We start from the raw sequence: 68,754 nt of genomic DNA, 5'->3' as shown, positions 1-68,754 counted from the left end.
AGCTAGGACTATAGGCACATGCTACCATAGCTGGCTAATTTTTTTTTTTTTTTGAGACAGGGTTTCACTCTGTTGCCCAAGCTGGAGTGCAGTGAGCTATCTTGGCTGACTGCAACCTCGACTTCCTGGGCTCAAGTGATTCTGCTACCTCAGCCTCCCAAGTAGCTAGGATCACAGGTGCATGCCACCACGCCTGACTAGTTTTTGTATTTTTTTTTTGCAGAGACAATGTTTTGCCAGGTTGCCCAGGCTGGTCTTGAACTCCTGCGCTCAAGCGATCCACCTGCCTTGGCCTCCCAAAGGGCTGGGATTACAGATGCGAGCCACCATGCCTGGCCCCATGCTCTTTATACAGCCTCTCCCAGACACGACACTTGCAGGCTGAAGGGGGACACTAAACCCAGTCTTCTGAGAGCCTCTAGTTCAGTGGGGGAGACACAGGTCTTGCCACCAGGGGGTCTCAGCCATGTGGAGAAGTTACAGTTCCCAGCAGGAGAGGGGTAGGAGGGAGCAAACACCTGGTGCTTACTATGTGCCAGGCAATTTGGATAGGTCTCTCTTTCTTGCTGCAAAGTCCCATTTTCCAGGTAAGGCCTGAAGCTCAGAGAGCTCAAGTAACTTGTTTTAGGTTTCCTAGTGAGCCCAGTGACACGGCTGGGGTCAGAATCCAGGTCATTGTGACACTCACACTGTGCTGATTCTTGTAGCATGGAAGGCCATTGGCTCAAGGATCATCTCTCCCTTTTTATTTTTTATGGTGAAAAGATATACATATATTTAGAATTGGACAGCTGGACTCAGTTTAGACGATCCCAATTTTGTTGGCAACATCCAAAGCATCGTAATCAGGAGCCAGTCCAACATGCGCCTTCTTCTCTCCATCAGGCTGAATCAGGGTGTTGACCTTGGCCACATCAATGTCATAGAGCTTCTTCACAGCCTGTTTGATCTGGTGCTTGTTGGCTTTAACATTCACAGTGAACACAAGTGTGTTGTTGTCTTCTATCTTCTTCATGGCAGACTCAGTGGTCAGTGGAAACTTAGTGATAGCATAGTGGTCAAGCTTGTTTCTCCTGGGGGCGCTCTTGTGAGGATATTTGGGCTGCCTCCGGAGTCGCAGTGTTTTGGGCCGCCGGAAGGTGGGTGACCTGTGGATCTTCTTTCTTTTTGTGGCTGTGGACACCTTTCAACACTGCCTTCTTGAGTTCGGCTTTAAGAGGGGCAGGAGATTCTTTCTTTGCCTTCAGCACCGTCTTGTGAAAAAGGATCATCTCTAATGAAGACTTTCAGCCTGTATGCCCTGAATGTAAAACTGACCACCTGTGGCTCTGGATCCCCATTGTGCCCCATATGAACATCTCCCAGGGCACCTGCACACTTCTCAGATTTATTTTATTTACATACTATCGTCCCTCATTAGGCAGTGAGCTCCTTGAGGGCAGGGGGTGATCTTGGTCATCTCTGCATCCCTGGTATGTAGCATAAAGCCTGTGCATATTAGGCGTTCAGTAAATCTGTGTTACATGAATGGTAGGAGGTGCTTGGGAAGGCCTCTTTCCTGTGCATCTTCCTGCCTCCTTGGAATTAACCCAATGATGAGGGGTGGAGGGACACCAGAGGATGGACTGAGGGGCTGGCGTTGAGGTGTGGGAATCTGTCTCGTCTGGCAACCTTTGCAGATTCCCACACTCACCTGCACTCATGCTTCATCCCAGGCATGTTGCATGGGTTTGTCCGGCCTCTCCTGCACTCCTGCCTCTGAGTCCTGGCACCTTTTCTCCTCTTGGGCTTGCTGAACAGGGCACATGTCTGGCATTGGGAGCAGAACTACTCTTCTCCATTCATTTTACTCTCACAAGAGCTTCAAGAGGTAGGATGGGTGGAGATGATCTACCTCCATGTTACAGCTAAGGTCAGTCAAACTCCAAGTTCACACAAGTTGGTGGCAGAACAGGGTCCAGTGATGATCAAGGAGGGAGACGGGGTGGGGAACGTTTTCTTTTCTTTTTTTCTTTTTCTTTTTTTTGAGACTGAATCTTGCTCTGTTGCCTAGGCTGGAGTGCAGTGGTGCGATCTCGGCTCACTACAACCTCCGTCTCCTGGGTTCAAGCGATTCTCCTGCCTCAGCCTCCCGAGTAGCTGGGACTACAGGCGCGTGCCACCATGCCCGACTAATTTTTTTTATTTTTAGTAGAGACGAGGTTTCCCCGTGTTAGCCACGATGGTCTCGATCTCCTGACCTCATGATCCACCCGCCTTGGCCTCCCTAAGTGCTGGAATTACAGCCGTGAGCCACCATGCCCGGCCTGGGGGCAGTTTTCTGAATCAGGCACAGGCTGGGCTTCCCCAGGGACTTGAGGAAGCTGGTTCTGTTTGCCCTTCTCCAAGGCATATGGGGCAGAAGGGTCCCCACTTCATCTATGAGATGGAATGGAGAGAACCCCAGAATCTTGGCCCCAGCCATCACTTTCCAGCCCTTCTGCAGTCTTGATGGTTGCCAGTAGGTGCCGTCAGTTTGCAACTTTTTGGTCTGTCCTGCAGGTCCGGCTGCCAGTCCCAATCTCCCTGCAATCATCTCTCAGTAAGTAGGAGGTAGCCCAATCCCCGTGAGGCTGAAAGACCCCTGTCCTGGGGGAAGAAGCAGGAAGAGGGTCTCTGAACTGCATTTCAGCTTGGCTGACCTGCAGCTTTCTAGGCCGAGACAAAAAAAAAAAAAAAAAAATCCACAGTGGGTTACTGATTATTCCTGGACAGGTACGCTTAACCTGAAACCAGCTCCAGTACAGCAGAAGCCTTTGTAGGGGAGGATGGGTGGGAATTAGGGGGGGCCTGAGAGGGAACCTAGGAGATGGATCTTTGCTCCAAATGCCACTCCAGGGCTCTTCTCAATTTGGGCAGGATTGGGCAAGGCTGGGGGAATAGGGATCAATAGGATTTTACAGAGGGTCAAGCCAGGCCCAACACTAGCCCAAGTAGCAACACTGGGTGAATTAAAAAAGCATCCCTTCCTTAAAATTCTTTTTTTTTTTTTTTTTTTGAGACGGAGTCTTGCTCTGTCACCTGGACTGGAGTGCAGTGGTATGATCTTGGATCACTGTAACCTCCTCCTCCTGGGGTTCAAGCGATTCTTCTGCCTCAGCCTCCCAAGTAGCTGGGATTACAGGCATGCACCACCACGCCCGGCTAATTTTTGTATTTTTAGTAGAGATGGGGTTTCACCATGTTGGCCAGACTGGTCTCAAATTCCTGACCTCAGGTGATCTGCCCACCTTGGCCTCCCAAAGTGCTAGGATTACAGGCATGAGCCACTAAGCCTGGCCTTCTTTTTTTTCTTTCTTTCTTTCTTTTTTTTTTTTTTGAGATGGAGTCTCGCTCTGTCGCCCAGGTTGGAGTGCAGTGGCGCAATCTCAGCTCACTGCAAGCTCCACCTCCCGGGATCATGCCATTCTCCTGCCTCAGCCTCCCTAGTAGCTGGGACTACAGGCACCCGCCACCACGCCCGGCTAATTTTTTGTATTTTTAGTAGAGAGGGGGTTTCACCGTGCTAGCCAGGATGGTCTCGATTTCCTGACCTCGTGATCTGCCCGCCTCGGCCTCCCAAAGTGCTGGGATTACAGGCGTGAGCCACTGCACCCGGCCTTCTTTCTTTCTTTCTTTTTTAGAGACAGAGTTTCCTTCTTTCACCTAGGCTGGTGTGCAGTGGTACAATTCTAGCTCACTGCAGCCTCCAACTCCTGGGCTCAAATGATCCTCTTGCCTCAGGCTCCCGAGTACCTGGGACCACAGGCAAACGCCACCACACCTGGCTAATTTTAAATTTTTTTTGTAGAGACAAGGTCTCACTACGTTGCCCAGACTGGTCTTGAACTCCTGGGCTCAAGTGATCCTCCCGCCTCAGCCTCCAAAAGTGCTGACGTTACAGGTGTGAGTCACTGCTGCAGGCCCCTCAAATCCTTCACTGCCGTCTGGGAAATGATCACAACAGCTCTACAAATACACAATGACTACAAGGAATGGTACCCCACTGGAGTTGTTCAACGCAAAACTTGCACATTGCAAGTGGCAATCTCCCAGGCCTGCCTCCCTCCACGAGTGGGTCTGAATGGGCCTGAGAGGCAAACATCCAAGAAGGAGGAAGAGGCTCGGCGGCACCTCCCTCCCCGGGAGTTCTGCTGATTCCATCTTGGGGAAGCAGGGTGGACCAGGGCCCAAATGCGCCCTGGGGAGATTGCGGGGGAGGGAGAGGTTGCAAGGGGCAAGTGGCAAGAGCCTGTTAACGTCTTAGGGCCTCCAGGCCTTTCTGTACCCCTAGCTGTGCCTGTACGCTTTACCCCACCTCAGGAGGCTTGGTCTCCAGCGGTTGAGGCTGGAAGCACCGGGGTGCGGTGGAAAGGGTTCTGTCCAGGAAGACCGGATCCGCAGAGCCGGGAGTCCGGGCTAGGAAGTCCCTTTCTCGGTGGGAGACTGAGGCCGCCTTGGCGGGGCGGGACAAGACTCCTCCGAGGTCGGGAAAGGGGGCCCCGCAGCAGCCCCTTGGCTTCCCTTCTCCCTTGCCTCCCCTCCGGGGCTCCGGTTCAGAGGCGCTCTGGGCGCCTGCCACAGCTTCCAAACTGCGCCGCTTCCTTCTTCGGCAGAAAAGGACTTTCAGATGCGGCGGCAGCGGCGGCGGCGGCGACTCAGGACAGCGCCCCCTCCCCCTAACGGCCGCCTCTCCCTCTCCCCCTCGCCCGCCCCGGCTCCCCCACCTCTGGGAAGGCGCTGGGGGTGTGGCCAGGGACCGGTATAAAGTCCGGGGGAGCCGGTCCCGGGCAGCCGCTCAGCCCCCTGCCCCTCGCTGCCCGCCGCCTGCCTGGGCCGGGCCGAGGATGCGGCGCAGCGCCTCGGCGGCCAGGCTTGCTCCCCTCCGGCCCGCCTGCTAACTTCCCCCGCTACGTCCCCGTTCGCCCGCCGGGCCGCCCCGTCTCCCCGCGCCCTCCGGGTCGGGTCCTCCAGGAGCGCCAGGCGCTGCCGCCGTGGGCCCTCCGCCGCTCGCCCGCGCGCCCGCGCTCCCCGCCTGCGCCCAGCGCCCCGCGCCCGCGCCCAGTCCTCGCGCGGTCATGCTGCCCCTCTGCCTCGTGGCCGCCCTGCTGCTGGCCGCCGGGCCCGGGCCGAGCCTGGGCGACGAAGCCATCCACTGCCCGCCCTGCTCCGAGGAGAAGCTGGCGCGCTGCCGCCCCCCCGTGGGCTGCGAGGAGCTGGTGCGAGAGCCGGGCTGCGGCTGTTGCGCCACTTGCGCCCTGGGCTTGGGGATGCCCTGCGGGGTGTACACCCCCCGTTGCGGCTCGGGCCTGCGCTGCTACCCGCCCCGAGGGGTGGAGAAGCCCCTGCACACACTGATGCACGGGCAAGGCGTGTGCATGGAGCTGGCGGAGATCGAGGCCATCCAGGAAAGCCTGCAGCCCTCTGGTAAGGTACCCCTGGCCTCCCAATTCCCTCCTGAGTGCTCTCCCTTCCCAGCGGCTTCTTCCCCATTCCAGACGCCCTGGAAGGCCCTTAAAAATCCCCTGTGAGTTGAAGAGAAGGCAGGTACGTGGCAGGGCCCGACTGGCATGGGACAGGCTCACCAAGGAAACTGCTACCGAGTCCCTAGCAGCCTGTTGCCACCACCAAGGGAGACTGTCCCGTCGCTCCATCTCAAACCTCCAAGGGTTGTCTGTTTGACAAGGGGGTCCCAGTGGGAGGCCTGGCTGCTGGTGCAAGAGTAGCAGATTAAGGTCCAGTTAAGTCAGCTGTCTAGGGCCAGAGAACTGGAGGATGGTGGTGGGGTGTGTGTTGGGGAGGATGAGGGAGTGGGGAAAGCTTTCTGTTCCTGATCCAGGCCGAGGGTGAAATCCCAGTGGTCTGGGGAGCCAGGGCCTGAACTTTTTTTTACATGGTCCAGTGGTGGAGTGGCACATACAAATTAGAGGGACTTTGGCGTTGAGGGGCATTAGACTTGCCCTTCCCCAAAGCCCAGAGCCAGGTCACCTTGTTGTTTGAGAGGCAGTGGGAAGACAGGGGTCCCTCTGCCAGGCCTGGACACCTCTGCCTGCCCTGGTATACAGGCCCCCTGTTCTTTTCTCCAGGCAGGTATGATTTGAGGTGGCAGAAAAGTCTTGGCTCCTAGGCCAGAGCTGCAGGAGCCTCATGTGTGTGGGATAGGGAATAGAGAAGGGGCCAGGGGGTCAGGGGAGAGAAACAGAGAGAGAGAGAGAGAGACTCTGAGAAGGCCCTTGCCCTAACCTCATTCTTACACTTTCTTTTTTTGTTTCTCAGTTTCTCCTTAGACTCTCAGTCTCTTTTCCTTCTTTCTTTTGCTCTTTTGTTCTTCCTGATTTGTCTCTCAACCTCTAGTTTCACTAGTCATGCTCTCGAGTTCTGTTTTCGTCAGTGTCTTCTGCCCATCGTGCGTTTCTTTCTCCACCTTATTCTGTGTTTCTGTTTCAGTTGCTCTGCTTCTCTCCCTCTCTTTCTGTTGCTGTTTCTCTGTGTCTCTGTCACTGTTTGTCTTTCTCTGTTACTTTGGGAATCTCTCTGTCTGTCTTTCTGTATCTATGCCTCTGTTTCTCATTCCATCTCCGACCCTGTTTTGCTCTCCTGTGCCTCTGTCTGTCTCTGTCTCTTTTCCTGGTGCTTGAAGCTTCCATTGTTGCAGTCCGGATGCTGGGACTCCAGCCCCAAGCTTCCTGTCCTGGGTCCCAAACCCTCCACTTCCTCAATCCTCTGCAGCTTGTCAGCCGAGGAGAGCAGGATGCAGGGAAAACAGGAAGGAGGTGGACCCCAGGGGCCTGGGCCTCGGGCCTCTCTGCCCTTCCTGCCCCTGGGTAGGGAGAGATGGGTCAGCAGAAAACATTCTAGGAGAAATGCCAGCCTGGCACCCAGAATATCTGGGAATGGGGGTCCTGGGGGAGAAAGTCGCTAATCTTGGGGCAGAGATGCCAGTGGCAATGGTAGAGGAGGGGTACTGAGACTGGGAGGGAGCAAGGGCCGAGCCCTTGGGTTCTCGGGGTACAACAGAGTCACGTTCCCTTTGAATCTCCATCCTCCACCAGCCAGAGGGTATCTGGCACCAGATAAGGATGGCTGGTAGCCTCCTCCTCTCTCAGCACTTTGAATGCAAGACAGAAGAGCCCTCAAAGGGCTGGGTAGGAATACCTCATCCTCTGGTTGGGTAGGAATACTCCATCCTGTAGTGGAGGAAAATAAGATGCCCTAGGGGTTTGGGGAGGGCATGACATGAGAATTTTGTGGTTGTCCTCTGGATATAATGCAAACTGGCCTCCAGGAATGTCTAGGGGCTGGGTGTGGAGGTTCATGCTTGTAATCCCAGCACTTTGGGAGGATTGCTTGAGGCCAGGAGTTCGAGACCAGCCTGAGCAATATAGCCAGACCCCCGTCTCTACAAAAAAAAAAAATAGCCAACTGCAGTGGCTCATGCCTGTAGTCCCAGGTATTTGGGAGTCTGAGATGAGAAGTTCAAGGTTACAATGAGCTATGATCACATGATTGCACTCCAGCCTGGGCGACTCTATTTCGTAAAAAAAAAAAAAAAAGTAGGCTGGGCGCAGTGGCTCACACCTGTAATCTCAGTATTTTGGGAGGCTGAGGAGGGTGAATCACCTGAGGTCAGGAGTTTGAGACCAGCCTGGTCAACATGGTGAAACCTCGTCTCTACTAAAAATACAAAAATTAGCTGGGCATAGTGGTGCGTGCCTGTAGTCCCAGCTACTTGGGAGGCTGAGGCAGGAGAATCACTTGAACCCGGGAGGTGGAGGTTGCAGTGAACCAAGATTGTGCCACTGCGCTTTAGCCTGGGTGACAGAGCGAGACTCTGTCTAAAGAAAACAAAACAAATAAACAAAAAAAACAAAAAACAGTGTCTTGGAATGGGGTGGCTTTAGGTCCCCTTTGGATGACACAGCCGAGGTCTGTAATGCCCCTCCCCCTTTCCTCCTTGCCTTGTCCGCCAGCCTTCAGCCATGCAATGGATGCAGGTATCTGGAGAGAGACGAGGGAAGCCTGGAGGTACCTACTGAGCAAGCTATGCCCGTGCCCTCCCACACCTCCTAGTCATCATAGAAGTAATCCCTTGCTGTGACCTGGGCCACATGGCACCATGTAAAAGGCACTCTCTAGAGTTCTGCTGCAGCCCTGCAGGGTCTGTGGGTGAGATAAGACGACCAAGCCCCTACCCACCCATCTTTTTAGCCTTACACAGTCAGTAGGCCACTGTCTGCTTTAGGTCCCAAGGCTTGGGCCCACTGGCCCGCGAATAGCTTGGTCGAGGGTACCTGTCTATTTTTTCTGCCTTTTCCTTTTGGGGCTGAGTGTCAGCAGGTGGCTGGGGGAGGGTGGCCACTTGGCATGCCCCCTTCTTTGGCTGCTATGGTCCAGCTGCCTCCTGTTTGCCCCAGGGGCAGATCTCCCCTTTCCGTCTCCAGCCACCCCTGCCTGCCCTCCTGTCACAGCTTTCCATGTGCTGGCCAGGTTGTGGCTTAACACCACTGAGGCCACCAGGGATGAGGCGGGGCGTGTGTATCAAAAGTCCACACCTCTGCATCCTGGTACTGATCCTAGACTCATGGAATCTGGGGGAGTGGACAGCGGAAAGATCAGCGTTTGGATGGGGAGTTCCTAAGCTGGGCTCTCAGTCCCTTTGGGACAGGGTTAGGGAACAGGCAGGCTGAGTTAATTTTTAGTCAATGCAGCAAATTCTGCCCCCCCTACTTCAGTACTGGGAATCCAGTTATGTCATGGGAACAAGGGCATTCCCAGAAATTCTGTGCCTTGTGGGGAGGGGGAGGGAGGAGCATGGCCGCTTCCCATTTTTAATTTAGTACTGGCAAAGCTAGCAGTATTGGTGCCTTGGGTATCAGGAGTCTTTCCACTTAAAGACAGAGTGCTGCAGAGCTAAGTCTCTCCTCCTCCCCTTCCACCCAGTCTACTTCATTTTCCTAATTTTTAAAGTGGGGAGGGCAACAGGACCTGCCTCACAGGGTTGGGGCATCTGGCATGGGGTAAGAGCTCAATAAATTGAAGTGATGAGGAAGATGGTGATGAAGAAGCTGATGCTGGGACTTAGGGAAGCGGTAGGACGAGGGAGCAAATTTGGGGCAACATTCAGAGGAGTTGAGAGGGGTGGGGTGGCCTTTGGTGCATTTTGCTGCTGTCAACATGGGAAGAACAGGCCAAGTTGCCTTATCTGTTTTTTATTCTGAGGCTGGCAGCATGACACAGCTGTTGGGGGTGATACCCCTTGAGCCAGACCTCAGAGAAAGGGCCTGGTACCCAGCACCAGCGGTCTTGGCTTCTCCAGCTAGAGTCTAGGGGAAGAGGGAAAAGACCTTTCTAGCAGGACAGGTGGGTGACCCTCTGGATCACAGCTGAAACTTCTGGTCGGGATGGCTGGGCCCACTCAGTTCATAGCCTAGGTGTCTCTCGAGGGCCAGGGGCTGGCGTTGGGGAGAAATTGTGAGGGTAAAATCAGGCAACAGGAAAGAGGAAATCCTCTGGCTTTCGCCACAAACTTTGCAGCCGGTGGTGCCAAAGCCGTGTGGCCTCTTCTCTCTCTGGCGCCTTCCCTTCCTCTGCTGCTGGAGCAAAGACTGAGGTTTCCCCTACAGTCAGATGTCAACTGGCTTAGCTCCAAGCTGGGGGCTGTAGGAGGACCAAGCCTACTTGGAAGTCCCATCTCCCAAACAAGCTTTTTGGAGGTCAGACTTTTCAGGGGAATAGGTCTGACTCCACTCCTGCTCAGAGGGGTACCCACAGGCATTGGAATGTCTCCAGAGGGCACTACCAGGATGAGTAGCACCAGGTGGCTGGAACTCTTGTGTGAGCAGGGAAATAGCAAGTATTTAGCCAGTTTTGGAGATGAGAAGGTTAACGTTATCAAGAGACTCAATGCTATAACCCTTACCCCCACAAAAACCTGGTGCTTAGGGGTGGATCCTGGGGTGGCTCTTCAGTCTGCCAGTTAAGCAGGGTTGGGCAAGGAAAAGTTACAGATTACATGGAAAGTCAACAAACCACGGTGCAGAGAAGCTGTTGAAGTCAGCGTGCCCTGCCCTGGCTCTGTGTCTCTGACCAGGGCAGGGTCAGAGTGCCCAAGTGCATGTGGGTAAGGCACATGTGGATGAGTGTGTGTCTGGACACGTGATTGTTTGTGTACACTTGCAGTTCTTGAGCCCGAGCCTGTCTGTGTGAGTAGGCAAAAACGGATTTACCCTGTGTCCCCATGAGACTAAGGAGGAAGCTACTCTCCCTATCTGGTGGGTGCTACTCCGTGTAGACATGAACTGGGGATAAGTAGGATGGCTAGTGGGGAACCTAACAAGGGAGAAGCCAGGCAGTTTGCTGGCTTAGCTTTTCCTAGGTAACCCTCTGATGTGACATGGGGCCATACCAACCCAAGAGCATAAGCCATGCCTCTGGACTCACCCTGTGCCCCATGCAGCCCTAGGCTTCAGTGAGCATACCTAATCCTCCTTAATGGTAAACATCCCAAATATCCATTAATCATCCTCTGAGGGTTAGTTGTTTGTGAACTTTGACTCGTAAAAGCCCAGCACTGTGGCTCATGCCTGTAATCCTAGCACTTTGGGAAGTCTAGGCAGGAGGATCACTTGAGGCCAGGAGTTTGAGACCAGCCTGGGTAACATAGTGAGACCCTGTCTCTTAAAAAAAGAGAAAAGGCCGGGCGCAATGGCTCATGCCTGTAATCCCAGCACTTTGAGAGGCCGAGGCGGGTGGATCACGAGGTCAGGAGATCGAGACCATCCTGGCTAACACGGTGAAACTTCGTCTCTACTAAAAATACAAAAAAATTAGCTGGGCATGGTAGCGGGCGCCTGTAGTCCCAGCTACTTGGGAGGCTGAGGCAGGTGAATGGCGTGAACCTGGGAGGTGGAGCTTGCATTGAGCCGAGATTGCGCCACTGCATTCCAGCCTGGGCGACAGAGCGAGACTCCGTCTCAAAAAAAAAAAAAAAAAAAGGAGAGAGAGAGAGAAAAAGAAACTCAGCATGGACAGCATAGTTGTGGTCATGCTTCTATTCCATATCTCTTGAGATTTTTGAGGCTGCTACCACCCTAATTCTCCACACTTCCAGGGTGGGAGCTCACTACCTCCTGAAAACTCTTCCCCACTCCTTGAACTCCTGAAAAACCTTCCTCACTCCTTGAACCAAAGAATATTCTACCCATTTACTGAGAGGAATGAATCATTGTACAAAATAGTGCTTGCTTTTTTAAAATTTTGAGACAGGGTCTCACTTGTTGCACAGGCTAGAGTGCAGTGGTGTGATCACTGCTCACTGCAGCCTCGACCTCCTGGGTTCAGGTGATCCTCCCACCTCAGCCTCCCAAGTAGGTGGGACTACACGTGTGCATCACCACACCAGGCTAATTTTTTGTAGAGAGGGTTTCACTATGTTTCCTAGGCTAGTCTTGAACTCCTGGGTTCAAGCGATCCACCTATTTCGGCCTTCCAAAGTGTTGGGATTACAGGCGTGAGCCACCCCAGCTGGCCCCTAGTACTTTCTTTTATGGTCATTAAAAGAAAGCAAACTCAGGAAAAACAAAGGCTTTCCAGGTTGGAAGGGTGCCCCCTGGTGTTAGTGTCCTGGGCTGTGGCAAACAAGTCCAGGTGATCTCCTCCAGCCCTACTTAAGTAACAGGGTGGGGCCTTTGTCCACATCTCAGCTCAGCCTCTGTCCTTCTGACGTTTGGTTCTAATTCTTTAATTCTTGAATTTTTTTTTTTGTTTTTTTTTGTTTTTGTTTTAAGAGACAGGGTCTTGCTCTGTTACCCAGGCTGGAGTGCAGTGGCACAATCATAGCTCACTGTAGCCTTGATGTACTGGGGTCAAGCGATCCTCCCACCTCAGTCTTCTAAGTTAGGACCACAGGCAGGTCTGACTAATTTTTTTTTTTTTTTTGGTAGAGACAGGGTTTTGCTATGTTGCCCAGGCTAGTCTTGAACTCCTGGCCTCAAGTGATCCTCCCACCTCGGCCTCTCAAAGCACTGGGATTACAGGCGTGAGCACCCAGCCTGGTTCTAATTCTTTGAGGTCTTCCATTTCCTTTTTCTCTCCACTCCCCAGTTCCAGCTTACACCCCTGAAACACGGTGACTCCATCCTCAAGCCTTATGGCTTTGTGCAAGGTGGGGGTGTGGAGGGAGGTGATCACTGGGCTAGCTTAGGTTTCTTTGGCTGGAGGAATTCCTTGGGAGGGTCTCAAAGGAAGGGCCTGGATCCCAGATCTTTCTCTGGTTCCTAACCGAGGGCTCAGGATCCATCTCCTTATGGTCCCCTTGGCACAATCCTCGTCTTCTGAAGTTTATGTTTCTTCTTTTGCTGCCTACCTTGGCCAGGGGGTCTTGCTATAGTGTCTTCTCTTTGGTTGACTCTTAGGAACTTGATGTAGGACTGGAGTCCCCTCTGGACTGTCCTTCTTGGGATTTTAAATGTGCAGAAGGATGGATTATATCTGTCTACTCTATTTATTTCTTCCCTTTTATTCCTCTTTTCTAAGCCAGCTCTCCACCGTAACAAAATCTTCTTCCATCCTTGGTGAATTTTATTAATAACCTTTGGTGTGGAAGGTTATTGACAAAGACTTTCTGGTTAGATTCCTCCTTGCCTGGTTTGCCTTTATCCACATATTTCTCCCCACACCCCCCAAACCAGGAGAATGAAAAGAGAACCAACCTCCCCAGCTTTGGCTAGGCAGAAAAATACCATTTGACCCAGAGGCAGCTCTGGGATCGCTGCCACGCATGGAGGAACCTGCTAACTCCTCAGGAAAAAAAAAACCCTGACGCAAACCAGATGTAACCTCCTGTCCGGCTGCCAACATCTGGAATGCTGGCAGGGGCTTTGCACTCAGGCCGGCAGCGAGCTGCCAAGCCTGAGCATTTCAGAGGTGGCTCTGATCTGCAGAGAGGTCTTCCAACCTCTTTCTCCAGCTCAGCCCTGTATTCTGGTTTTGACTGCTTGGAGGGAGGAGCAGTGGTTACAGTTCTGGGACTCGAGCATGGGGTTTTTCTTTTTTAAAAAAATGTATTTTATTTTATTTTTTTAGAGACAGGGTCTTGCTCTGTCACCCAGGCTGGAGTGCAGTGGTGTGATCACAGCTCACTGTTAACCTCGAATTCCTGGGTTCAAGTGATGCTCCCGCCTCAGCCTCCTGAGTAGCTAGGACTACAGGCACATGCCACCATACCCGGTTAATTTTTAAATTTTTGTGAAGATGGGGTCTTGCCATGTTGCCTAGGCTGGTCTCGAACTCCTGGCCTTAAGTAATCTTCCCTCCTCGGCCTCCCAAAGTGTTGGGATTACAGGCGTGAGCCACAATGCCCCATTTGGATGGAGTTTTTCTTGAGCTCAGATAGAGCCTTCAGGAGATCCCACAGAGGGGTTGAAGGTCCAGCCTCATCACTCCCATCTCCAGATCCCTGGTGCCCTGGTTCTGGGCAACCCCTATGGACTTTGGATGGAGTCTGAAGTCTAAGAATGGGAAACTTCGAGGTGGGGGACTGAAGGAATGTGTGAGGCTGTTCTTGTGGTCCTGGGGCCACACAGGTTGTGTTACACACACATACACTCACTCTTCCTCATGCAGGCGGATACACTAACTCCCACTTCTCTCCCACCCAGCCAATGGGGAGAGCCTTTTGGGCTAGAGTTCTCATTGCTCATGGAAACTGATTCAGGCCATTTGGAAGACGGCGAGCAGAGTCCACAGCCCTGGGGATCCCCTGGCTGGCTCAGCCAGACACCGAAAAAATCAGGAGAGGCGACAGGGAGAACGATCAGATGGAGAGGGGAATGGTGGGAGCTGAATGGAAAGGGGACAGGATCCAGCAGGGGGTCCCCCTGCCTGCCTCAGACCTCCCTGCAGGGCCCAGGGGACCCTCCTGCCATCTGGGCAGCTGCAGCTGGTGACTCATCTGAGCGCTGGCCTGGGTGGGGTGAGGGACAAGTCAAGGACTTCAAGAGGAATATTCTCCTGAGAGATCCAGGGGAGAGGGGAGGAGGTAGGGGGCTGTTCTTCTTTCTTCCCGCTCCCCAGGCCCCCTGCTCTTCTCCAGCGCCAAGCCGAAGAATCCCCAGGAAGGAGAACGTGGGTGGGAGGCTGGGTTGGTGTGACGCTCTGACCTCTTCCGGTGCTGACCTCTCCTTATCGCTACCTGAATGCAGACAAGGATGAGGGCGACCACCCCAACAACAGCTTCAGCCCCTGTAGCGCCCATGACCGCAGGTGCCTGCAGAAGCACTTCGCCAAAATTCGAGACCGGAGCACCAGTGGGGGCAAGATGAAGGTCAATGGGGCGCCCCGGGAGGATGCCCGGCCTGTGGTAAGGACCTCCGACGCACAAATGTGCATGTGCATAGACACACACACACACACACACATGCCCCCCGCTCCCCACATGCACGCACCCACACACACCATCACCACCAGATCTGGGGCGTGTTCATTCAGCACACATTCTAGGGTGACTACTGTGTGCAAGGTGCAGCTAGTGTGAGTCATCAGGACCCAGAGAAAGCACTCATTCCCTTCCTTGGGATTCCTTTCCTGCCCATCAGTTATATACATCGGGGCAGCTTAAGTGATTATTAAATACTGAAAAACTTCTATACCAATTGGTAAAAAGCAGTTGCCGAAAGCGCCCTGGGGTTTCTTGGCCTTTTTTGGATTCCCCACCCCAGACCTTCTCAGTAACCAAAGGGTAAATGCTGGCCATAGCAGGGGGCCTGGGACCCTGCTCCAGGGTCTGGCTAATGTCCCTTCTGAAGGTCTTACAAGTTGTCAGTTGGAAGTTTTATCTGTCCCTTCTGCATAGAAATCACCCCCTCCCTGGCTTTCTGCATAGGTTCCCACAGCCCCTTTCCCCACAGTGTCCCCTCACTTCCCACCCCTCCTTTGAAGAAGCTCTTTGGCTCGAGACCCTTTCCTCCACGTCTCTACCCTCCCACTGTGTCCTCCGGACCCAGGCCTCTCTCTTCACCTCACTGGGTCCTGCCCAGCCCCTGGGGCTCAGGCCTCCTTTCGAGGCCTTCAGTTCTCACTTAGCTCTGACCCCAGGCCTGGGCCTCCTGCCTCTCTTCCTCCTGCTGAGCAATTTTGTCTTCCCCTCCTCCAGCCCCAGGGCTCCTGCCAGAGCGAGCTGCACCGGGCCCTGGAGCGGCTGGCCGCTTCACAGAGCCGCACCCACGAGGACCTCTACATCATCCCCATCCCCAACTGCGACCGCAACGGCAACTTCCACCCCAAGCAGGTGGGTCTCTGTCTCCCGCTGGCTTGGCCCTGGACTCAGCTCTGGGGCATGTCCGGCCTCTCCGCAGGATGGTCCTGGATGGAGATCTCAGGAAGGGGAAACTCCTCAACCCCAACCCAACCCCTTGGAGCCTCCCTAAACCTACCTCAGCGTCAGAACCTCACTCATTTTGGAGATGAGGAGACTGTGATCCAGAGAGGAGTAAAAGCGCCGGGCTAGTCCAGAGTCATAGAACAAGTTAACAGCAGATCTTGCCTCCCTATCCAGGGCAATTTCCCTCACCCCTGGATTTCACCATCTGTGGTGCAGACCTAGCAACCCTGACAACCTCTGGCTCCCAACACTCTCTCATTCACTCTACTCTATTCCTATGAGTAATTCCTCCTGTCACTGAGTGAGGTTTCTTCTGGGAATGGAGGGCCAAAGCCATGAGGAGTCAGGGAGGAAACTCAGCCTACCCCTCCCTGCAAGGCGAGTAGCAAAACCACCTGGGGTACAGCAAGGGTGAAGGTAAAACCAGATTGGACGGTTGGAGACAGGCACTTTGGGTAGAAGCAGAGGAAGGAGTGGGGCAGGAGAGAAGACACAAAGGCAGCAACTTCCCTATTCCTTCCTGCCCTTGGAAGCTGGGGTCCTCTGACAAGCCTCCAGGAGGCTGGGATGGTCAGCAGGGTTGGCCTCTTCCAGCCTATCTCTGGCCCATCAGAATGGGTGGCCTGTCTGGGCAGGGCTCTGGTGTGCCTTCTGCTGGGTGTTGCCTGGGGAACCCTAGCCTGGAGCTCTTTGTCGGTGTAGACAGACCCATTTCCCTGCTCCATGAGCTATAGACAAATCCACAATTTGAGCTGCCACTCTGCCAGCAGAAGTCTAGATAGAAGGACAAAGGTTGTCCTGAGTCTGTGCATCCCAGGATGGCATGAAAAGGGTATGAGTGAAGGGCCAGAGAGGGCACCCCAAAACCAATGCCCAGCCTATTTCTAACCTTTATCCTAACACGAATTTTATCCTTGTCCCAATTTAAAAAACTTTTTCTCTTAATTAAAAAAAAAATTAATAGCTTTATTTTTTAGAGTAGTTTTAGGTTTACAGAAAACTTGAGCAAGAGTACAGAGTTTCAATGTACTGTCATCCACCCCAGTTTCCTCATTATTAACATCTTACATTTGTTGCAATTGATGAACGAATATTAGTATATTATTATTAATTAGTGGTTTATATTAGGGTTCACTTTTTGTGTTGTAAAATTCTATGCATTTTCTTCTCCTGATTTTTTTTTTTAAAGGCAGGATCTCAGTCTCCCAGGCTGGAGTGCAGTGATGCGATCACAGCTCCCTGCAACCTCCACATCCTGGGCTCACGTGATCCTCCTACCTCAGTCTCCTGAGTAGCTGGGACCACAGGCACACAACTATGTCAGGCTAATTTTTTTTTTTTTTGAGACAGAGTTTGTCTCTTGTTGCCGAGGCTGGAGTGCAATGGTGGGATCTCGGCTCACTGCAACCTCCATCTCCCGGGTTCAAGCGATTCTCCTGCCTTAGCTCCTGAGTAGCTGGGATTACAGTTGCCCACCACCACACCCGGCTAATTTTTTGTATTTTTAGGAGAGATGGGGTTTTGCCATGTTGGCCAGGCTGGTCTCGAACTCCGGACCTAAGGTGATCCACCCACCTCGGCCTCCCAAAGTGCTGGGATTACAGGCTTGAGCCACTAGCTTCTTCCTCTGATTTTTATCCCATTGAAAGTTCTGACACTTGAACTTTATCCCCAGACCAATTCTGATCCTTAAGCTATCCTTCACTCCAAGATTAATTCTCACACTGAAATATATATTTGCGCCCCCTGAACCTCCTACTATCTAATTTTGACCCAAACTTTAGCTTAACTTTAGTTATTCTGACCTTGACCTCTGTCTTTATCCCAATTGTGTTTTTACCTGGGCTTTAACCCTCACCCAACTCATCCAACTCAACTTTTAGTCATATTTCCTAATTCAACTGCAACTCTTACCCTGGTCCTACCTTAATCCCAACTTGGATCCACCTCATAACTATAATCCCATTCTTAAAGTCCCAACCCAATCAGAATATGTACCCAAAACATCTCCAACCTGAACCCAGCCTTTCAAATCCAGCTGTGCCTTTAAACCCGAGGGCTTTCTTAAGGTCCTGCCTTCCAGAACTCTCTGGACCTTTCCTTCTTGACCATGTTCTCCCTGCTCCAGTGAGCTCAGAAGACCCATGCTCAAAAAAGAGTCACCACCCTCAGAGGCCATCTTGAAGCAGCGACCGTCTGACTTGGGGGCTGGGCTGGGCTGGGATTGGGGTGGGTCACTTGGGGTCTCTTTTCCTGCGTCGGAACTGACCCCTCATGCCCTTCTCTTGGCAGTGTCACCCAGCTCTGGATGGGCAGCGTGGCAAGTGCTGGTGTGTGGACCGGAAGACGGGGGTGAAGCTTCCGGGGGGCCTGGAGCCAAAGGGGGAGCTGGACTGCCACCAGCTGGCTGACAGCTTTCGAGAGTGAGGCCTGCCAGCAGGCCAGGGACTCAGCGTCCCCTGCTACTCCCGTGCTCTGGAGGCTGCAGAGCTGACCCAGAGTGGAGTCTGAGTCTGAGTCCTGTCTCTGCCTGCGGCCCAGAAGTTTCCCTCAAATGCGCGTGTGCACGTGTGCGTGTGCGTGCGTGTGTGTGTGTATGTGTGAGCATGGGTGTGCCCTTGGGGTAAGCCAGAGCCTGGGGTGTTCTCTTTGGTATTACACAGCCCAAGAGGACTGAGAGTGGCACTTAGCCCAAGAGGTCTGAGCCCTGGTGTGTTTCCAGATCGATCCTGGATTCACTCACTCACTCATTCCTTCACTCATCCAGCCACCTAAAAACATTTACTGACCATGTACTACGTGCCAGCTCTAGTTTTCAGCCTTGGGAGGTTTTGTTCTGACTTCCTCTGATTTTGGCATGTGGAGACACTCCTATAAGGAGAGTTCAAGCCTGTGGGAGAAGAAAAATCTCATTCCCAGAGTCAGAGGAGAAGAGACATGTACCTTGACCATCGTCCCTCCTCTCAAGCTAGCCAGAGGGTGGGAGCCTAAGGAAGCGTGGGGTAGCAGATGGAGTAATGGTCACGAGGTCCAGACCCACTCCCAAAGCTCAGACTTGCCAGGCTCCCTTTCTCTTCTTCCCCAGGTCCTTCCTTTAGGTCTGGTTGTTGCACCATCTGCTTGGTTGGCTGGCAGCTGAGAGCCCTGCTGTGGGAGAGCGAAGGGGGTCAAAGGAAGACTTGAAGCACAGAGGGCTAGGGAGGTGGGGTACATTTCTCTGAGCAGTCAGCGTGGGAAGAAAGAATGCAAGAGTGGACTGAATGTGCCTAATGGAGAAGACCCACGTGCTAGGGGATGAGGGGCTTCCTGGGTCCTGTTCCCTACCCCATTTGTGGTCACAGCCATGAAGTCACCGGGATGAACCTATCCTTCCAGTGGCTCGCTCCCTGTAGCTCTGCCTCCCTCTCCATATCTCCTTCCCCTATACCTCCCTCCCCACACCTCCCTACTCCCCTGGGCATCTTCTGGCTTGACTGGATGGAAGGAGACTTAGGCACCTACCAGTTGGCCATGATGTCTTTTCTTCTTTTTCTTTTTCTTTTTTTTAACAAAACAGAACAAAACCAAAAAATGTCCAGATGATTGTGTTTGGTTGATTTATTCTCAGTTAGACACAGGGATGCACCAGGGGTGGAGAGACGGGGACAGATTTTGGGAGGTGAGTATTGTGTGGTCCCCAGACCTGCCTGTATGGTAAGGGACTGCAGAAGGACAGCCAATCCACCTTCCTCTTCCCTGCAACGGAAGTTTCCTAGGGAACTCCTTGGCTTCAAAGTCTGTGCTGTCTTTACTTAGACTCCTGGTGGGCAAACAATGGCTCCTGAAAGGGGGGCATGACCAAGGACAGCCCTGTGGGGGCAGAGCTGTCTCTGGGATCAGCTGGCATGTGGGGCTGGGGCATTTCCTAGGGCATCGGGCAGACTGGGCTTAGCATCTGGATTTGATTTATTAATTTGTTGGGGAGGGGTAGGGACACTGCCCTGCATTTGAGGAAAGGGGGTAGATGCTTCAGCACATTCCACAGCTCTGACTGCCGAGATCTCTGACTCGGGCATTGTGCTGAGATTGGATTCTGAGGTTGGGAGGGGTTGACTTTGCTGTAGACTCAGTGCCAGCCACAGCTTCAGAGATTGTGCTCACATGGTATGCCTGGACTCTTGGCCATCCTCCAAATGCCCCTCCCCTCCCACACCTCTGTGTCTTGTGTGTGTGTGTGTGCACGCATGTGTGTGGCAGGGGGTGGAGGGTCCGGGAGCAGAAGCTGATCTCTCGGTGGGGGCCTTTTTCCAGGAGGTTGCAGGCAGTCTGGAGACGCTGCATTGAGCCTGCCGCCCGCTGCGCGGGCTCCCTACTGTCTAGCTGTGTCCTGGATTCTCAGCCCCCTCCCCAGCTCCAGAGGCGCTTCCAGGCTTCTGATTTCACTGGGCCCCAACTTTGTTGGCACCTGTCCCGTCTGCATCTTGAGGCTGGGTCTGCAGTTCTGTCTCTCTAGCTCTGCCCCAGCAGCAAAGTCCTGCAGCCATCTGGTCTCCCTGAGGCACCACGGTGGCTGCCAGCAGCAGGAGATAAAGAACAAAGTGGTGTTCAGGGTTGCTTCCTCAGCCCCAGCCACTCTTCACAGAGTCCCCTCCTTCTGGAGCCCAGGCCAAGGCCTGTGGGGATGGGAGGTGGTGCACGCTGAAGATTAAGTTTTAGGTTTCAAGTTTAGGGAAAGTATCTCTTTCCCTAAGGCATCTTTTTCAACCCCCCTTGTCTCTAGTCCCCTTCCCGATGCTCTAGGCTTGCACCCTTGGCAGTGGTGGTAGGAGGTCCTTTTTCTTTCATGGGCCTCCCAAAAAAGCCAAATTGGCTTGGAAGTAGCTGTGTGCATGGCCTGGGTGTACCTTCGTGACATACGTGCATTTGTGGAGTATGTGTGTGTGCATGCATGTGAGTGAGTACGACGCAGTGACACCTGAAACGTGAGTGTATGGGCTTTTTGGGGGTGTGCATGCCTGTTTGATGTGTGAAGGGAAGGTGTGCCATTTGTGTGGTGTGTATATGTGGCGTGTGCATTTGTGTGGTATGTATATGTGGCATGTGAACACGTGTGCAATGTGAGGAGAGAGGGAGTGAGACATTCACGGAGCACGCATGTCTCTCCTGGCTGTGGATGACTGGACTCTCGCTCATTAGGTGATCCCACCTCAGGGTTTGTGGGGAGATGTCTGACACTAGAGAATGAACATGTGCTTTTGGGAGAGGACTTTCACATCCCACAGAAACACTGCCCTGTCCAGGCTTCGTGCCCACAGGATCCTGGAGCCAGGTCCTAAGTACCAAAAAGCAAATAAAAGCAGCTTCGTGTTTGCAGCTAGGCCCTCCCACCCTTGAAATGGTGGGAATACCCAAATGGTCTCTCTAGTTGCCACAGGGGTGTCAGCACCTCTGGGAGATGTGGGAGGGAGGTACTAGTGGCACCACTAAACCTGGATGGACTTGAGAACTGAAGTCCTTGAGTGCTCTGTCCTGCCTCCTGGAGACATGTCATTCCCTCCCACTGACTTGGAGCAGGGGATGGGACATCCCGCCTGCCAGCAACCCCTAGCTGATCTACATCAAGCATTTGGTTTCCATTTCCCAGCTCACTAGTAGAGATCAAGCCCTGATGTTGGCTGGGGGTTGGGGGCTGGGTTTTCCACTGGCAAGAAGGTGGGGTGGGAGTAGGGAGGAAAAATGGAGACTTGAACTGATTCCAGCCTTGGATTCAGGTTGGGGAATCTCTGGAGAGCTGGCCAAGCCTCTGGGCCCTGCTTGCTCTTCAGGCCCTGAAGTTCCAGCCACTGCCATCTCCCACCTCTTTCCAGGAAAAGGCTGGTTGTCCTAACCCCGCTGTCCCCTGAGCCACATTCTGCCACCAAGCAGTTCCAGGAATGTTATGAGGCATGCAGGATTTGGGATGCCTGCTCAGTCCTCTTTCCCAGTGTGGGGGGCTGTTATGTGGCTGTGTGGTAAATGGCCTGAAGTGTTCCATGACGGAGATTCCCCCTGTATTCCAGGCCTCTCTGACCTCGAAAGAAAGTCAAGGTGATGTGGTGGAATGGAGCTGGGAGGCAGGCTGGCCTCTGGGATGTTGGGTCAGGACCGTAGGGCAGACTTTTGGGCACACCCATGGAGGAGCAGACACTGCTGCAGCCAACCAAGGGTCTAATTAGATCCTCACTTCCAGAGTGACCTGTCCCCTCTTGTGTCTGAAGCTCCAGGGTTGGGGAGGGTGGGGTCAGGGAGTGTAAGTGGAGGGAGTAGCTGCAGATAATTAGAAACATGCTCTACTGAGTGAGCAGGCGCCACCAGGACCACCCCACCCCTCACCCCCACCCCCCACCTCTTTTCCTTAGGTCCCCTGCCCCCTTCCCTTCTACCTGGACAATTCCAGCCAAACTGGGGGAGGCGCTGGTGGAGCCTGGGAGCAGCAACTCAGTGGGATTGGCTTCCTAGGCCCTTACACAGTCTCTAAAGTGCAAACAACATATTTTTGCCATGCTATAGTATTTAATTACACATAAAAACAGAGCCATTAAACTGAAATTAAACCCTTGTTGGAGTCACTTAATTCAGGGCATGACAAATTGCTTTCAGTGGAGGCGGCAGTGCAGTCCCCCAGGGAAAGATGGAGATTAGCGGCTTCCATGGCTGGCTGGGTCCCCTCCTTCTCTTGGTCCCCTTGCCAGCTCTAAATTCTGAAATTGGGGTCAGAACCCTTTTTCTGAAGACCACCCAAGCCAAGGGGAAGCCTCTAGGTTTGTTCAGGAGGATAGGAATAGAGGGTTGGGGCATCACAGAATCACTGTCCAACCCAGTTTTAGACAACCCAGTACATTTATTGATGGGGAAGTCAAGGCCCAGACACCAAGGTTGTCCAGAGCCAGGATTAAAACTGGCACTAAGCCATAACTAGAGAGGCTGCTTTTTTTCCTCAGGCTTGTGTCCTTTGACCTTGGGCCTGAAGACAGAGGTTGAGGTTGGGGCCGCATGGATAAGGGGTGGGAACCAAGGCAGACCCTGGATGGGGAGGGCAGACTTCTCCAGAACTAGATTCCCACCTGGTCAAATTCTGGAGACAGTGGGGAAGGGAAAATGGCCCTGGGGTTTGGGCTGTCGAGGCGGCCGTCACTTCTGGTGGGCGGCCTGGAGCTCAGACTCTGGAATCAGGCAGATCTGGCTGCTGACCAGCTGAGTGAGGTTGGGCAGGTAAGACCTTTTGCTCCCGTGAGGCTCCGTTTTCCCATCTGTCAAATGGGAATAGTAATTCCTATCTAGAGTTGTGGAGACCATTATATGGGCATGATGCATGAACAGGCTTGGGGCTGAGCTCACTAAGTTCTGTTAGACTTCCTTCTCTGGACTTCAGTTTCCTCATTTATAACAAGATCCAGCTGGGATCTGATGGCTTTTAGAAGCTTCGCTTGCTCTTTTTATGTTGGCAGCCCTTCCTCCTCCCTCTAGCCCGTTTCTTTCCTTCCCTTTCCTTCTTTCTTCTGTGGGTTGAATGTCTAACTAGGGACAGAAGTCTGGGTCTGTGGTCAGACGACTGGGTAGGAAAGGGAGGTCTGCACCCCCTAAGGTTTCCCTGCCCCACGTGGCCCTCCTGTGGCTGTGTGTGAGGCCCATCTGGAGGGTGAAAGGAGACCAAATGGGACAGGGGCCGCGCTCGGGGAGGGGCTTGGGGGTCCTGCAGCAAGGGCGGGCTGCTCGTTGTCTGTGGCCTCCCTCCCCATGTGTCCTCTATGATCTGGGAACCTGTTCTCCTGATTGAAACCAGATGGGTCTGCTGCGGCTGGAGGCCTAAGCTGTCTACTCACTCCGTGTCCTCCCCCAGGAGAGGAGGCGGGGGTAGACCAAGGGCAAGTGGTGGAGGTGTGTGTGGGGTCCCTCTTCACAGGGGCTGTGGGGGAGAGCCCTTCTTCCCTTCTCTGTCTCTCTTGTGGCCTGGAAACCTTTCTATTAGCCTACAGAGGGTGGCTGGCTGTGGACAGCCTCTCACTGAGGCATGGGTGGGCACTTTGCTACCTTACCTGATGCCATCCTCTAGGAGCAGTACCCGCTGCCCTCACCTCCCTACCCTGCCCCCCATTCTCAGAGCTCAGCTCAGCTGCAGATTGTCCAAGTGGGGGCTGACCATGCCTGACCCCTGGTCTCCTGGAGTAGCCTCAAAGTCATTTCCTTCGCCTCGGCTTCCTTGGTCTTGGCAGACAGAGAGGTTCCTGCACTGGGGCTTGAGTGGAAGGGCTGGGGCTAGGCTGGGGCCCAGGGTTCCCATCATATCAGGCCTGGCAGCCACCCGGCTGCAAATGGCTCCCCAGCACAAATGTTTTGCAGCTGTCCCTCGGTCGGCTTGCCCTGGAGAGCCTTGAGACAGAGGTGGGGAGTCCAGGAGACAGAGGGCACAAGTAGAGAGCCAGGGTGGGTGGGGGACAAGCCCAGAGGGCCGCCCAGCAGACCCAGGCTGCTGGGAGAGTGAGAGTGATGAGGAATCTCCAGGTTCTTGAAACAACCTCCTCAACTTGCAAGGGTTGGGATAGGGGCTTCCCGAGGCAGGATGACGGGGAGCAGGGGCTGCCTGGCAGGGCCAAAGCTCAGGGTCTCTGCTTCCCTCCTGGGTCCTGGTCTCTTGAGTAGAACCAGAAACTTCTAAGTTGGAGCAGTGGGGAGGGGAGCTCAGCCTCCACCCCACCCAGGGGAAATTAGACCAGACTGCCCAGGAAATAATTTCAATTTTCCAGCATCATGGAAGCCTAGTCGGACAATAGAGGATTTTTTCCCCCCAAAAAAATTTTTAAAAAAGCACAAAAAAACTCCAATTGCCTTTGGCTGAGCTGTTTTCCAACTTCATTTCTCAGCCACAGTTCAAAACTTCTCATTCAAAGTGACATGTGACTGCTCTGTGACCCTGGTCCGCTCGGCCGCCGGCCCTGTGAGGGGTCAGGCCAGGCCAGCACAGAACTCGAGCTCCCAGAATCTGTGACCACCCCCACTCCCAAAAGCCTTCCGAGGTCTGCTCTGGAGACAAGGCCCGCAGGACTGTCTCTGGGCAGCCCCAGCGCCTCACAATGAGGGAGGGGCTGCGGTGGAAACAGAAACCTGCCTCTAAAAGAGAGGAGAGTTTAGGGGCGGGTGATTCCTACAGCCCAGGCCCAGGCCCACAGGGGTTTATGTTACAATATAAACTGTGGCTTTAACAACTTTGAGACAGTTTCTTATTTTTAGGGTTGGGGCGGGGTGTGGAGGTTGTCTTAAGAATGCAAATGGGGCAGGGCACAGTGGCTCACGCCTGCAATCCCAGCACTTTGGGAGGCCGAGGTGGGTGGATCACGAAGTCAGGAGATCAAGACCATCCCGGCCAACATGGTGAAACCCCGTCTCTACTAAAAATACAAAAATTAGCTGGGTGTGGCTGTGCGTGCCTGTATTCCCAGCTACTCGGGAGGCTGAGGCAGGAGAATCGCTTGAACCTGGAAGGTGGAGGCTGCAGGGAGCCGACATCGTGCCACTGCACTCCAGCCTGGGTGACAGAGCGAGACTCCGTCCCAAAAAAAAAAAAAAAAAAAAAAAGACTGCAAATGGGCCTTGTAAACCCCTCCACGGGGATGTTCTTAGGGCTCTAATGAGTGGGGAAGGCCCCGCAGGCCAGGGAAGGGCCAGCCTCCAGTTGTACTGTCTGCAGTCAGCAGCCCTGGGACACTGGCAGAGGACAGGAGGGTCGGTGCAATCCTAAGTGGCAGGTGGGCAGGGAGGGGGTAAAAGGGGGACGAGCAGAGGCTGCCAGGAGGCAGATCTCAAGGTTCTGGGGTGGGAGGTAGGAGAGGGGGCAGACCACACAGGAGGCTTTGGGGAGAGCAGGGCAGGGTCACGGCTGGAGAGGAGAGAGCAGGGTGTGTGTGTGCGTGTGTGTGTGTGTGTGTGTGTGCGCGTGCATGTGTGCACGTGTTCGGGGGAAGGGAAGGGATGGCTCTATCTTGTGGCTGAGAAAGGTCATCCCCAAGAAGAGCAGGGTTGGGACCAGCATGTTCCTCTCTGGCAGGTTCATAATGAAGATGGGAAACCGAGGCCTCGATGGGCCTGAACTGGCTTGTCGGAAGGTGTAAATGAACTGGTGGTGGAAGCAGATTAGAACTCAGGGCAGTATTCTTTCCCCCAGTGTCTCCTGGTGGGATAAAAAGGGGAACCTAAATAGGAAGGGGCACTTCGGGCACCAGAGAGGTGAAGCTAGGCCAGGGGCTTTCATTTGGGAGGAAGGAAGGAAGGGGGTGCAGTTTCTGGGCAGAAGAGCCATGATCCTACATGAGGGGGACGGAAGTGTGTGAGGTCCTGCTGGGGACCACACACTTATGTGGTGGCCTTATGTACCTGAGCTCAGGGGCAGAGGAAGGCAGTGGAGAGGCATCTAGTTAGGACCCTGTGTAACACCCTCCAGAGGCCTCCTGTTGAATACCTTCCTTGGCCTGTAGAGCTCTCTCCGAGTTTCTCCAGCCCCTTTAGTGTGACGCTGCCAGCCTCAGGGCCTTTGCACGTGCTGTTCCCTCTGCCGAATCACTCTCACCCCTGCTCTTCACAAGGCTGGCTCCCCTACCTCCAGCCTTCAGCCAAATGTCACCTCCCGTGAGAGTCCTTCCCTGACCATCCTAGGTAAAGAATCTCCCTCAACCTTACTTTTCTACCATCTTGTTTATTTCCTGCATAATGTTTTTCACAATTGTTTCTTGGGTTCCCCTGTTTTGCTAAAACACATGCTGGTCTCATTTAATTACACTTGAATCTCCAGAGCCGGGTGCACAGTAGGAGCTCAACGAATGCTTATTGAATGAATAAATGAATAAAAAAGGAAACAGGAAGCAGTCCTGGGTGGCTGCAGGGCTGAAGGCTTCTTATAAGGGGACCAGGGTCCTCTGCTCAGTTCTGCCTTTCTCTTCACTCTTCCTACCCTAGCCCCGTGGGGTCCCTGAGGACAGCCCAGGTGGCAGAAGCCTTCCTGGGACAGGAGAGCTCAGTGCAACAAGAAAGCTGGCACTTGAGGCCAAGCAAGGTGGCTCATGCCTGTAATCCCAGCACTTTGGGAGGCCGAGGTGGGCGAATCACCTGAGGTCGGGAGTTCGAGACCAGCCTGACCAACATGGAGAAACCCTGTCTCTACTAAAAATACAAAATTAGCTGGGCGTGGTGGCGTATGCCTGTAATCTCAGCTACTCAGGAGGCTGAGGCAGGAGAATTGCTTGAACCTGGGAGGTGGAGGTTGCGGTGAGCCGAGATCGCGCCATTGCACTCCAGCCTGGGCAACAAGAGCAAAACTCTGTCTCAAAAAAAAAAAAAAAGAAAGCTGGCACTTGGATATCTTTCTTTTTTTTTGTTGTTGTTTTTGTTTTGAGACAGGGTTTTACTCTGTCGCCCAGGCTAGAGTGCAGTGGTGTGATTATGGCTCACTGCAGCCTCAACCTCTGGGATCAAGAGATCCTCCCACCTCTTGAATAGCTGGAACCGCAGGTGTACACCACCACGCCCAGCTAATTTCTGTATTTTTTTTTGTAGAGACAGGGCTTCGACATGTTGCCCAGGCTGGTCTCAAACTCCTGGGCTCAAGCCATCCTCCTGCCTCGGCATCCCAAAGTTTTGGGATAATAGGCATAAGCCACCCCAGCCAGCTAGCCGTCTTTCTATCTATGCCTCTGTCTTTCTGTGTGTTCCTTTGCCTCTGGTCCTGGTTCTCTTATTTGGTTCTTATCTTTCCATTTTCTGTGTCTTGCTGTCCTGTGCTCCTGTCCCTTTTCTCCCTCTCCATCTCCCTCTCCCACTACCTCTTTTTTTGTTTGCTTGTTTGTTTGAGATGGAGTCTCACTCTGTCACCCAGGCTGGAGTACAGTGGCGTGATCTCAGCTCACTGCATCCTCCTCCTCCCTTGTTCAAGTGATTCTCCTGCCTCAGCCTCCTGAGTAGCTGAGATTACAGGCGCACGCCACCACACCTGGTTAATTTTTGTATTTTTAGTAGAGACGGAGTTTCACCATGTTGCCCAGGCTGGTCTCGATTTCCTGACCTCAGGTGATCCACCCGCCTCAGCCTCCCGAAGAGCTGGGATTACAGGCATGAGCCACCACACCTGGCCTCCCCCTACCTCTTAAATCTGCCCCATCACTGGGTTTTCCTGCGTCCCGCTCCCTGACACTACTCCGTGGTCTGCCTGGAACCGAGGCACGCCCTCTCCTGCCACCACAAAAGACCCTCCGCAGTGCGAGATAGGCTCTGTCATAACGCCAAGGGGAGGGGAGGTGGATGGAGGAAGTGAGGGTGAGGCACCAGGGATCTCCCCACACACCTGCCCCCAAACACGTTGTCTGAGGGCTCAGGCGGCCCCCACCCTTCAGGCAGGGCAAAGTGGGTGGTTCTCTGTTCATCTTCCTCCTCTCCTCCACCATGCATTGGTTTCCATCTTGGCAACTTGGGAGAATGATTGGCTGCCCTGTCTGGGAGGATGGTCCTCATGAGGGTATCTCAGAGAGTCCTGCCCGGCTGATGGGAGGGGTGGGACAGGGCCCTGACTCAGAACTCAGGTTTTCATCCCTATCCTAAGCTGGATCCTCCTGGCCCTCCCCATTTCAGGAGAGGGTTCCATCATCATTCCTGTAGGCTGGAACCCTGGGAGTCCTTCTAGATGACCCCCTCCCCTACTTCTCACTCCTGTTCCATCTTGAAGTCCTGTGGATTTTAACTCTCAGTATCTCTCCGCTCTATCCCTGCTGTCCTGCCTCCATCCAGGTCCTAGACGTAGCCTCCACCATTGCTTCCCTTTCTTACTCCACAGCCATTCTCAGCTTATTAATCCCCAGGTTTTTTTTTTTTTTTTTTTTGACAGAGTCTCGCTCTGTTGCCTAGGCTGGAGTGCAGTGGTGTAGTCTTGGCTCACTGCAACCTCCACTTCCTGGGTTCAGGCAATTCTCCTGCCTCAGCCTCCCAAGTAGCTGGGATTACAGGCGTATGCCACCACACCCGGCTAATTTTTATATTTTTACTAGAGATGGGGTTTCACCATATTGGCCAGGCTGGTCTTGAACACCTGACCTCATGTGATCCACCCATCTTGGCCTCCCAAAGTGCTGAAATTACAGGCATGAGCCACCGCACCTGGCCCCCAATCAGTTCTTCCTACAATACCAGGAAATTGAGTCCTGTCAGCCTCTTGCTTCCCTGGCCTCTCAGGGAAGGGTCAAGACCAAAGCCCCCAACATGGGCTGGAGGTCCTGCTTGGCCTAGCCCCTGCTGACCTCACCAGGCCCCCTGCCCCTCACACCCCCTTGCTCTCTGGGGCCGCTAGCCAGACTGGCTGTATTGCACTCCCTTCCACCACAGGGTCTTTGCACATGCTGGTCCCTCTGCTTTCAATGCTCCCAATGCCCCCTCCTCCACACCCCCGACAATGGATTTTTCTTCAGCTCTCATCTCAGCCATCATCACCTCCTCAGGGAAGCCCTCCCTGACTTCCCTGAGCAGGTCAATTCTCCCGAGTATTCATTTCAGAGCACCTTGAGCATCTTCTCAATGGAAGAATATTTAGTTAGGCATTCACAGTGCAATTACTCTGTATCTTTGTCCCTCTTTTTCTTTTTCTTTATTTATTTTTTATTTTATTTATTTATTTTTTGAGATGGAGTCTTGCTCTGTCACCCAGGCTGGAGTGCAGTGGTGCAATCTTGGCTCATTGCAAGCTCCGCCTCCCGGGTTCACGCCATTCTCCTGCCTCAGCCTCCTGAGTAGCTGGGACTACAGGCGCCTTCCACCATGCCCAGCTATTTTTTTGTATTTTCAGTAGAGACGGGGTTTCACCGTGTTAGCCAGGATGGTCTCGATCTCCTGACCTCGTGATACACCCACCTTGGCCTCCCAAAGTGCTGGGATTACAGGTGTGAGCCACCGCGCCTGGCCTTCTTTTTATTTTTTTGAGAGGGAGCCTTGCTCTGTTGCCCAGGCTGGAGTGCAGTGGCGCAATCTTGGCTCACTGCAACCTCCACCTCCCGGGTTCAAGAGATTCTCCTGCCTCAGCCTCCTGAGTAGCTGGGATTACAGGCGCCCACCACCACACCTGGCTAATTTTTGTATTTTTAGTAGAGATGGGGTTTCACCATATTGGTCAGGCTGGTTTTGAACTCCTGACCTCATGATGTGCCCGCTTCGGCCTCCCAAAGTGCTGGGATTACAGGCATGAGACACCGTGCCCGGCTATCCTTCATTTTTATAAGCTCCATGAGGTCAGGAATCTCATTCATCAGTGTAGTTCCAGGCTACATGTTTAGAAAATAAAAAACACAGGCCATCCAGTTCTGTGTGAATTTCAGATAAAGAACAAATAATTTTTTAGCATAAGTGTGTCCCAACCCCATCTCTAAGGGCTAAGCACAGTGCCAGATAAACAGGAGGCCTGAGGCAGATACTGAATGATTACTGAATAAATGTAGCAAGGGGCTTTCTGCCTGTCTCTTCAATGCCTACTGCCCATAGATGCTTTTCTCCTGTGCTCTGTACCCTTGGCACCTAGTAGCCCTATTTCTTCATTTTTTTTTTTTTGAGATGGAGTCTCCGTCACTTTGTCACAAGCTGAAGCGCAGTGGTGTGACCTCAGCTCACTGCAACCTTCGCCTCCCGGGTTCAAGGGATTCTCCTGCCTCAGTCTCCCGAGTAGCTGGGATTACAGACATGTGCTACCATGCCTGGCTAATTTTTGTACTTTTTTGTAGAGATGGGGTTTCACCACGTTGGCCAGGCTGGTCTCGAACTCCTGACCTCAAATGATCCACCCGCCTCGGCCTTCCAAAGAGCTGGGATTATAAGTGTGAGCCACTGGTCCTGACTTATTTCTCCATTTTGTAAGAGGGAATGTGTCTCTGTAGATTGCCTCGATTTGGGTCTCCTGTCTTCTGGCCCTGTTCTCTCTCTGGGTTTCCTTCTTTTCGGATGGCCCTCCTCCTGGTCTGTTTCTCCATGCCCTCTTTCTTTTTTTTTCTGTTTCTCCATTTCTCTTTTTTTCCTGTCTTTTATTTTCTTGAAAAGGAGTTTCTCTCTGTTGTCCAGGCTGGAGGGCAGTGACGTAATCACCGCAACCTCTGCCTCCCTGGTTCAACAATTCTCCTGCCTCAGCCTCCCCAGTAGCTAGGATTACAGGTGTGCACCACCACGCCAGGCTAATTTTTGTATTTTTGTAGAGACGGGGTTTCACCATGTTGGCCAGGCTGGTCTCGAATTTCTGACCTCAGGTGATCCATCCCCCTCAGCCTCCCAACGTGCTGGGATTACAGGAGTGAGCCACCGTGCCTGGCCCTGACTTTTTATTTTTATCTCCCTCTCTCTTTGCTTGTCTTCCCTCCCTTCTCCCCATCCCATCTACTCACAAGTAGCTGGGGGTAGAGTGGCTTCCCGGGGGTCTCTGTCTTTCCCAGCCAGGATCCTTGGGTCTCATTATGGGGCGTCCACGAAGGAGACTTGCTCTGGCAGGAGTGGGTTTCAAGCACTGCAGGAGGAGGTAAATTTGCTTGGAGCATTTGGTTTGGATCCTTGGTCCTGATGGAAGATTCTGGGTGGGGGATTACAGGGGAGATGTGCTGGCTCCTAGGCAGAAAGAGAGAGGCATGACTTTTTCAATTTCCTGAGTAGCCTGGGGCTAGGGATCAGGGTGGGAGGGGGAACCTAACCCCCAATGGAAGAAGAGGCATTTGGCAGAGACACCAGGAGGGACAGACAACCCTGCCCTGGTGTGCCTGAAGGCAGGGTATTGGATTTGATGACCTTGGGCTCAATAAACTCCAAATGTCTGCTTTCATCTCCATCACCATCGTCATCATTATCATCAGCAGCCATGGGACCAGATTGCCTGGGTTCAGATCCCACTCTGCCACTTATGGTTGAACCTTGGGAAATTTACCTAATTTTTGAATCCACAGTTTCATGTCCATCAAATGAGGATAAATAATAGTACTTAGGTAGTGTTGTTGTCAAGATTAAATGAGCTAACATATGGCAAAGCTTCTAACAGATACTACAGACCTACCATGTGCCAGGCACTGTTCTAGACGCTGGGGATTCAGTGGTGAACTAGATGAGTCTCTTTCTTCATGGAGCCCTCATTCCCGTGGCCCAGCACTCAGCACACATTGAGTGCTCAGTGAGAGAGCTGCAGATATGCTGCCCTTCCCATAAGGAGCAATTATACAGCACCCCAGAGACTCTGAAGTGCATTCATGACTGGTGCATTTATAAGGCTTCCCACAACCTTCATTCTGTGAGGTGGGTATTACAGTTGAGGAAACTGAGGCTCAATGCCCAGAGAAGTGACTTGCCCCAAACTGTGCAGCTAACCAGTGGCAGAAGGGACCTGCCACCAGATCTGCCTGACCACCCAGGTTTCCATTTCTTTTTTTTTTTTTTCTTTTTTAAGACAGAGTCTCACTCTGTTGCCCAGGCTGGAGTGCAGTGGCATGATCTTGGCTTACTGCAGCCTCTGCCTTCTGGGTTCAAGCAATTCTCCTGCCTCAGCCTCCTGAATAGCTGAGGCATGCACCACTGCCCCTGGATAATTTTTATATTTTTGGTAGAGATGGGGTTTTTCCTTGTTTCCCAGGCTGGTCTCGAACTCCTGACTTCAAGTGATCTGCCCGCCTCAGCCTCCCAAAGTGCTGGGATTACAGGCATGAGCCACCACACCTGGCCGGCTTCCAGTTCCTGATGCAGAAGAAGCAAGTGTGTGTGTGTGTGTGTGTGTGTGTGTGTGTGTGTGTGTGTGTGTGTATGCGTGTGTGTGTGTGTGCATGCATAGATGGGAGTGGAGTGAACTAAGGATATGTCCTTGTCAGTGTTCACAGGGTGTCAAGTCTGAATTCTTGGAGGAGAGAACATTGCTTCCTGGGGCACATGTAGGCCCCTCCCCCAGCTCCTGGCCAACCCTGTCTGCCTGGCTCTGCATAGTTCACTGGGAGTGCAGCGCATATTTGTTGAATGCGTGAATGAATGAGTGTGTGTTGCTTGCCCTCCTACCCCCCTCCTCATTCTTCCTCTCTGGTTCCCTCCTTCCTGGCTTGTCTCCCTGACCCCCAGGCCTGCTCCAGCCAAGCTCTACTTGCCTTTCTTGGCTAGTCCAGATGGGGAGAGGAGAACACTGAAAAGCCTTCCAGGAAACAGTTACAAAAGAAGCCCCTGGCTGGCCCTGGGAGCCTGGGAAATCGAGGGTCTCCTTTCCTGGGGCTGAGGGCTCCAGCCTGGCCAGGACTGCAGCTTGGTGGGGATGGGGAACATGACTGGGCAGGACTCTGCCTGGATGGGTGCTGTGGATTGAGCTGTGTCCCGTCAAATTCGCATGCTGAAGCTCTCACTCCCAATGTGACTATATTTGGAGATAAGGCTTTTCTGAGGTAATTAAGGTTCAGTGAGGCCACAAGGGTGAGATTCTAACCAGATAGGATGGTGGCTTTATTTTATTGTATTTTATTTATTTATTTTTTTGAGACGGAGTCTCTCTCTGTTGCCTAGGCTGGAGTGCATGATCCACCCGCCTCAGCCTCCCAAAGTGCTGGGATTACAGGCATGAGCCACCGCGCCCGGCAGGATGGTGGCTTTATAAGAAAGGGAAGAGAGGGAGAGAGATCTCTTTCTCCATGCACACACACTGAGGAAAGACCATGTGAGCACACAGGGAGAAGGCAGCCATCTGCAAACCAGGAAGAGAGTCCTTATCCAAACCTGGCCATCATGGCACCCTGATCCTGGACTTCCAGCCCCCAGAACTGTGGGAAAATAAATTTCTGTTGTGTAAGCTGCCCAGTCTATGGTATTTTGTTATGGCAGCCCGAGAAGATGAATAATACAAGGGGGAATGCAGGCCCCTGGTCCTGCTCTGTCTCACATAGTCCTCCCAAGCTCAGAGGGAACCAGGGACCCAGGCCTGGATCGAGCAGGCTCCTGCACCAGCCTGTCTCAGGGTGAGAGCTCCTCTTCTTAGGCTCTCATCCCTTCCCTGGTCTGAACTCCAGGTTCTCATCCCAGCACCCTTCTCCCCAGCCTGGGCCTCAGATGCCATCTCCTGCCTCCACTGCCATATTTCTAAAGCAGAAATCTGGTCAATTACTCCTCAGCTGAAATGTCTCCCTGATGCAGGGCAGGTGAGCCCCAAATTGGGGCTTAGCCTGGGAGGGTTCTTGGCTTCATTCAGGGAATAATTCAAGGGCAAGCGGTGGTAGAAGAAAGCAGCCTTCTAGAGGTGGCGGTGTCACAGCCCTGTGACTGCTCCTGCAGAGTAGGGCTACCCCAGTGTGCTGAGAGCTGCAGCTCAGTAGCTTCCACACTCATATTTGCGCCCACTTTTAAACACATGCAAATTAAGGGGCAGATTATGCAGAGATTTGTAGAAAAAGGGTGATAACTTCTGGGTCATTAGGTTGTTGCTGCCATGGAAAGGGGTGGTAATTTCTGGGTGTTGCCACGGCAATGGTAAACTGACATGTCACACTGGTGGGTGTGTCTTATGGAAAGCTCCTCCCACCCCATCCCTGTTTTAGCTAGTCCTCAGTTTGGACCTGTGTCCAAGCCCTGCCTCTGGAGTGCAGTCCCGCTTCCTATCTCATCCTCATTACCTATGGGATAAAGCCCAAGCAGGGTGCCATGTATGACCATGCACTGCATAGCCCACAAAATCATACACAGCAGGCCTGAGTCCCATCTCCTTCATTCAGCAAGTATTCAATCTCCAGACATTCTCAGCTGGCACCCAAGGGTCCTGAGGGTCCTGTTGCTGTCTTTTTCTTCTGCTTTCTCTCTCACCTACTCCCTTAGGTACCATGTACTTGAGCCACACCAAACTTGGTACATCTTTTCATACCTGTGTGCTTCACACACGAATGTCTCCATCTGCTTTCTGTGAATGCTGGGGCAATAGGATGGGCATGGACTTGAAATCCTGTTTCTCTGCCATTTACAGTTAGGTGAATGTGGGCAAGTTAACCCTCTGAGCCCCAGTTTTCTAATCTGTAAAATGGGATTAGGCATATATAATGTGCCTCAGATTGTATGTAGCACATGAGAGCCCCTCCCCACTCCTAAAAGTTGGTTTCTAACTCTCTTTGCATGCCGAACTCCTATTCATCCTTGAAGACCCAACTCAAATGTTACCTTCTTGGTAACATTGCCCTCCTTCTCTTCAAGTGGGTAAAGTTTATCTTTCTCAGTTTCTACTCTTTCCACCAGCCCTTCATAGCACTTATAAAGCTCTGTTAGAAACACTGTCATATTTTTCTGTTTTCCTGGTTCACATGAATAAAGCACACAGCCAGAAAACATTTGTTGCATGAATTAAGGCATCGGCCCCTGGGTTGAAAGCCTTTAACCCTACCCCTGCCCTGGGTCTAAGACCTTGCCCTGGGTCTAAGCCCTGGCACAAGAGTGCAGGATCAGAGGCCAGAGATAAAACAGAGCAGTGAGCAGCCTCAGCCCTTGGTGGGGCACGGGCATGGGGCAGTGGCTGGTCAGATGGTCGGGGTAAGGACACTTCAGCCTCCTGGAGAGGTCTCTGTAGCCTGAGAGGAGGCAGGGTTTAGAGGGTGTGGGAACCTGAGTTTTTGTTTGTTTGTTTGTTTGTTTGTTTTAGAGATAGCATGTTGCTCTGTCAACCAGGCTGGAGTGCAGTGGCACGATCACAGCTCACTGCAACTTCCGCCTCCCAGTTTCAAGGGATTCTCATGCCTCAGTCTCCCGAGTACCTGGGACTACAGGTGCGCTACCTTGCCCGGCTAATTTTTGTATTTTTTGTAGAGATGGGGTTTCACCATATTGGCCAGGCGGGTCTCAAACTGGAACCTGAGTTTTGAGAAATGATTGGCAGTGCGAGAGGCTCCCCAGTTCCCTTCTGCTGCATGTCCAGCCACCTGGGACAAAGGGGCGAGGAAATTCAACTGGAAAAGAGCAAGAAGGAGGAAAGGTTTCTCTGCAAAGGGGTGATCGAGTAGAGAAGGCATAATGAGGAGAGATGGTGAGAAAGAAGAGAGGGGAAGTGGGACAAGAGAGGGAGGGAGGGTGGGTGGTATGCGTGTGTACGGAGATCAAGAAAGGGATGGAGAGGGATGAAAAGACTGGGGAGAGAGACACTGGAGCGAGGGCTGCGGCAGGGGTTAAGACCCAGGGCTATAAGGCCTGGAGCCTCCTGGAGAGAACACTCCTCTGGTGTCCTTGGGTGGATAAGATGGCTCCTCCCCTCCTGGTTCCTGGCTCAGTGGTTATCCTGCCTCCCCTCTGCTGTCCAGCCCTCCCACCCCTGCCGGGCTGGCTGCTTTGCCCTCAGCAGTCTTAAGTCAAGTTCTCCACTAAAGCTTCTTAGGGGAAACATGAGCTGTGGCAAATGCAGCAGAAATGATCGCCTTCCACGAACTCTGTTCCATGCTGGGCCAAGCGGGGCCACAGCAGGAGACTGAGAGGAGACTGAGAGGAGTCTCCATCTGGAACTGCACTGGGGCGGTGGAAAGGGAGGCAGGGGCTAACCGGCGGTGGTTCAAGGCCCCTGCCACTGGGTCACACAGCTCAGCCCAGAGAGAAGGAGGGGCTCTCCCATTCCCAAAACTCTTCAGGAGAACAGAAGTGCCATAGCCTCTCTTGCATCGCTTGCTGAGGCCTTCTCAGGGCATGCCAGCCTTGGCTCCCTAGTTGCAGCGAAGTCTGGAGCAGGTCTGGGAGGGAGGCATTCCTCTGGGACTGGCTTAGGGGAGGACTACCACTGGAAGGAGCTGGGGGTAGAACTCCCCAGGCCCAGGGTGGGATCAAGAGGCCATGGTCCAGTTCTTTTTCTTTTCTTTTTTTTTTTTTTTTGAGACAGGGTCTCACTCTGTCACTCAGGCTGGAGTACAGTGGCACAACCACAGCTCACTGCAGCCTTGACCCCCCAGGCTCAAGGGATCCTCTCACCGCAGCCTCCCAAGTAGCTGGGGCTACAGGTATGTGCCACCACGTCTGGCTAACTTTTTGTATTTTTTTGTAGAGACAGGGTCTCCCTATGTTGCCCAGGCTGGTCTCAAACTCCTAGGTTCAATCCATCCTCCCGCTTTGGCCTCCCAAAGTGCTGGGATTACAGGTGCGAGCCACCACACCCGACCACAGTCCAGCTCTTCAGGGCGGAGCTGGCAGCTCTGGGGCCATCTGGGTTCGGGGACTCTTCCGGACTCCTCTTGAGGGGTTCATGTTTTGCCCGCCTCTCCTTGCCTCTCAGTGGGGGCTGAGTGAGACCTTGGAATCCGTCAGGGGCACCGTACACACTCACTTTGGGCCCCGGGAAATCACAGTCCTTTTGTTTCCCTGGCAGAGTGGCAGGAAAGGGGCGATGAAGAAAGAAGAACAAGCGTGTTGGGCATGTGGGGGACACAGAGTGGTTTAAGCAATGGTTGACGAAGTGGAAGCCTGCTGAGCCTGTAGCGCCGTGGCCAGGGGTGCGGGAGGGAGTGTGGCACACCTGGTCTCCCCTAAGACACAGCCACGCCCTCCCAAGTCAGTCCCCCTTCTCTGTTCAGGTCTTCATTTCCAAGGGCACAGCCCTGACTGCCTCAGAACTTACTGTTTTGCAAAGACAAACATTTTATTTTTCATGATAGGAGCTGTAGCAGAGTATATGGGGGCCTCTGCCAGCCCCCAGGCTGGGACTGGGGCCTGTGACCTTGAGAACCTCATCTCACATTCTGCAGACTTTGGCGGCGGGGCAGTGCTGGACCACTGGCTGGGTGGGCTGGTCTCAGCCTCTCCTGCAGGCCCAGGGCTGAAATCATAACCGTCAGGCCCAGCCTTGGCCAAAGATAATGCAACTTTGGCAGGGCTGGCTGCTGGGAGGGGGCAGGCACTTGCTCCTCGTAGAGCAAGAGTGGGTTTCTTCCCTGACCCTCCCTTCCACCCCGGTAGGGTGGTTTCCTTAGGAACTCAGGCCTGCGGGAGAAATGGTTCCAGCTTCTGGAGGCTGGGTGGGGGTGGGGTGGGGGTGGGTGTGGGATAGAGCCCAGCTCCTCCAAGCCTCTTAGGGAAGTGGCCTCTTTGCATTCTTGACTCTCTGCTGCCCCCGTGTGGCTGTGAGGCTGGTTGAAGCCACATAGCAGTAGAGGGGCGTGTGTGTGTGTGTGTGTGTGTGTGTGTGTGTGTGTGTGTGTGTGTGTGTGTGTGTGTGTGTGTGTGTGTGTGTGTGTTGGAGCGTGGGTTGGGGGAGGGCTCAGCAAGACAGGAGCTGAGGCAGAATCACAGAGGGATGGCCCTTATCTCTGCCCCCACCGCCTAATATGCAACATTAGGGCAGCTACGATACCAGCTTTGGAATACTCGCCTATCAAGGAATGGAAAGAAGCTGGGCCAGGTGGCTCGCGCCTGTAATCCCAGCACTTTGGGAAGCCAAAGCAGGTGGATTACCTGAGGTCAGGAGTTCAAGACCAGCCTGGCCAACATGGTGAAACCCTGTCTCTACTAAAAATACAAAATTAGCTGGGTGAGTTGCACATGCCTGTAATCCCAGCTACTCGGGAGCCTGAGGCAGCATAATTGCTTGAACCTGGGAGGTGGAGGTTGCAGTGAGCCTAGATCACACCACTGCAGTTCAGCCTGGGTGACAGTGAGACTCTGTCTCAAAAAAAAAAAAAAAAGAATAAAAAACAAGTGGAAAGAAAAGATGGGGTGATACTCATCTGCAAGGGGGTGCAGGACAGCTGGGTCTCCTCTGACCATGGGGACAAGTCCCCCTGCTGAGCTGCCCTAAATACCACACCCAGCTTGGCCTGCAGCATCCTGGCTGGGTGGACCCAAAAAGCCACCCAGAAAGTGGGAAATGGAACAGAGGAACAGATATGGAAGGAAATAGAGTCTATCCATTCCCGTTTTGTAGTCAGTTCTTGACCATCACCAGCTGCAAGCCAGGAGCCCCATGGGTCACCGCCAGGCACCTGCTGTCTGCCACGAAACAGGGGCTGCAGGTCTCTCGCTCAGACTGTTGTGTCGGCAGGGCCCAGGTCGATGGGGTCAGAGGGTCCTTGGAGGTTATTTTCATGCAGGGGTCTTCAGAGGTGTGCATGCTTCAGAATCATGGAGGAGCATGTTCAAATGCCCACCAGCATCTAAGAACAGCTGATCTTGTCTATTGGTCTCCTTCTATGGTTGAGGAAACTGAGGCCCGGGGGGTCTGGATGATGGTGACTGCTGAAGGCCATAGCAGGTTCAAGGGTGTCAACTTGATGCCAATCCCCCTAGTCCCATAGATTGGTCTGTCAATATGGCCACAAGCCACACCCATTCAGGGGGTGGAGGGGGGCTCCTTAGCGAGCCCCTGGAGGTGTTGGTTAGGTGCACAGGCAGTCTCTCCCCTACATCCTTTCTGCGTCCTGCAGCAGAGCAGTCACCAGGCCGATGACCTGCGAGGCTGGCTGGACCATGTCATACTCCGCAAAGAGGTGGCATACGTTCTCCTGAGGCTCTGTCTGGCTCTTGGCCACAAACCCAAAGATCCTGGTGGGGGAGGGCAGTCTGAGTGAGGGGTGGGACCCAGGGAGGCATCAGGCTGGTGGGAATGGGGTGGTGGGGGGCCCTCAGCCTGCACCTCATTCCTCCCTGCCCCTCCCTTAGACAATTGACTCCAGCACCTCCTTATGGTGGGGCTCCCTGAGGAAGGAGATGCCTCTCCCATCAGACTGGGAGATTTCTGAGTTCAAGCTCTGGGTTTCCTTTGTTTTGAGTGAGGGCTCCTTGAGGACAGGACCTGTGCATTCCCCATTAGAGTGGAAACTCCCTGAGGGCAAGGATGCATCTTGATCATCAGACTGGGACATTCCAATAGCTTGAGGCTGCCTGAAGTTAGAGCCTGTGCCTCTTGCAGAAGATTGAGGGCTCCCAGGCTCATGTCACCCCCATCAGCCCAGAGGCTCTGAGGGCAGTCAAAGTCTTTCCCATCAGATGGGAGCTCCCTGAGGACCAGGGCCTGTGCCCTCATCAACACTTTGGACTATTAAAGTCAGAATGGTGCCTCTTTCCTTCTGCAGTTCCCTCCCCATGTTGGGTTTGGGGCCCTGAGACAGGAAGGCCTTACCAGGAGGGTTTGCAGTACTTCTGCCACCTGTAGGAAAAGAACATGATACCGAGTAATGAGGCTTTGCTCCATGCCACAGGACCCTGGAGGAGCAGCAGGACTGGCCAGCTGCGTCCCCACCCCACCATGCCCCACCCTACCCTCATTCTGTCACCCTGACCCCTTGAGGTTCACAGGCTCCCTCTGGGATTCCAGTCCCAGAGTCGGCAGGACACCTTGGTGGGCAGCTGGGCCCTGGACGGCCTTCTTAGTTTGGCCCAGCCTTGAACTTACTTCCGTTGCTCAGGGTCCATACCACAGAAGCGGAGAGTGGTGAGTGGGTAATGGCGCCGGAAAAACACCCTAGGAGGAGGCAGGGAGAGAAGGGAAGTGATGAGAGCCTGTCCCAGTGTCATCCTGCCTCCAGCGTCTCTCATTCCCCCCAAGCTCAGGTGCCCTGTCCTCCAAGAAGTCTCTGGGTTAGACCTTGATGACCGCTATGGCCTTTCCCACTGGGGGGCCCTGGCGCCCCGCTCCTGCCTCTCTCCTCTCATGGGGCTTGTCTGCCTGTGTCTTACACTCTGGGGTTTTCTATCACACCCCTACCACGCCATTTAATTTTTTTTGGCCCCTAACTTTTTGAGGACACGAATTACGTCTTGGTCATCTCTTGTTTCTCCCTGTGAAGTGCTCAGCCCTGGATCAGGCTCCTGTTAGACTGTGAGATCTGAGCCTGGGGAAGGAACGATCTTATTCCTCTCTGGGTCCCAGTGGTCAGCCAGAGTCTGGCCGAGGGAAGATGTTCCATCAATGGGTGCAGGCATAATCAGCACCCATGAATACTAGTTAACTCCATTTCCTTCCTTCCTTCCTTCCTTTTTTGAGATGGAGTTTCACTCTGTCACCCAGGTTGGAGTGCAATGGCGTGCTCTCAGCTCACTACAACCTCCGCCTCCTGGGTTCAAGCAATTCTCCTGCCTCAGCCTCCCAAGTAGCTGGGATTACAGGTGCGTGCCTCCATGCCCGGCTAATTTTGTATTTTTAGTAGAGACGGGGTTTCATCGTGTTGACCAGGCTGGTCTCGAACTCCTGACCTCAGGTGATCCGCCCGCCTCGGCCTCCCAAAGTGCTGGGATTACAGGCATGAGCCACCGCGCCCGGCCCCCGTTAACTCCATTTTCATTAGTCACGATGAACAGGGGCTTTGGCAGTGGAGTGAGGCCTGGAGGAGGCAGGGAAGCTGCCTGGAGTCACTCAGCACATCACTGGCCCCGCTGGGTCATCCAGAACCCTGAACTCGACCTTCATCCCTGATCCGCAGCTGTCTCAGCTATCCCCTCCAGCTCTACTCCGCCAGCCCCGGAGCCCCAGGGCAAGGGAAGGCCCTTACTTTCTCTGGACATCAGTCAGGGTGATGCCCTGCTCTGTGACTTTGAAGTGGACCACGGTGGGCGTGGGGAGGACGTCCCTCTCAAAGGTGGTGGAGATGGCTTTCTGCACAGCCAGGGCTCCAGTCAGGGTCTCCACGCTCACTGAGCTCAGGTACAGGGTGTGGCAGCCTGTGGGAGGCAGACACTGCGCTGGGGCCACTGACCCAGGGCCCAGGTTCTCCCTCTGCCCAGGGCCAGGGGAGGGGGTGAGTCTCCTGTTCAGGAATCCAGTGGAGCTCCTCTCAGAGCCGCCACCCAACAGAAAGTGGGTGTGTGGGTGATCACAGTTTGAGGCCAACCCCAGAGGGCTTTGGGATCTTCTGTGGCTTTGCATCGCCCTGGCCCCTGGCCCTCCAGCATGGGGCAGGGGAGGGGATGTTGCCCTGTGTGTAGAGGTGCCCAGGAAAACGTCCTTCTGTCCACACTTAACGGCTGCTCTCCTCCCCACACCTCCATCTTCAAGGTCTTGGTTCATTGGCAATGGTAGGGACAGAAGACAAGAATGGGGAGGGAAATTGTTCGTGCTCAGGGCATAGAGCAGGAACAGTCACTGAGACAAGTGCTGATGTGTGCCGGCCTCTGGGAGTGTGGGTCAGGGACCTTTCCCCTGGTGAAGGCTCCAGGACTTAGACCTGACACCCCATAGAGGATCCCAGACCCAGAACCACCTCTAGGGCAGGTTTCTCAGACCCAGAGAGACCCCAGCACGTGTGCACGTGCCCATGTGTGTGCAGGAGGGACTGTAAGTTCTGCCACTCCTCCCACCCCCCACCCTGCCCCACTTCCCTGCTGGCCTCTTATCTTCTGTTTTACAGGGGTGATGGGGAGCGGGTGTGGCACCTTGTTAAAGATGCAGAAACAAAGCTGAGATGGGAAACACGTGTGGGCCTGTGCGTGTGTGCGTGCATGCGTGTGTGTGTGCAGGGTTGGGAGGTGCCCTCTTGGGGCACAGCCAAGCTTGGCGCCTCCCTTCCTGTACCACTCACCCGCAGATTTCTTCTGGCAGGAGGCTGGGCTGTCTGTAGAGTCCGAGGCCCCATCTGCACCTCCCAGTTCTGAGCCAAGGCAAAGAAACAGGCCCCCCAAAGGGGCGGGGGTGGAGTGAATGGACCCCTCTCACAGGAACAGGCCTCATGAGTCCCTTTGAAGATCTCCCACCTCCACCCCCATCTCCAGGAAGTGACTCAAACCAGGTGTGATTACCGTAATTAGGCAAACAGGCCACTTTGGGCTCCCTAAATGCTTAGTTTGCAACCCTTTTGATCTCTTCATCCCCTCCTCCCCCCCACCCACCTCTTAGATGGCTGCCATGATCTTGTCCTCACAGGCCCCTGACCTCCTCACTTCTTTTGGACCCTGTCCCAACCCCTGACCTGTCTTTGCAGAAAGCGAGGAGGCTCTCACCATCGCTCCTCTGGGGCTCCCTTGCCTTGATGCCCTTCCAGAAACAGCCCTTCTCGAGCTTCTCCTGCACACCCCTGAGATGATCTATTTCATCTGAGCTGCCCCCCTACCTGGCTGTATGCTCTGGATAGGGCATGCTGATCTGGGTTCAAGGTCTGACTCTGTGGGCCTTTGGGCAAATTACGTAACATCTAGAACCCTCGTTTTCTTTTCCTTCCTTTCCTTCCTTCTTTCTCTCTTTCTCTCTTAGATGAAGTCTCGCTCTGTCGCTCTGTCACCCAGGCTAGAGTGCAGTGGTGCGATCTTAGCTCACTGCAACCTCTGCCTCCCCGACTCAAGTGATTCTCCTGCCTCAGCCTCCTGAGTAGCTGGGATTACAGGCGCCCACCACCACGCCCAGCTAAATTTTTGTATTTTTAATAGAGACGGGGTTTCACCATGTTGGCCAGGCTGGTTTCGAACTCCTGACCTCAAGTGATCTGCCTGCCTTGGCCTCCCGAAGTGCTGGGATTACAGGCGTGAGTCACCACGCCCAGCCCTTATTTTCTTATCTGTGAAATGGGGATGATAACAGCAAAGTCTACTTCACAAGCTTGTAGTGAAGCATGAATGGGTGAGTGAGTGCTCAACAAATGCTGGACCTGGAAAGAGAAAACCTCTCCAAACTATTTGATTTAGGCTCTTTCACCCTCTCAAAGCAGGCTGCTATTTATCCAACATCCATTCTATGCCAGGCATTGCGCTAAGAGCCTTGCCCGGGCTATCTCATTCAGTCTGCACAGCAATCCTATAAGTAGGTACGATGAGGAAACTGAGGCTCAGAGAGGTCAACATTCTCAAATTTTCACAGCTAGGAGGTGGAGATGTTGAGCGACTCCAGTGCACACAGTTTTAACGGTGACACTAAAATAATCCACCAACAAGGTAGGAGTGAACCCCATTTCTAGTGAGAACAAACAGGTCCCCCACCTTGGCATTGCCTCTTTGGGGCCCAGACCCACCTCTCTGTGGGATGGTGAGTTTGCAGGGCAGGGCCAGGGCCATGATGGAATGCTGGCACACGAAGGCAGAGAGGCTCCCTGAAAGGAAGCAAGCAGCCCTGCATGAGGAGAGCTTCCCCAACCCACCCCTCAGCTCACAACGGAGACTTCACTGGCCCCCCATCCCGGGGGAGCCTGGAGGCTGGGGAGTCTCACCAAAGTAGGGCTCCTCATCTGCTCCTTTGAGATGCACTCCTTTGGCAGACGACTCGATGAGGAAGTGTCGGATGAGGTCATTGCTGTCCTCACCTGGACAGAGAAGAAAGAGTGCATTCGGATAGAATTCCACCTTGTGGCCGGGCGCGGTGGCTCACGCCTGTAATCCCAGCACTTTGGAGGCCGAGGTGGGCAGATCACTTGAGGTCAGGAGTTCAAGATCAGCCTGACCCACATGGTAAAACCCCGTCTCTACTAAAGACACACACACACAAACACACACACACACTCACACACACAAAGCCGGGCGTGGTTCACATGCCTGTAGTCCCAGCTACCCGGGAGGCTGAGGCAGGAGAATTGCTTGAACCTGGGAGGCAGAGGTTGCAGTGAGCCGAGATTGTGCCACTGCACTCCAGCCTGGGTGACACAGTGAGACCCTGTCTCACCGGAAAAAAAAAAATTCCACCTTGTCCATCCCCCTGCCTCTCCCTCCCACAGAGGAGGTGCCAACACATCTGCTCAATGGCTCCAGCCACACCCTCTTCAGGAAACCTTTCTCTTCTTCTTCTTTTTTTGGGGGTTGGTTGGGAAACCTTTCTGCTGGTCAAGAGTTATCAGGGATTTTTTTTTTTTTTTAGACAGAGTCTTGCTCTGTCTCTTAGACTGAAGTGCAGCGGCATGATCTCGGCTTACTGCAGCCTCAACCTCCTGGGCTTAAGGAATCCTCCCACCTCAGCTTCCTGAGTAGCTGGGACTGCAGGCGTGCCCCACCATGTCGGGCTAATTCTTTTGTAGAGACAAGGTCTCACTGTTTTGCTCAGGCTGGTCTCAAACTCCTGAGCTCAAGCAGTTCTCCTGCTTCGGCCTAGGGATTATTTTATTTTATTTTTTTTAGACAGGGTCTCATTCTTTGGTCCAGGAAGGAGTGCAGTGGTGTGATCATGGCTCACTGCAGCCTCAAAGACCCCCTGGGTTCAAGTGATTCTCCTGCCTCAGGCTCCCAAGTACCTGGGACTACAGGTGTGCTCCACCACACCTGGGTAATTTTCGTAGAGACAGGGTTTTGCCATATTGCTCAAGCTGGTCTCAGATTCCTGGGCTCAAGTGATCCTCCTGCCTCGGCCTCCCAAAGTGCTGGGATTACTGGCGTGAGCCACTGTGCCTGGCAAGGAAACTTCTTAATTATTTAGATAAATGTCGACTCTTTGGTCTGGTTTCTGTCTCCCCCTGCCCACCAGGTCATCTCTGCTGGAGCCACGCTGGCCCTGGGGGTGGGGAGGTGAACAATGACCTTCTGACTCCTTTCCACCAGTCCACAGTGTCCTCCTCAGTCTGGGCTCATTGCCTCTTACAAGGCGTCCTTTATAAGTAACACCCTCCCCAGAGGTCACTTTCTTATTGTGACAGTGAGGCATACTGTCAAGAACACAAGGCTGGCTGTTTCATCCTCCCTTTATCACTTAATTGCTCTGGAGTCATTAAGTAACTCTGGGAGCCTCCGTTACCTCATCTGTTAAATAAAAGGGTGCAATCCTGGGGTTTGAGTGAGGCCTATGACCCAGGTACCTTGTACTGTAATCATCTGTTTTCGTCTGTCTCCCTAGTGAGGTGGCGTCTGTGTCTGATTCCACTGTATCCCTGCTGCCTCACACAGTGCCTGGTGTGTGGTGATGCCCCATAGATGTTTGCTATCAAATAAGCATGGGAGACCACAGGAAAGCATATAAGCTATCACACACACGTGCGCTGAGCTAGTACACAAACCTGGTAAGCTATCACCTGTGAGATAAGCTAGCTGCATGTGTAATCACACATTAGGTTCCCTGGAAATGAATCCAGTTTGACTCCAAAAAGAGCAGCCTAGAGGGGGCTAGGACCTTCCTCCTTCTCTCCCACCATCAGGAAAAAACAGGGAAGTGGGGGTGGGGCTTGGGAAGGCAGAAGCACGCAGGCTTGCTGTGAAAGGCGTTTTTCAGGGTGCCTTGGGGCTGGAGGGCATCGGGGAGAACACTGGGGTGGACGCTTCTCCTAGGAGCTGTTATAAGACTGGCGCCATGTCACCCTGAAAGCTAGTGCCAGAGCCAGGACTGGAACCTACCACACCCCGCTGTCTCAGTGAGGCCTCGAGTGAGCACAGAGACAGACGCATACCTGGTCGATTCTGAGCAGACGCGGGAACCTCCTGCACCCTCAGGGCCAGGCCGAAGGAGCCTCGGTATGAAGAGCTGTCCCTTATGACAAAAGCCCCTGGCTCCTCCTTCCTCAGCAGCTCGATTGCTGGAACAATCCTTGAGTCAGAGATGGACACCGCCCCACCTGGACACCCTGTCCCCAGCCCCGTAGGGTCTTCACAGAGCAGATGTTACAGAGTCACCTTTTGTCCCCAGGAAGTTCTTTGTACTGTCAAATCTCCACCATTCTTGCTGTGGTTCCTACTTCCTCGGGAGGTCATGAGGTCAGCAGGACATCCCCCTCCCCCGCTTCCCAGGACCCACTATTTGCCATTCCTTAACTGTAACCCAGGGCCCTGCCTGATGCAAAGTGCAAGACCCAGACCCTATTCTGGGGTTGCTCGTGCTTCCTTTTACCTTGCTCTCGGGTGATGTTTGGCTTAAACCAGTATTTAGATGTGTCCATCACGAACTTCATGGTGGGCTGCATGTCCCTGGCGGGACCTGGAGACAGACAGAGAAGGGGGACCCTGTAGGCTGGACAGACGGGAGCTGAGGGATGTTCACCAGAGAAGGCTGGAGACCCTTCCCTACTCTATTGCCCCAAGGTTTCATTCAACCACCATCCCAGACCCTAACCCCATTGTATCTCCAAACTGCCTACGATGAGGGAAAATCAAACAGAAGGATGCCAGGGTTTGGCGCATCTAGAACTCAGAAGTGCCCTTGTATCCTTGGTAATGAATAAAAAATGAATAGATACAACCTCAGTTTAAGGAGAAATGGTTTCTTAAGTCTACTGTTGAGTTCCCTGGTGAGGACTGAAATAAGAGATAAACAAGGAATTCTCAAATGCATCATGTTGGATATTACATTCTCCTTCGTCTTCATAATCCTAAGAATTCCTTAGGGGAATATTCAGCTTGGAAAAGAAAATGGCAGAAAATGTGAAGGAGAGGAAAACAGCAGATCTGGGCAGAAAAACATGCCCCTGGGAGGCGGGAGCCTGGGTCTTGACTCTGATATGGGATAACTGAAGCTCAGAGGGGACCAAGTGGACTAAACAACTTCTGAGGGTCTTTAATGTTCTAGTAGTCTATGGAATTAAAATGAATTTTGTTTTAGGAATCTTTTGCAGAATTTGATAAGATCTGGGGGTATAGTTAGTGATATTATGGGACCAAAGCAGGATGGGAATATCACTAGGCTAAGTAAATGTGCTCTTTGGGATGCCAAAATGGCCATTTCCCTGGGTCTCTAAGGCAGAGAGCAGTAGCTGTCAACCTTGGCGGCTTGAAAAGGAGTGTTGTGACCACTTACTCTCAAGTAACTCATTCAAAAAAAGTACTGAAATCTGCAAATGATTTGTCCTAGGAAAGCGATCAGGGCAGATGCAAAGGCACGCCAGAAGTGTCATTTTCTCCTGCTTGCCTCCACATGGCTTCGTGAGTGGGAGTGAGCAGTGGGCTATAGTAAACATTCCACCCCCACCCCCTCTGGAGTCGCCTTGATGCCTGTGAGCGTCATGGCCAAGTGGGGGCTGAGAAGCCCCCCGATGGCCGAGGGAGGGGGAACAGGGGGTTGGCAGGGGACTCTGCTCATGGGAGAGGCATCCACAGGGTGCTAGAGCTTAGCTTCTGGGTTTACTGCTTGGGTTTGTTCTCCTTGGACGCCTGTGGTCTCAGACTCCGGGAAGGAGGGTGTTTGCTGTTTTGTGGTTTTCGGCTGTCTGAACTGGAATGCATTGTCTCTATTACCCCATCCACCCCCTCTGTGTTCTCATCATCCACGAACGTCAGAGTCAGAACTGACTCGCCCTCTTGCTCTCCTTGAGTTAGTCATCAAGCACATCCTGAGGGTCGCCTGGTTCTGTCCTCTCTCCTCCACCCCCACTGCCCCATCCCGGTTCAGGACCCTGCTATCCGTTGAGCTGCCAGGGTGATCCATTGAGCGAGCACCTCTGACCCCATCACTCTCCTGTGTGAGGAGGCTCTCTGATGGTACCCTATTGCTTAAAAGGCAAATTCCATTTTTTTTTTTTTTTAGCTTGGCATTTAAGGCCTTTCACAATCTGGTTTCAAATTACTCTCAATGACTTGAACCTGCACCCAACATTCCAGCATTTCCTGAACATGCCATGCGCTTCCACACCTTCATGACTGTGGACCCCCTGCTTTCTCTGCTGGGAATGCCTTTCCTCTCCTTCTCTGGCCACAAACTTCTGATCCATTTCCCAGATCCAGCTCGGATGTCGCTTCCTCTGTTCTCCAGACTGAAAGAATCATTCCTTCAGCTTTGGCCAATATGATTGAGAATATCTCTTTACCTCCGCGTTTATCCTACCCTACTGTGATGATTTGTTTTTGTCTCTTTCTAAACTGTGTCCCTCTGTGTGTCCTCACTACCTGGCATAGTGCCAGACACACAATAGTTGCTCAATAAATGTGTCGACTGGCTGTTGCAGAAACCCACTGGCACTTTGTCTATTCCCCACATCTTACATTGCTTCAAATATTGGTTTACGACGTACCCTCTGGGCATGTGGTAAAGGGGGCATCTGACAGGGTCTGGCTGTGGCTCCTGGTGGCTGGACAGGGGTTGCTGGGAGAAGCAGCTCCAGGTTGAACGGAGTTCTGGTGTCCTGGGGTCCGCTGGGGTGGAGAAGACCCTGGTTCTGGGCAGCCGTTGATCAGCACAATGGGTATGTCCACCATGGAGTTTGTGATGGATGGGGGGCAGCTGCTGGCATGTTCTTTGGCCAGTGGTGGAGAGTGGGGTGTTCTGGGTTGGCCCATGGTTAGGGTGGGGTTTCTGGGAGCCTGGAAGTCACTGGGTCTCATACACAGGGACACTGAGCCAAGGCTGTGGAGGCTGGAGGAAGAGTTGGCTGGACTTTCCAAGGATCTGGAAGATGACTGATGGCTGGAGTTGCTGGAGTGCAGGAGGGACTGGCTGCTGCAGCAGGAGAGAGTCAGACAGGGTGTTAAGGCAACAGGTGGCTCAGGGGCTAGAGTCAGGCTCCGGATCTGGTGATCTGGGTTCCCGTGGCTTTGGCCAAATAGAACACTGCATACCCCACCCCCTACAGCCCACAGCAAAGTGCATGCCCACCTAATCCTCAAGGGATGGTAAGGATACAGAAATGTCCTTGGATGGTAGGGTCTTTGGTCACTTAAAGTAGCCAATGAGCTGACCCCTGCAGGCTTTGGGCATAGGCTGGCCCACGTTCCATCTGCCTTCCCAGCCAGGCCGTTCTGACTGAGCTGTCGGATCAGGATCCCTTCAGGCCCCCATGACTCCCAGGAGCCCTGCAGATGGGCTGAACCTACGCTGGACCTGCAGATGGGCTGAACCGTGGCTGATGCAGAGGGAACTCCCCAGCTGCAGGAGAAGGCCAGCTTCACATCCAGCCAGACTTCTTCCTGAGCTCAGGGGCCTGTGCCAGTGGGCATGGCTGTGGAATCCCCAGCCTCTGTGCCAGGGACTGCCTTGGCCAGTGGCTTTGGAGGTGGAGTGGGAAGCAGAGTCCTGTGGTTCGGTCTTCCTGGGGCAGAATGGGTGCGCATGTGCCTGCAGTTCTGCTGTGAGGTCTATAGAGAACTGAGCTGGGATGATTGTGATTCCCAGGCAGGGCTGCCTCACTCCTTTGCTAGGTTTTGCCAGCAACAGAGGAAGGAACCTTTTTATTCCTAAATAGTTCATCTCAGGCCCCCCAATTCTATTTATAGCCCTGTGTTTTGGGGTTTAAAAAAACCTTCCTTGAGATGGGTTGTATGAGGGCTGGAAAGGATATAGATAAGCCTCATTAAGGCAACAGCTCTTTTACCAAAAGGTAGATATAAGTCAAGACTTTTTATATTGAATTGTATTCTGAATGCTTGAGGACAGCTTGAGATCTGAAAGGCTGTAAAAGCAAACATTTGCTTCTGGTTTTGGTGCTTGCCCAGATTTTGCTCAGACAGAGCAGGGTCCCTTTCAGTGATTTTAGGGGGTGCATGCGTGCGTGTGCCTGCGTGTGTGTGTGTGTGTGTGCAATGTTAGAAGCTACAGAACCTACCTTCCAAACATATAGCTGACATCAGACACTGGGCTGGCTGACAGCACAGAGATCCTGCTGCCCCGCTGTGGGGCCAGGCCTCCCAGCCGCTTCTCCAGTCTTGGAGAAGCCACCAGCGGGGAGCCCAAGCCATGGGGGCTCGAGGCCTTGCTCCCCATGCAAGGGATTGAGATGCTGGGGGAATTTGGGGGTCGAGGGGAGAGACCCTCTAAGGGGGGCAGAGGGCGCTGGTGCCCCCTGCCCTGGTTCCCAGAGAAGATGAGGCTCTCACTGCTGCTTCGTGTCTCTCGGGGGACGTCTCTGGAAAGGAGGCCACCACTGCAAGGGGAGCCGAAGGGCGGGGTGACAGAGGGGCTGGAGCAGTGCTGGGGGCCATCGTGGCACCTTGATCTGGCGGAGGTCACCTCGATGTACTTTATGTCTTTGGGGGAGAAAAGCAGAGCATTGGTGAAATGCAGGAGCCTGGACTCATAGAACAGAGAGGCTGGAAGTGTCCTCAAGGTCATTCTGTCCCCCCTCTTTTATAGAGATGAGGAAACTGAGGCCCAGAGAGGAGAGCCCAACTCCACCTTCAGGGCCCAGTTCCAGTCACCCTCCCTGTGACAGCTTCCCTTGGGTGAGGAGATGCAGTAGAGGACCCAGGCCTTGGAATCAGACAGACCCAGGCTTCAGATCTGGCTCTGCCACTTATTTTCTGAGAGAGTTTGGCCAAAAGACTTCACCACCCAGGGCCTCAGTTTCCACGCCTGTAAAGTGGGGCAACTGCATTCAGCCTTTTGGTGATACAAAAAGGATGAAGTGAAACTCATGTAGGCAGCACAGCACTGTTCCCGGCACAGACCAGGTGCTTAAAAACTGGGCAACTCTCTCCTTTGTCTGTGCCCTGTTCCTAGGTTGAAATGGCCACTTGGTGGGTTGTACCAGTGACACTTTCTGATGCCTCTGCTACTCAGGATGTGTGAAAGTGGTTTCTCTGAGACTGGGCGCGGTGGCTCACACCTGGAATCCCAGCACTTTGGGAGGCCTAGGCGGGTGGATCACCTGAGGTCAGGAGTTCAAGACCAGCCTGGCCAACATGGCAAACCCCATCTCTACCAAAAATACAAAAATTAGCCGGGCACCTGTAATCCCAGCTACTTGGGAGGCTGAGGTACGAGAATCGCTTGAACCCGGGAGGCAGAGGTTGCAGTGAGCCGAGATTGCGCCACTGCACTCCAGCCTGAGTGACAAGAGTGAAGCCCCATCTCCAAAAAAAAAAAAAAAAAAAAAAAAAAGGAAGTGGTTTCTCTGTACCTGCAGTGAAAGCAGGGATTCTCAAGCTTGGTGCTTGGTTACACACTAGACTCACCCCAGGCTGCGCCTCATGTCAATTAGATTAAACTCTCCAGGGGGTGAACCCAGGCCTCAGTTTTGTTTGTTTTCCAGTTTTTCAGGTGAGTCCAGTAGACCATGAATGGCTCAGCAGGACCACATCACCTGGGCTCCACCCCTACAGAAACATAATCTGCATTTTAGCGAGGCCACCCAGGGCATGTGAATATGCAGTGGAGTCTGAGAACCCTGCTTTGGAGCAGGCACTCCCTGAGCACAGGGCTTGCTGCATTCTTGAGCTATGGATCTCCTGGGGATGGTAGCTGGTACACAGGGGTCACCCAACACACCCCAGGCTGCCGACACGCTCCAGCACTCTTTCCACTCCCTGGTCGGGGCATCCAGAACTCTTGGGATTCTGAGGCCTTGTTCCTCTCCCGAGGTCGGCCTTGGAGTGGGCTGCTCTGAGGTTCTCCCCAAGGTGAGGATGAACACCCTTCCTCCTGACCTGGGGGAAGGGAATTGTCCTTGGTGCTGTTCCAGCAAAGCTGGAGGAAGGTGGGGGTTAATGAGCCGCTCCTTTCTGAAGAGTGTGAGTCTTGCCTCTAGCTTCCTGGGATGGAGGCTGGGGAAATTGGGGAGAACGTGCACCCTCAGCTCCCACCTGCCTGGGGCCCTGGCACATGCACTGTTCCTCCCCATTATGACTGTGGAGCCCCAGCCTGCCCCAGCCCGCTCCTGGGTAGGGCCATCTGGCCCTGCTCACGGTTACTGCCTCTGTCTGAGCCTGCTTGGGCCACGGTGGGGGTGGGGAGTTACATCAGATGAGCAAGGGCTGGCAGCTGACTGGGGCTTGCTGCTCAGCGGGTGGAGGAAGAGCCTAGCTTTGTAGCAAAACAAACCTGGGGTGAGTCCTGGCTTTGCTGCTTTTCAGCCAAGGGCATTGTGCAACTTTCCTAACCTCTCTGAGCCTCAGTTTCCTTATCTGCAAAGTGAGGATCTGAAACCAGTCTTCCAAGGTTGTGATGAGGATGAAATACAATAGCCTGGAGCCTGGCCCATGGTGAGGCTCGAGAGAGGAGCATTTCCTACCTGCCTGCTTTTTGGGGGCAGTATTGGCCAAATGGAGCCCTTTTCTGGCTAAGGTGGGGATCTCTCTGCTTAGAAAGATGACTGCAAGAAGAGAGTGTTTGGGGCACTGCATTGTGGGCTCTGGAAGAAAAGAGATCTTGGAATGGGTTGGATTCTTCTGGAAGGCTGGAAAGCACAACTTCAATTTTTATAGGACTTTATAGTGTTTACACCCATAATCTCCTCTGAACCTTATAATAGCCCTTGAGCAGGACAGGCATTATTTTTTACAGAGGAGGAAACTGAGGCTTGGAGAAGAGTGGGGATGGAGCTAACACTTAGTGTACAACGATGTTTCACAGAGACTGGTCTTTATTGAGTGCAATGTGCCAGGACCACTACGAACACATTGCTTGTATTAGCTCCTTTAACCCTCATGACAACTCTGTGGAAGTAGGGGATATTATTAATGCCCATATAACAGATGGGAAATCTGGAAGGCTCAGAAAGGTGAAGTGAGTTATCCAATGCTGCACAGCCAGGGAGTGTTGTTGAGCTCTGTTTAGGGACTGCTTCTTCCAGGATGAGGAGGGGCTCCTTGGGACCCTGCTCCAAGGCCTTGCCCTGTGAGAAGGTGCTTGGCTGCTTTGGGGAGGGTCTCTTGGCACAGTGAAGCTCTGGGCTCCCTACTCACTGGGCCATTGAAACATCCATCAGGGACCTTACTGGGGTCACTGAGTAAGGAGAGCGGGAGGGGAGGGAGGAGCCCCGTGCTCACCTCAAGGTGGGTGTGGCTGGGGGGCGGGGTTGGGGCCTCTACCCATCGCAGGGGTGCAGTCGCTGTTTACTGGCCTGTGGGGCAAGTCTGAGCAGTGCTGGGTGGGTGCCGGCGCCAGCCCCAGGCAGGCGGGTGAGTGGAGGGAGGGCGTGTGGGTGAGGGGTGGAGAGATAGTTATTAAATACCCTTCACTTGGGGCTGGTAAACAGCCTTGCTTGGCAGACACTGTTGGAAAATGAAAGTGGGGGGCCTGTTCCAAAGATGGGGTGGGGGGTGTTGGAGAGGATAAAGAAAGGGATATGGTGTTTGCTTCTAGGAACCACATTCTCTGTGGGATGGGGGCCCCCAGGGCAAGTTTAAAGGAAGGCAGGGGCAGGGAACCTGGGGAAGGTTTGTGAAGCGCCCAGGAGGTCGCGTCTCAGAAGGGAAGCCTGCAGGCTGCCTCCAAACGGATGGATTCCGTGATGCCCCAGAGGGCAGAAGACTAGACTTTAGAAAGAGAGAAAGGACAGTGGCCTATGGAGCCCAGAACCTGGGATTTGAGGCCTGACCTATCTCTCCCTGACTGTGTGACTGTGAGCCATCACATACCCACCCCGAGCCTCAGTTTCCTCATCTGTAAAAGGAGGTTTCCACTATTTCCTTCAAAAGCCAGACACTGGGATCATGGATTACATGGACTCTTTTTTTTTTTTTTTTTTTTTTGAGACAGGGTCTCACTCTGTTGCCCAGGCTGGATTACAGTGGCGGGATCTCGGCTCACTGCAGACTCCACCTCCAAGGCTCAAGTGATTCTCCCACCTCAGCCTCCCAATAGTTGGGACTACAAGTTCATGCCATCACACCCAACTAATTTTTGTATTTTTAGTAGAGATGGGTTTTCGCCATGTTGGCCAGGCTGGTACATGGACTAGTTTTTGTTTTGTTTTGTTTTTTTTTAAGCCTGGGCTGGGTGATATGGCTCATGCCTGTAATCCCAGAACTTTGGGAGGCTGAGGAAGGAGGATTTCTTGAGGTAGCCTGGGCAACATGGCGAGACTCCATCTCTACAAAAAGTTTAAAAATTAGCCAGGTTGGCAGGGCATGGTGGCTCATACCTGTAATCCCAGCACTTTGGGAGGCCAAGGTGGGCGAATCACCGAGGTGGATGAGGTCAAGAGTTCAAGACCAGCCTGGCCAACATGGTGAAACCCCGTCTCTAATAAAAATACAAAAAAATTAGCTGGGCATGGTGGTGGGCACCTGTAATCCCTGCTACTCAGGAGTCTGAGGTATGAGAATCGCTTGAACCTGGGAGGCAAGACTCCATCACCCACCAAAGAAAAAAAAAAAAAGAAATTAGCCGGGTGTGGTGACATGTGCCTGTAGTCCAAGCTACTGGGGATGCTGAGGTGGGAGGATTGCTTGAGCCCAGGCATTCAAGGCTGCAGTGAGCTATGATCACACCACTGCACTCCAGGCTGGGCAACACAACGAGACTCTGTCTCAAAAAAAATATGTATATATATTTAGGGGAAATGTCAATATAGAATTGCCAATGTTTAATTTTTAAATTTTGCCAAGTTAGGACAAAAAGGAACAGTAAACATCTCCTAGCACGGTAATGTCAGAGTGTCTTTCCTTGAACAGCCCAAAAGTAGGAAGGATGAGATTGTAAAATGGCAGGGGATCCTCCACTCTGAATACATTTCGAGGTAAGAGAACTCACCACAACGCTCAGAGTTGTACACTGCTATAGGCCAATAAGAGCTTTGTCACCAGCAGTAGGGTCTGCGGGGAGGATTTTGGGTGCAGGTGTCTGCTATTCTTAGTGATGGTGGAGAACTTCCCAGTGGGGAGCTGACCTGGCTGGGCTGTCTTAGGAGGTAGTGAGCTCCCAGGCATTGCAGGTGTCCAGGCAGATGTTAGAGGAAGAAATTTTTTTTCTCCATCAGAAGGGGCCAGGGCACAGAGAGGCAGCTTCCTCAGGACCCTCTGGCCACTGCCTGCCTTACATTCCCTGTTCCCCAGAGTTGGGTGGACACACGTTCACAATGGCATGTGGTGCCCAGGGCATCTGTGGATATGGACCCATGCCATCAGCCCTAAGCTGATCATGAGCCCCTTCCGTGGAGGAAGGGCCTAGTTGTCACCAACCCCCACCCAACATTTGAGGACGTTCCACAGGGACTGGTTTTGCCCCAGCTGGCCTTGGACATGTGGAAATCCAGTCCTGGGGCATGAATGGTAAAACCCTGGGCTTGCTCCTGCCAACAGTAATTAGGCCCAAGATGCCTTTCTTGCAGTGACATGCCCATGACTGGCCTGAAGAAACAAGAAGACCCTTGAGGGACAGTTTCTTTAACAGGTCTGGCAGGCAATGCTTGGTGAGAGGGGACAGAGCAGGCAGGAGCCCAGGAGCCCAGGAACCTGGGGTGCCAGAGGGCCTGGGTGCTGGGCTGGCCTCCACCTCAGAGCCCAAACCTGGGGCTAGCCCAACGTGCAACCCCAATGTTTAATAAAAACAGCTACCATTTAGAATGGCATATGGTGTGCCAGGATTTGTGATAAGCAGCCAAAAAATGTAATTTCTTTCAATCCCCATAACACCCTTTGAGGTAAGAACTCTCATTATCTCCATTTCTCAGATGGGGAATCTGTGACACATAGCAGTGAAGCAAGCAGCTTGTGAAAGCTCTGCCTGACGCTAGCCATTAGGCTAGACTGGCTCCTTACTCAACCCCAGCAACCCCAGCTTTCTCATTTGCAAAACAGAGATAAAATATTCGGCAGGGCGTGGTGGCTCACGCCTGTAATCCCAGCACTTTGGGAGGCCAAGGTGGGTGGATCACTTGAGCTCAGGAGTTCGAGACCAGCCTGGCCAACATGGTGAAACCCTATCTCTACTGAAAATACAAAAATTAGCTGGGCATGGTGGCAGGTGCCTGTAATCTCAGCTACTGGGGAGGCTGAGGCAGGAGAATTGCTTGAACCCGGGAGGTGGAGGTTGCAGTGAGCCGAGATCGTGCTGTTGCACTCCAGCCTGGGTGACAGTGAGACTCCATTGCAAAAAAAAAAAAAAAAAAAAAAAAAAAAAAAATTCAGCTCAGGGAGTGGATTGAGAGGATTGAAGATTCTACATAAAGTGCTCAGCACAGTGCCTGATATGTGTCCAGTAAGTGTAATATCTTATGGCTCCTATCTCTAATCCTAATCATGCACCCCTTCACCCTTGCTGGTAGTTTAAAGCCTTGGAGGCCTCAGTCTTCCAATCTGTCTAATGGGGCTGCTCCTTGATCCTCATCAAGAGCATACTTGAAACTCTTTGTTCAGGAAACTGAAGCCAGATGTAGGAATTTCCAGGTTCCTTTGGACTCGGTGGTGCCCTGGAATTGGCTTGTATCAGCTGGTTAAGAGCTGATTGTTAAATTTTCAGGATTTTGTCTAGCTAGTTACTAAACCCAGCCATTATGAATAATTACATTATGTACACTTACAATGAAATAACTTACATTAAAAACAAAGGTAATAAATACTCAAAATTTGTCACGTCCCAATTATTTTACGACAGTGTCTCCCCACCCTCCATACTATTATCTGTGCTCTCAGGGTTATTTACATCTATTGTGTTGGTGTGGTGGCAATGCTGTGTGACAGCCTGCTACTCCACATGTCTCCAGCTCCTCATTCAGTGACATCATGTTGGTAGTTTGAAATTGGCCACGGTGGGAGAATTTATACTGTGGAAATGGGCAGAAGCTTCAAATCAGCTCCCTCTGCCCCTGCTCCCCAACCAGAGAGCCAGGTAAACATTCACCAGCATACCACTGCTTGAACACTACCGGGTCCTTATCCTAAACAGATGCCCCAATCCTACCATTTCCAGCGTGGGCCTCTCCAGAAAGATACTCCCCTAAACAAGGACAGAGGTCCCAATAGCAATCCTACCAAAATTTCAGGGGGGCCCAGGTTAGGCTCTGAAGTGAGACACCCTAGGACAGTGGGGGTCAGGGATCCACATTTATTGAGCTCTTCCTTATGGGCATGGCACTGCACAAAACACTTTCCATAGGAGCTTATTTAAGTCCTCATAAAATCATAGAAAATCAGTATCTATCACTTTCCAAACTCAGGAACCAAATAGAATTGGCTAGTGAGGGAAACTTGTATTTATCCCCTTTGTGTAGCACAGAAAACAGAGGGGTTAGTAACTTGGTTAGGTTTGCAGAGCATCTCCCAACAGGACAGGGTTCCCTTCTCTGTACATAGGAAAATCCTTCTTCCTCATGAGGTCTGGCATCAAGCCCCCCTCCTGGTACTGTGCCCCAAATCCTTACCCAAGGCTTCAGGTTCCTCCTTCTTTCTCATTGACATGGTGCTCTGGGCCAGCTCAGCCTGGGAGCCCCCAGTCCCTGGGGGAAGCAGCTGGAAGGTGGGGTCCAGTTCCAGGATCATCTGATTGAGGCTCTCCAGTGAGAAGTCAATGTAGGAGTCAAGGTCCTCTGGGGTCCCCAAGGCCTGCTCACCAGGGGACGGCAGGAAGCAGGTGGCTTTGGCCTCCGCCTGTGGGGCTTGCTGGAGTCGGCCAGGGGGCCCCATGCAGGGCACGGGGGCCATCAGGGCCTGGGCTCCCCAGCCTTCCGTGGTGTAGTAAGAACACTGGGGTGGCAGGCTGGGGCTGGGTGCTGGGTGCAGGGTCCTCCTGGGCTCATCACAAGGCGCCAAGCTGACAGCATGGCCTCCTGCCAGCAGTGGGCTGGACATCACCTGGGACATGGTGGGGGTGGTGACCTCTGCAGTTTACCTCTGGTCTTCAACCAGCCTCACTGACATCCCAGAGATCTCACTTGCCAACCAGGAGCTCCCAGGATCTGAAAGAGTCCAAGAGTGGGAACGGAGTAATTTCTGTAGGTGAAGCCCCTGCCTCCCACCCTCCGTACAAGGGCTAAGTTATTCATTCATTTAAAAGCATGGATGCTGGAGCCAGACCACCTGAGTTTGCAGCCTGGCTCCACCACCTACTAGCTGTATAACCTTGGGCAAGTTAATTGACTTCTCTGTGCCTCAGTTCCCTTGTCTATAAAACAAGTTAATCATTGTAATGTGCTTAGAACAGTGCCTGGCACATAATAAGCATTATGTAAGTGATCATTAAATAAAATAACTTCAGCAGATGTTTATTGAACATCTACTACATCCCAGGTGTGTTTATTAAGTAAATACTACCTAACGTTTGCTGAGTAATTATTATCCACATAAGCTCTGGTATTTTTACATAAAGGCTTTAAAAATCCTTATAACAACTGTATAAGGTAGGTATTATTATCCCATTTTACAGGGAGAGAACTGAGGCATAGAGAGGTAGGTAACTTGCCCGAGGGTCACACTGCCAACAAGTGTAGAGAAGGACTGGGCCCTCGGCTGCCTGATGTCCGAGCACCTGCACTTGGGCCGGTTGGTGAAACAGACAAGTAAGTGGGTGAACAACTGTAAGCAGTGTCACGAGAGAGGAGGGAAGGGACAGTGGACTTTTCTAGTTTAGTGGGGAGGTTAGGGAGGTCTTCCTGGAGGAAGGGACACGCAAAGGGAGATAAGAAGGAAAAGCAAGAGGTAGCTGTGCAAGGTGGGTAGGGATGAGGAGGCAGAGAGGAAGATTTAAGTTAGAGGGGATGAGCTGGGCGTGATGGCTCACACCTGTAATCCCAGCACTTTGGGAGTCTGAGGTGGGCTGATCCCTTGAGGTCAGGAGTTCGAGACCAGCCTGGCGAACATGGTGAAACCCCATCTCTACTAAAAATATAAAAAGTTAGCTGGCATGATGGCACGTGCCTGTAATTCCAGCTACTCAGGAGGCTGGGGCAGGAGGATTGCTTGAAGCTGGGAGGCAGAGGTTGCAGTGAGCCGAGATCGAGCCAATGCACTGCAGCCTGGACGACAGAGCAAGACTCTGTCTCTAAATAAACAAATAAATAAATAAACAAAGTAGAGGGGACCATTTGTGCAAAAGTCTGGCCAGCAGGGAAGCTCACAAGACACTATTGAGCACCTGAGTAACAGAGCACCTGGGGTGGGCGGAGGAGATGGGGCGGGGGAGGCAGGCTGGCCAGCTCCCATAGGGCCTTGCAGGCTGGGCTCAGGACTGCCAGCTCAACCCTGAGGGCAACAGGGAGGCTCTGAAAAGTTTTGAGCTGGGGAGTGACATCATCAGATGATATTTATTTCCTTGGGGCTCATTTGGGAAAGAGATGTCTCAACCTCCTCATTTTCCTTACTGTGAAAAGTCCTTTCCATTGTCTAACCTTAATGCCACATGCTAGTTTCTTGTAGGTGGGGCTTGGTAAGGAGGTAAGAAGTTCTGGGACTGAGGCTGCCAAGAAAACTGTACAGAGCTGCAATGTGCTGGTTGCACTCCCATTGCCTGCTCTGAGCTTTGCTGCTGGTCCCCAGCCCCCACCAACACCCCCCAACTCTCTTTCTTCTCATTGCCAAAATGCCTCCTTTACGTCCTGTTTTGGAGTCAGACCTTAGCACTGGAAAAGGTATCTGAGACTAGCCTGGGAGAAGAGAAAGTGGACTCTGGGATCCGAAGGTTTAGATTTGACTTCTAGCTCAAATAGCTCCTTATGGTGTGACTCTGACCCTGAGTTTCCTCATCTGTGAGATGGTAATGAGAATTCCTGCACTCTCCCAGAGAGTGTTATGGAACCAGTGAGGTGCTCCTTGTGAAGGTAGTTAGGCAATTCTAAATAGTACTTAGAAATAAGGACTTATGGAGTATAACAGCCTCATAATAGTAGCTTCCATTTATTGAGCGCTGACCATGTGCCAAGTACATACGAATTACATTGGTAACTCACTCCTCTGACAGCTCTAGGAAGTACTGCACCCTATTGTCAGTCCTCTTGTTTTTTTTTCTTGAGACAAGGTGTCGCTCTGTTGCCCAGGCTGGAGTGCAGTGGCACAGTCATGGCTCACTGCAGCCTTGGCCTCCTGGGGCTCAAGCGATTCTCCCAGCTCACCCTCCTGAGTAGCTGGGACTACAGGCTTGTGCCCTATACCCAGAGAATTTTTTGTAGAAAGAGGGTCTCACTTTGTTGCCCAGGCTGGTCTTGAACTCCTGGGCTCAAGTGCTCCTCCTTCCTCGGCCTCCCAAAGTGCTAGGATTACAGGTGTGAGCCGCTGTGCCTGGCCTTATTTATTTATTTTGAGTTGTCAGTCCATTTTACAGATGAAGATGCTGAGACTCGGAGAGGTCAAGAAACACCCTTCACATCCAGAAAGATGGTGGAGCTGGGATTCAAACCCAGGTGTGGGATTTTGGAATCTTAATTCCTTATGCTAAGGGAGGAGACCACCCCTCATATTGTCTTATGCCCAATTTCTGCCTCCAAAGAAAGAAAAAGTAAAAACTAAAAGGCAGAAATGAAATCCACAAGCAGACAGCCCAGCGCCACACCCTGGGCCTGGTAGTTAAAGATCGACCCCTGACCTAATCGGTTATGTTATCTATAGATTACAGACATTGTATAGAAATGCACTGTGAAAATCCCTTTCCTGTTTTGTTCCCATCTAATTACCGGTGCATGCAGCCCCCAGTCACGTACCGCCTGCTTGCTCAATTGATCACGACCCTCTCACACGCACCCCCTTAGAGTTGTGAGCCCTTAAAAGGGACAGGAAATGCTCACTCGGGGAGCTCGGCTCTTGAGACAGGAGTCTTGCTGATGCCCCCGGCCGAATAAACCCCTTCCTTCTTTAACTTGGTGTCTGAGGAGTTTTGTCTGCGGCTCGTCCTGCTACAATGCCACACGGAATTCAAGTGCAGAGGGACACCTGGGATCTAGAGAGGGGGCATGATTGGCTGAAGGTCGCACAGGTTTCATGACAAAAGCCAGGGCCCCTTCCCCTCTCCTGCCTCCCCCAACGCCCGCGGCTCCGGTAGGTCTGATGCCAGACTTTTCCTTGGCCAGGTCCTGCAGGGGGCGGGGCATCCCGGGCACGGGAAGCTTTCTATAAATGGAAGTGGAAGGGAGCCGGCCTCTGCGCTCCCGCCCTCCCGGGACAGCTGAGGACACAGAGCCGGAACCGCGGCTTTTTCCACACAGGCTCCAGGTGGACTGGGTTTGTTGGGACAGGATCTGGGCGCTCCCTGCAGGGTTTTCTGGCTGTGTCCTGCAGAGGAGGCTGGGGCTGCTGACTTTGCAGAACTCAAGGAGGGCTGGGTGTCCCCTCGCAACCAGGACCCAGTATACCTGCTTACTAATTTGGACACAGCTTTTGTGCCACGCTGGGCAAGCGTCCTTTCCTCTCTGGGCAGACCTCAGTTGTCCCATCTGTGTGATGGGGATGTGATAATAACAGACACTGAACACCTTGCATTTTCTCAACAGTACTCTGAGGAGGGTGCTATTGCTGCAGGGCTGGAGAGGTTGAGGAATTTGCCCAAGGTCATACAACCCCGACTGTGAATTGGGGTTTAAACCCAGGTGGTCTTGCTCCACGGTCCCACACTTTTAGCCTCTGCTGCTGCTTCACATATTTAAGAACCCTGTCCACCGCTGCCCCTTCTGGGATTCTGGAACCAAGAGGGACAGACCTGGAGCTGAGCAAAGGGCAGGCAGCCCCTACGCTCCTCTTCAGCCTCCCCTCACTTTTAAGGCTCTGCGTCGCCCTTGGATGTACCAGGGCAGGGCTCCGTCTTACTCCTGTATTCCTGAATGCTGACCCCTTCGCGGCCCCGCACACTCCTCTAACTTGCTCTTTCTTGCTGTAAATGGTGGGGAGAGTCCCTGGGCCCGGGGCTCTGTGTGGTTGGGAGGCACGGGGCGGGGGCAAGGAGGGCTCCAGCCACCTCTGCTCTATTTGTAGGTGCCCCCTACCCGCTCCCACTTCTGATTCTGACTCAGATCTCTTTCTTTGTTCCCAAGGACTCTGGGGAGTCCTGGTGCCTTGGCAAATCCCCTCTTCCGTGTCATTGCCAACCTCTTCTCCTGACTTACTCTCTCCCGATGAGCCCAGGTCAGTGAAGGGAGAGGGTGGGGCAAGGGTAAAGCCTGAGTCTCCCCCAAAGCACTTTGCCTCATTAGCCCAATCTCCACTGCACCCCCTATTTTTGAAAACTGGCTCCCGATCTTCCCATCCCTCCCACCCAGACCCGGTGACACAGGACGTGGACCGCAGGCAGGGACCCATAGGACCAATGAAGGCCAGCCGCTCCATCTCCCATTCCTGTCTACCTCTGAAGTGCCCAGAGGGCTCCCAGAGCGCTGGGAGGCGAGAGGCCTGGGTTCTGTATCCAGTCCCTTTCCATGACCTCAGGCAAGCCTCTTCTCTCTGGCCCTCAGCTCTCTCATCTATTTGCCGAGGGGCACAGGTTTAGTTCCCTTGAACTGCTGAACTCCGCGGTCTGTGATCCTGAGACCATCTCTGTCTCATCCACATCCTCCACCCCATTTCTCCCCACCTTGACTCTGAGCCCTGAGAAATGGAGAAGCTGAGGACAAAATGTTAAATGAGGCTGGGCTCACGCCTGTAATTCCAGCACTTTGGGAGGCTAAGGTGGGAGGATCACCTGAGGTCAGGAGTTTGAGACCAGCCTGGCCAACATGGTGAAACCGTGTCTCTACTAAACATAAGAAAATTAGCCGGGCATGGTGGCAGACATCTGTAATCCCTGTTACTTGGGAGGCTGAGGCAGGAGAATCGCTTGAACCCTGGAGGCAGACGTTGGCAGTGCCCCGAGATCGCGCCACTGCACTCCAGCCTGGGTGACAGAGCAAGACTCCATCTCAAAAAAAAAAAAAAAAAAAAAAATTAAACGTTTAAATGAATCAGGGCCAGCAAAGGTGCTCCGTGTTCCTCTCTTCTTAGAGAATAAAGGCACCTACCTGGTGTCCACAGGTGGGCAGACTGTTGCCTTCACTACTGGCTCCTGGGACCAAGACGACTCAGAGTCCAGGTGAAGAGTCAGGAGAGGCGCCAGTTCACCTCCAGACTTGCCTTAAAAGCAGCTTGCCCGCCCTCTCTCCTCCCCTCCGGGCGGGCCCTGCACGTGGCCCTGACAGCAGTAGGCCCCACCCCTGCTGGGTCCAATGAGCTCAGGTGGGGCTGGCACAGGCAGCAGGAAGGGAAGCACTGGGTGGTGGGTTTTGGGTCTGGGTGTGTGTGAGGGGCTCCCAAGTTCCTGCTTGGGCTTCTCGTGGCACCACATGGCCAGGGAGTCCTTGCTTGGACAGGGCATAGCTAGGATCAAGGTGTGCAGTGGGCACTCCTCAGGTGCTGGCTGGGGCAGAGGCCATGGGTTGGCAGAGCTGGCAGAGAGTGAGGGCCTTGACAAAGCAGGATGCCAGTGGGCAGGAGACCCTCTGCAGTCCCCCTTTGTGCTGGGTCACGCTGGGACAGGCACAGGGTAAGGGCCCACTGGAAGTAAGGCTAGGCACGAGCTTGTCTTTCCTTCTTTCTCTCCTTTTACAGTAATGACTCTAGCCTGGGATGGGGCCTCTAACTCAAGGAAAGGAGGCTGAAGTGTCTGGAGGCCTTTGAGAAGGGGCTTATAGCTGTTCCTTCACTCATGGGCTATCTCTGTCCCTCGTCTGGTCTGTGCCCCAGGGTGGAAGTTCCCTGAGGGGAGGACATTGGAGGGTGAGATCAGGAAGCCCAGAAGTCTGGTCTGGTAGCTCCTTCTCCATGGTTCCAACTCTCTCCCTGTTCTAGAGGGGCCAGGGGTCCTAGAATGTTGTAAGGAGGCGTTCAGACATGGTGAGCGGAGGGTGCTGATGGCAGAGCCTGGTCTGGGAGCACTGGTCTGAAGTGAGGGAGCTGGCGAAGTCTCCAGCCCAGGGACTCATGGTGATCCCAGTAGGCTAATCTCAGGGGTGGGTTGCCCCATGCCCCCATTATGCCCAGTGGAAGGGCTTCTGGCCTTACAGTTTTTGATGCCCTGGGGTTTCACTGAGGCATGGTGAACTAGTGCATGGGAGGCCGGTGAGCAAAGCTATGGAAAGTTATATAAGGTGCCCCTTCCTGATGGTGACATAAAAGGTGTCCCTAGGTGTCCATGCAGCCTTGTTGGCACATGGCTTGATGAGCAATTATGTCTTTGGATGAAAAATGTGGTGCTCCTGCCCTGGAGTGGATGTCACTGCACATGGCGGCTTCCCCCATGAGGCTGTGGCTCATGATTGTGGGAGAGTGGGAGGGGCGAGTTGTGAGTTTCTTGAGTGGAAGGGGCAGGTTACAGTAGGGCGAAGTGTTGGGCAGAGACTGTGGCAACTCCAGGGTAACCCTGGCCATCTCCCCTGGGGCTGGTATGGATAGCCTCTGCAGTGGTTCTTCAGGGCTAGGGGGTCCTCCAGCCTTACAGACCCATACCTTGGGGTTATGGTCTTTCTTGGCAGATTGGCTCTTTTGTTTCACACCCAGCTGCTTCCTTTAGCTTAAGATGGTCTCAGAACAGTGATTTCAGCCCCAGTTGCCTCACAAACTCTGCCCAACACCACATCACTGCCCTTTGCCATGATCATCAAGGGATGGATGGAGTGGCGTTTCTTTATACATCTATAGATATGACATTTTTTCTTTAGCCTATGGATGTGATAGATTACATTAATTTACTTTTGAATTTTGAACCCTCCTTGCATACCTGGGATGAACCCCCTGGTCATGGTATATAATTCTTTTTTTTTTTGAGATGGGGTCTTGCTATGTTGCCCAGGCTGGTCTCAACCTCCTGGACTCAAGTGATCTTCCCACTTCAGACTTTGGAGTAGCTGGGATTACAGACATGTACCACTATGCCTGGGTCTGTATAATTCTTCTAATACATTGTTGGGTTCAATTTGCTAACATTTTGTTGAGGATTTTTGCGTCTATGTTCATGAGTGATATTGGTGTCTAGTTTTCTTTTGTAATATCTCTGGTTTCAGCAATGCTGGCCTCATAAAATGAGTTGGGAAGTGTTCCTTCTGCTTCTATCTTCTGAAAGAGGTTGTAGAGAAGTGGTCCTATTTCTTCCTAAAATTTTTGGTAGATTTCACCGGTAAAACTGTCTGGTCCTGGTGCTTTCTGTTTTGGAAGGTTATTAATTATTAATTCAATTTCTTTGCTAGATATAAGCCTATTCACAGCATTTCTTTTCAACCTCAAAATACACTATTTCCCTAGTTGACGGGGGCACCTTGTCCTACATCTACTTTTCTGAGAGAAGGGATTCCAAGTAGATTAAAAAAAAAAAAGTCCAGCCTATATTTTGATGTATTCTGCATGTCTCTCACTAAGGGAGAGGGAAAATCAATTAAAGAAACTAAGAAATGGCCGGGCGCGGTGGCTCACGCCTGTAATCCCAGCACTTTGGGAGGCCGAGGTGGGTGGATCACGAGGTCAGGAGATCAAGACCATCCTGGCTAACACAGTGAAACCCCGTCTCTACTAAAAATACAAAAAATGAGCCGGGTGTGGTGGCGGGCACCTGCAGTCCCAGCTACTCGGGAGGCTGAGGCAGGAGAATGGCGTGAACCCAGGAGGCAGAGCTTGCAGTGAGCCGAGATTGCACTGCTGCACTCCAGCCTGGGTGACAGAGCAAGACTCCATCTCAAAAAAAAAAAAAAAAAAAAAAAAAGAAACTAAGAAATGTAATTTCTGACTGAGTTTTTTTCTTGTAGAGAACCCACATTACTCATTCATTCAAAATACATTTATTTGGCTGGGTGTGGTGGCTCATGCCTGTAATCCCAGCACTTTGGGAGGGCACACTGCCGAGGTGGGCAGATCGCCTGAGATCAGGAGTTTGAGACCAGCCTGGCTAACATGGTGAAATCCCGTCTCTACTAAAACCACAAAAACTAGCCAGGCATGGTGGTGGGCACCTGTAATCCCAGCTACTCGGGAGGCTGAGGCAGGAGAATCTCCTGAACCTGGGAGGTGGAGGTTGCGGTGAGCTGAGATTACGCCACTGTACTCCAGCCTGGGTGTCAGAGTGAGACTCCATCTAAAACAAACAAACAAACAAATAAACAAAAAACAACAATTTATTGAGTGCCCCTGCATTCAGATGTTAGGATATAGAGATGAATGGGACAAGGCTCCTGCCCGCAAGGAGCACACTGTTCATGGGGGAGTATGACTCATAGACAGAAAGGCCCCCAAATCTCAGCCTGGTGCAACCAAGAGGCCTACAAAAGGCTGGAGCTGAGCCATCTTCTGTCAGCGTTAGTCGCATGTGGATACCGAGCGCCTGAAATGTGGCTAGTCTAAACAAAGATGTGCTGTGGGTGCAAAATACAATTCAGATTTTAAAGACTCGGTATGAAAAATTATATGAAATATCTCAATAGTAATTGAATAATTTTTTTTTTCTAGAAATGCAGTAACATTATGTTGCCCAGGCTGGTCTCAAACTCCTGGCTTCAAGCTATACTCCCACCTCGGCCTCCCAAAGGGCTGGGATTACAGGCGTGAGCCACCATGCTTGCTCAGTAATTTTTTATATTGATTGTGTGTGGAAATGATGCTGTTTTATAGATACTGGGTTAAATAAAAACATTATTAAAATTAATTTCCTCTGCTTCTTTTTACTTTTTAAAATGTGTTTTATTAGTTTCTCGAGACTATCGTAACAAATTACCACAAACCTGATGCTTTAAAACAACAAACATTTATTGTGTCACAGTCTGGAGCCTGAAATTGGACAGAGCCATGCTCCTTTCAGGGATTGAAAGGGAGAATCCATTCCTTGCCTCTTCAAATTTCTGGTGGCTGTCCTGGAATTCCTGGGCTTGTGGCCACATCACTCCAGTCTCAGTCTGTGTCTTCACATCTCCTTCTCCTCTTCTGTCTGTCTAATGTCCCTTTGCCTCCCTTTTATTTTCTTTATTTTGAGAGAGGGTCTTGCTTTGTTTCTCAGGCTGAAGTGCAGTGGTACCATCATGGCTCACTGCAGCCTTGAACTCCCAGGCTCAAGCAATCCTCTTGCTTCAGCCTCCTGAGTAGGTGGGACTATAGGCACATGCCACCACACCCAGCTAAGCTTTTAATTGTTTTGTAGAGATGGAAGTCTCACTATTTTGTCTAGGTTGGTCTCAAACTCTTGGCCTCAACTGATCCTCCCACCTCAGCCTCCCGAGTTGCTGTGATTACAGGCCTGAGTTGCCACGCCCAGCTGGACACTGGGTATATTTTTTAGCAGCTGTTTTCTAACATCCAGCGTTCAGCTTTGTGGGCATGAAGAGTTTGTTGCTGAAACAACTTCCTGAATCAGTTGTGATGATGGTTCTTGAAGTCCACAGACCCTGAGCGGCTCCTGATTCTTTTTTTTTTTTCTGAGATGGAGTCTTACTCTGTTGCCCAGGCTGGAGTGCAGTGGCACGATCTCAGCTCACACTGCAACCTCCACCTCCTGGGTTCAAGCGATTCTCCTCAAGCCTCCCGAATAGCTGGGACTACAGGTGTGCGCCACCATGCCCAGATTTTTTAAAAATATTTTTAGTAGAGACGGGGTTTTGCCATGTTGCTAGGCTGGTCTGGAACTCCTGACCTCAAGTGATCCGTCTGCCTTGGCCTCCCATAGTGCTGGGATTACAAGTGTGGGCCACTGTGCCCGGCCACTTCTGATTCCTTACTCTCCTGATGGTACCAGAGGGCAAGACTCCCAGGTGGGTTGCTCGGCCCCTGTGTTCTGGGAGCTATTCCTGCAGTGCAGCTTGCTCCTCTAGCCCTCTTGATCATTTTCTAAGGACAGAATACTGCATGAAATTCCTCTCTGCTTACACTAGCTAGTGTGGCTTCTGTTTCTTGCAGGTGACTGATGAGAATGGGTGGGGCCAGGGTATAGACTGGCCTGAGCAGTGGGAATTTTCTGTGGTGGGCAGTGGAGACACACGGGGAGCCTTTAAGCAGGGCAAGGTCAGGGAGGGAATGACATGAGCATATGTGTGCCTTAGGGAGGTCCTGTTGCTTCAGGGAGGTGGTGAGCCCCCTGAGAAGGTAGCAGAGGTGCAGACTTCACTGCTTTCTGGGAGTCCCTCTTCTTTGGGGTTAAGACAGACCCAAAAGATCGGAGAGAGATGTTCTTTGCCTCAATGGGGCAGGTCATTGACTTTGAGTGTTTAGCCTCCTGAGCATTCTAGGCTTTATTTGCAACATGCAAATCTAAAATGAATAGCAGGGAGGACTTTACAGTACAGAGGATAATGAGAATTTTGGTAACCAAAAACCAGGCTCCGGATCAAGAGAGAACAGAGCAGGTAAAAGCTCGGCACTGGCGCTCTGGGTGTCTGAATTCACACTTAGTCTCCATTGCCAATTTACTGTGATACTCCAGGAAAGAGAGTTACCGTTTTAGGGCCTCTGAAGTCCCTCTGAGAGGGAGGAAAGTTTTCCTCCTCCTGTTGTGTAGGAGGGGTGAGGGGCAGTGGCGAGAGAGGTCCTTCTTTTTCCAGGGGAGGAGATGATGCTCTTTCCAATGGGGCTGCTCTCAGGTCTTATGCTTTTGGACCTCTGACCCCCCTAGCTATAAAATGCACATGCCTGGCCGGGTGCAGTGTCTCACACCTGTAATTCCAATACTTGGGGAGGCTGAGGCAGGTGGATCTGAGCCTCAGGAGTTTGAGACCAGCCTGGGCAACATGGTGAAACCCTTGTATCTCCTTAAAAAAAAAATTAGCTGGGAATAGTGGTGCCTGTCTGTAGTCCCAGCTACTTGGGAGGCTGAGGTGGGAGGATCACCTGAGCCCAGGTAGGCTGAGGCTGCAGTGAGCCATGATGGTGCCACTGCATTCCAGCCTGGGTGACAGAGTGAGACCCTATTTCAAAATAATAATAATAATAACAATAATAACACGCACATGCCTGAAGCTCTAGTCAATGGCTTGCCTCTGCAGGGCAGG

At 52.7% G+C, this 68,754-nt stretch overlaps 2 protein-coding genes and 1 pseudogene across 7 annotated transcripts; 1 reads left to right on the top strand and 2 right to left on the bottom strand.

Annotated features, from left to right (window-relative positions):
* Positions 1–802: 802 nt before the first annotated feature.
* On the bottom strand, positions 803–1,330 carry LOC101133870 (large ribosomal subunit protein uL23-like; annotated as a pseudogene).
* A 2,837-nt stretch (positions 1,331–4,167) lies between these two features.
* Positions 4,168–18,974, top strand: IGFBP4 (insulin like growth factor binding protein 4). 2 transcript variants are annotated; one of them, XM_004041772.5, is made up of 4 exons: positions 4,168–5,445; positions 14,220–14,377; positions 15,170–15,304; positions 17,690–18,974. In XM_004041772.5, exons 1-4 carry the CDS (start codon positions 5,097–5,099, stop codon positions 17,822–17,824), a joined length of 777 nt encoding a protein of 258 aa, XP_004041820.1. In that variant the 5' UTR covers positions 4,168–5,096; the 3' UTR covers positions 17,825–18,974. The 2 variants fall into 2 exon arrangements, with proteins under 2 accessions (XP_004041820.1, XP_063562502.1); XM_063706432.1 differs by having other exon boundaries at positions 4,780–5,445; positions 15,170–18,974.
* Positions 18,975–36,998: 18,024 nt separating this feature from the next.
* On the bottom strand, positions 36,999–62,873 carry TNS4 (tensin 4). Of its 5 annotated transcripts, none has more exons than XM_055388171.2 (14): positions 62,761–62,853; positions 60,478–60,713; positions 57,211–57,744; positions 49,735–50,155; positions 48,208–48,632; positions 46,095–46,181; positions 45,658–45,783; positions 43,504–43,596; positions 43,309–43,386; positions 41,890–41,958; positions 40,864–41,032; positions 39,768–39,836; positions 39,495–39,521; positions 36,999–38,917 (listed from the first exon to the last, which is right to left on the bottom strand). In XM_055388171.2, exons 3-14 carry the CDS (start codon positions 57,647–57,649, stop codon positions 38,776–38,778), a joined length of 2,145 nt encoding a protein of 714 aa, XP_055244146.2. In that variant the 5' UTR covers positions 57,650–57,744; positions 60,478–60,713; positions 62,761–62,853; the 3' UTR covers positions 36,999–38,775. The 5 variants fall into 5 exon arrangements, 4 of the variants coding, with proteins under 4 accessions (XP_055244146.2, XP_055244148.2, XP_055244147.2 ...); XM_055388173.2 differs by having other exon boundaries at positions 48,208–48,629; XM_055388172.2 differs by having other exon boundaries at positions 60,562–60,713.
* Positions 62,874–68,754: the final 5,881 nt, after the last annotated feature.

Source organism: Gorilla gorilla, chromosome 4, assembly GCF_029281585.2.
Source record: "Gorilla gorilla gorilla isolate KB3781 chromosome 4, NHGRI_mGorGor1-v2.1_pri, whole genome shotgun sequence".
Lineage (NCBI taxonomy): Eukaryota > Metazoa > Chordata > Mammalia > Primates > Hominidae > Gorilla > Gorilla gorilla.
The sequence above is the reverse complement of the archived record's forward strand: the minus strand, read 5'-3'. Positions and strand labels throughout refer to the sequence as shown.

Excerpts from the sequence above, each read along its gene's own strand:
- TNS4 (XM_004041771.5), bottom strand. The coding sequence starts at position 57,649 with ATGTCCCAGGTGATGTCCAGCCCACTGCTGGCAGGAGGCCATGCTGTC. Across the intron at positions 46,182-48,207 it reads CTTTACCACATGCCCAGAGG|GTCCCGCCAGGGACATGCAG; the intron begins GTACGTCGTAAA and ends GTCTGTCTCCAG. Across the intron at positions 38,918-39,494 it reads AAGTACTGCAAACCCTCCTG|GATCTTTGGGTTTGTGGCCA; the intron begins GTAAGGCCTTCC and ends CTCCCCCACCAG.
- IGFBP4 (XM_063706432.1), top strand. The coding sequence starts at position 5,097 with ATGCTGCCCCTCTGCCTCGTGGCCGCCCTGCTGCTGGCCGCCGGGCCC. Across the intron at positions 5,446-14,219 it reads GGAAAGCCTGCAGCCCTCTG|ACAAGGATGAGGGCGACCAC; the intron begins GTAAGGTACCCC and ends ACCTGAATGCAG. Across the intron at positions 14,378-15,169 it reads GGGAGGATGCCCGGCCTGTG|CCCCAGGGCTCCTGCCAGAG; the intron begins GTAAGGACCTCC and ends CCCCTCCTCCAG.